General features: G+C 36.6%; 1 protein-coding gene, 1 non-coding gene and 1 pseudogene across 3 annotated transcripts; 2 read left to right on the plus strand and 1 right to left on the minus strand.

Moving 5' to 3' along the window:
* Positions 1–943: 943 nt before the first annotated feature.
* Positions 944–60263, minus strand: CLINT1 (clathrin interactor 1). Of its 2 annotated transcripts, none has more exons than XM_032851680.1 (12): positions 60045–60263; positions 27228–27332; positions 26588–26684; positions 25089–25197; positions 23955–24119; positions 20898–21075; positions 17286–17532; positions 16417–16486; positions 9257–9331; positions 5680–5972; positions 3676–3826; positions 944–2701 (listed from the first exon to the last, which is right to left on the minus strand). In XM_032851680.1, exons 1-12 carry the CDS (start codon positions 60083–60085, stop codon positions 2355–2357), a joined length of 1878 nt encoding a protein of 625 aa, XP_032707571.1. In that variant the 5' UTR covers positions 60086–60263; the 3' UTR covers positions 944–2354. The 2 variants fall into 2 exon arrangements, with proteins under 2 accessions (XP_032707571.1, XP_032707570.1); XM_032851679.1 differs by having other exon boundaries at positions 3676–3880.
* Positions 20361–20466, plus strand: LOC116864463. The gene has a single exon (XR_004382020.1). It is a non-coding gene; the product is annotated as a U6 spliceosomal RNA (small nuclear RNA).
* LOC116864396 lies at positions 41849–43619 on the plus strand (annotated as a pseudogene).
* Positions 60264–72089: the final 11826 nt, after the last annotated feature.

Below are 72089 nucleotides of genomic sequence, written 5' to 3' on the forward strand. Positions count from 1 at the left end.
AACCAAAACAAAAAACCAAAACATTAGGCAGAAGCTGGTAAAAGGGTGAAGGGGTATAGGATTGGCAGAAGGGAGCCCAGCAGACTATTTGGAGTATTATCTTGCCAATTCCAAATTATTTGGGGGTATTTAGACCTTTCTTTGATAACTTTGAAGTATCACTTAGTAACTCTTCCAGAAGTAAGTCACTGGACTCATGGACCCCTTAATGAGGCAATTCTTTCCTTTCATGGGCTCTGAAACAAAGAAACGGATACCGAACTGTACGCTGAGGTGCGTGAGATAGGGCTGGCTCCCTTCTGTCTTCAGAGACACAATACAGGAAGGAGGCATAGTACAGAAAATGCTTTACAGATAAATCTTAATTTTATTAGAAAAGAACTTTTCAACACAAAAGTTTAGAAACAAAATATTTAATTCCTCCAAGAACCATATGTATTTGAAAAGGTGATGCTAGACTCTCAGTTTAATGAAAAAATTCACTTAAGATGACAGGTTTTAAATATCGGTGAAGATATTCTCCATGCTGCCACTGGAGTCTGGGTTGACTGTTCTGAAGTAACAACACTTGAAAGCTCCTATTCTTTGAAACTAATTTAAACACATTGAATTGTTGAAAGATTAAAAACCACAGTCAGCTAATTACACTCCCTCTCATCTCTTATTCAGCAAATGAATCACTTTTCATTACCACTTAGCTGAAGTACATGAATTTCTGCCTAATTAGAAATGTTGTAGATGGAACATTAGCAAGAATGGAGTGGGTCAGGATATCTCTGCTGCTTCATTTTTAATTCCTAACAGCAGAGTCTGAGAGGAAAGAATAGAGAAGTCATTAAATAATTTTAAATTATTTATAAAAATTACTTTGCCCAAATTATAATTATTTTTTCCCCAAACGGTTTCAAATGTCTAACAGAATGAAAGAAAAAGCAGTTCAACATTGATTTTAATGAACATTTTAATGTTATGTATAACAGAACATTATGGATACAATGGAAACAAAGTTTTATCAGTTTAATAAAAAAAAATTTCAACACAAAGTGGGGAGGTAATAATTTGATACCTATATTATAATATTTATTTTTAAAAATATTCCCAGCTTGAGGGTGAAACAATTAATTGTGCATTCCAAACTCTAGGATCATGATTTTCATGTGAGCTTAATGCAGAATTACAGCAGGAAAAATGAAAATATTTTAATTAATTTCCTTTATTTGCCATTAAATCAATAAAATCTTTTGACTGCTACAGGTCTCCTTTAATAATATATATTTAACTCCTCTCTATTGGAACCATACTGCTAACGCTGTATTATATACACTCAAAACCAAAACCAAACGAATACTGTATAAAATCTAAAAGCCAACATTGTTGAGTTCTAACATTTATATTTAACTTAAGGTTTTAATGAATTTTTTTACCTTTTCAATTTTTTAAAAGACACCAAAAAAATAAAAATAAATATTTTTCTCTTTCGACTGTTCCTGACTGAGAAGTGGTGGCTACAGGGATAAACACGGAAGGAAGCCTTGCCAAGTTAACCACTGCAAATTGTAAATAATGACTGCTAAAAACAAACAAAAATACTGGAGGATTTTTTTTTTTTTCTTTTAAAGGAAACCATAGAGCAGTCCTGAAAAAAAAATATTTTTTCCTCGTTCTGCAAAGGATAATTATAGCAGAAGATATGGGAAAAGTCCCATAGCTATCACAAGTCGCTTGAAGAGGTTTCGTTACAATAAAAATTTGGAATAGTATAATAGGAATAGCAGAGTTGCTGGAACATTAGCAAAAGTATATACATTCCAGTTACCTTTGATTTAGCCATAATCACATATGTATGCCTTTTTTTGGACAAAAATATATATTTTTATAAAAAACTGATCATCCAACTTTAATGATTTCATTTACGGACTCAAGAGTGGTAGTAAAAGGAACAGACCCAATTATGACAAGGCGATTCAGGGACAGAAAAATCAAGTTCCTCAGGAAAAGAAAAGTATAAAATTAGAGATTCAAACACATTTATTCAGCCCTATTCCAGTCTTCCCACAAATCATGATGTTAAAACGGGCTCTTCAATTTATAAAGGCTTTCAAGATCTCACTACCCCATGAGTGGTCTATTCTCACTGGGAAAAATAATTTTGACTGCCTCATCTGAAGCGCCCTTGCCTGGTCCTCTGAAATACTAGATATTTCACTTTTATAAAACAGCCTTTTTTGGTTCTTTATGTAGGTTTATTTTAACTAATTAATAAAAGAAACGGGAGTTGATTAGCATTTTCCATCCCAACATCACCTATCTTCACCACTAAAAATCCTTCATTCAATCTGCTCCTTTACCATTTCTCATTTGCTAAAGTTGGCAAAATTTGCAAAGGCATCTTGCTTGGGTTGCACAGTTCCAGAAGTCATGGCTAAGTTGGGCATGCCCATTCCCATTGTGCCTGTGAGGCCCATCCCAGCAGTTGACATCCCCATGTTCATGTTCATGCCCATCATGCTCTGGTTCATCATTGGAGTGTTTCCAAGAGGCGCTATTCCCATGGTGCCAGTCATCACACTGGGCATGCTCATAGGCATGGGTCCCCCCATCAAAGGGTTAGTTTGGGGCCGGACAGGAATTATGTTTGATGGAGAACTGAGGTTCACAGCTCCAAAGCTTTGGGTCATCACATTCATAGGCTGTTGCATATCTACCAGAAGGAAAAAGACAAAACAACTTTACATTAGATCCAGCAGAGTAATAATACAATATTCCTGACCATCAAAACTTTAAAGCCCTAATAAAATTCCTTTACAGTGATTTTATAAAGTCAGTCAATTAACTTGCACTATTTGTTCTAGAAAAATAGCTTGTGGCTGTTAACTCTGGTTTCCCACAGACGTAGAAACAAAGAGTGGGCTGGGGGAAAACACGAGGCACTTTAAAATCATTCCAACAAAATTTATTGTTGAATCCAACCTAACAAGTTGTCAGGAGCCACTGTGTATCAAAAGCCTTGAAAAACTTTATACCCTTTGACTCACTTTATTTTTAGAACATTACATTAAGGAAAAAAAATCACAAGTGCAAAGATTTACATAAAATCACGATGGAGTTGTTTATAATTGCAAAAAGCTAGAAACAACAGAAATAACCAACAATAAAAAAATTGTACACTGATATAATGATAACTATAAATATCGAAACATCATTTTTCCCTAAGAATATTAAATACAGGAAAAATGATAACTTTATGCAGAATAACGACGACAAGAAATAGAATAATATAAACAGTAATTTCAAGTATTAAAAATGTGGTCAGAAAAGACAGAAATATCAATTAATGGTGATTATCCCTGGATTATGGAGTTACGATGATCTTTGTTTTCTGGTCATATTTACCTAGAAATAAAATGTTTTCTACACCAATGACTTTTATTGTAGTGATCAGACTCTCCAAACTCACCAAAATACAGTCAATGTAATCACGCCAAGAGCAGAATACAAAGTAATCCAATATGCTGGGATGTCTATCAAGTATCACAGGAAAAATCCTAAGCAATCACATAGTTGCCTTCGGTATGGTCTGTGCCATGTATTCTTATTTCATGGCTTGAACCAGTCCTGGCATCAGGGTAAAGATTACAAGTGCACAAAGAATCAAGATGTCTTGCAGTAACTTACTCTGCTGTTGAATCATTGTATTGAGTGATGGTTGCTGGGGTTTGGAAGGCTGCATACCAGGTAGTAAGTTGTCTAGGCTGATGTTTACACTGGGGTCAGACCAAGTAGAGGGCAGGGTTTTGCTGACTGGTTTCTGGACCATATCTGTATTCTGATTATAGAGAGGATTAGGCTTCTGCAGCACTGTGCTAACATTTTGCAAAGGCTGGAAAATAGAAAAATGCTCTAAAAATTAAGCATGTGTTCTATAAAGGTCATCAGACGGCAATTTAATCACAATAACTCCAGATATACAAGACTTAGTAATAAACTCCTGAAACCAGAAAGAACCACAGAAGTGCTAGGCTAAGTTCTTCAAGCTGAATCACTAGCTTCCCCCCGAAGTTCCTCTGAATCCCAAATCATACTTGGCGTTAAAGGAAAAAAAGAAAACAAACCCAATATATTTACAGGAACAATTACTCTCCCATCACCCAAAGTCTAGAAGCCACCATCCCAGGGAACGACCAACTTCAGGTTAGTACAGCTTTAAGGAAATATACAAATGGAAATTTATTATCACAAGATGGAATTCAGATATGATTTCACATGTTATAAAAAGAAAAACTACAAAACCAACAAATTATATTGCACAAATTCTGACATCTTCCTGCTCCATGTACATTTCCATTGCCTTAAGTGAGCAACATTTAGTGGAACTTGATACATGTGGAGCAATTCAGGAAATAGGAAAAATTCAGGAGAAAGAAGCAGGGATGCCTCATAGTTACTAAGGAAAACTATGAAAAGGACAGAAAAAAAGAAAAGGAATAGAAACAGGAAAAATAATTAAAAAGGTACCAATGTGAAGAATTACAACATAGCGCAATTAAGACTGCAAATAAGTAAATCAGCTTTATGTATAGACCATATGAAAGAAACTCTGAAAGAATAAACTGGTTTGGGCCTGTTTAGAGGTGCATAGTTCAATTTAATGGCACTGGTGTGCCTTTCATGTCCTTTTTTTTAGTGTCAGGTCCAACTTCTGTTATACAGAACAGTCACCTTTCTGCTTCTTTCTTCTGTTCCTCCATCCTAACACCCAAAAGGGGAGAATCTACACATTAAAATGAGTAATTAGCATTGTAAAAAATAATCAGAACTGCCTGAATCAAAAACAGCACTCTGGTACAACTCAGACACATGTACTCTAACACCGTGCTTGCTTGCTTGTCTGAATTCAAGTTAGTAGTAGGTAATTTAGCTTTAACTGTAAAAAAGTGAATTTAGGGGCTCCTGGGTTTTTCAGTGGGTTAACTTGCTTTCGGCTCGGGTCATGATCTCAGGGTCCTGGGATCAAGCCCCACATCGTAGGGCTCTCTGCTCAGCAGGGAGCCTGCTTCCCCCTCCCTCTCTGCCTGCCTCTCTGCCTACTTGTGATCTCTGTCAAATAAATAAACAAAATCTTAAAAAAACAAACAAAAAAGTGAATTTAAAAAACTCCCATTTAGTTGTTTTTCTTTACGAAAATGAGCTGAAAGAAGAGCCTATATAAAAATTACATAATGTAGAGCAGGCCCAAAATAGGGAAGAGCATTCGTCATTTTAGAGAATGATTTTCTATATTGGTTAACGACTGCTTGCAACCAGTAAGTGACATTTCTTTGAGGAACAGATATTTTACTAAGTGAATATAGGCCAAGGGTGATCTCTATTCCTTCTTAAAAACAGATTTTTTTTTAAACACCAAATACCAAGTTGTTTATGAATGCAATAAACTTTTAGCAATTGCCTCCTCTGTGCAAGGTATCATGCTTGGCTTTGCATGGATTACAGGATGGGTGAGAAGGCCTTGATCTTTAGAACTCAAATGACTACCAGGGGAAAGAGTGTAAAGTACATGCCATATGCAAAAATCATCTATGTATGGCTTTTTTTTTCTGTCTCACGCAAGTCTACCGTTACATTAGTTACAGAATATCAAAGATTAGAAATCGAAGTTTCCAAGGGAAGCAGACAACTTACCTGTGATCTTGACATGGGCAACCCCAGGCCTACAGTATTAGTGCTCATCATAGAGAAATTCATACTCTGGGAAGATGTCATAGTTGCCTGGGATGAACCCATAAGATCAAATAGGTCCGAAGAATTTGAGGCAGCTGGAGGTGGGCCTAAAGCTGGTTGAGAGCCACTGACAAGTTCCACAGCTGGCTGTGAGGCACTGCCAAAGAGCTCACCACTGGAGGCACCAGGGCCTGATGGGGCTTGGTTGAAGGCACTCCAGTCACCAAAGTCTCCATTCCCACTTGTCGCTGTAACTAAGAGGGAACAGTAAGGGTAAGAAACTTTCTGAAATGCGCAGAGCAAAACAACAGAACTGAAACAAATTAGAGCTGATCTGTGTCCATCCAGATTAACATCTGCAGGTACCATCTCCATCTGGACATTATTTTTCTCATGAATATTCCACAAATGTTAACAAGGCGGCAAAGGAAAGAAAAATCCACCTCTTAGCAGGTCTGAGGTGATACATAGAAATTATAATCAAAACTTTCCTTCAACCTAAGTTTGCGTATCATCAAATATGCTGCCAGCTAAACAACTATGGATGAGTCTAAAACCCTGAAAAGTGAGAAAACGTAACTGGATAAACTTTTGGTTGGGAGATCGAGAATCTTCACATGAGGAGACACTCAATAAAATCAGAGAATTCAACTCATTTCACCCATTCATTATTTGGAAAGGTTCAGAGAAATTAAAGTATGATTTATATGGTCTCAAGTAAATAAAATCCCAAATTCATGAAATTAAACTCATAAACAAAACAGAAAAGCATGGAAAAGGAAAACTCAGTAAAATCAAGAGTAGGGTTAGTAAGTTTCAGTAAGAAGTTCTTACCCTTTTGGCCACACTTTCACTGACAACACAAGGGCTGTAGATAGCCATGGTATAACCCTAGTACAGTGCTTACTCCAAATGGGACTGTTCAATTTAGTTATTTAAATAAAAACTGGGGTACAGAGGGGAACTCAGGGGGGAACTCTTTTCATTACACTCAAAGATAATTATAACAAGTTTAAGATTTAATGCATTCAATAATATAAACATTGGTAATAGGTTAATTAATGGACTATAGTGTTTAAGAGCATAGATTTTATACCTTACTAGATGAGTGACCCTGGGAAAACTACATAATCCTCTCTGTGTCTCACTTTTTAAAAAATCTAAGTTGTGAAGATTAACTTTTTTTGTGTGTGAATTTAATATGTTAAGTGCCATTTAGGGTTTATTATTATTACTATGGATTAATTGTGAAAACACAGGGGAGGGCCAAAGGCATTACATTTTCTTTTCTTTAGGTACGCCATAAAATAATATAGGCCAAGCTTCTAAAATTCTGCATACATATACTATTTGGATCATAATAAATATAAAGGCAATTGATACTGAGAAAAAAATTCTTTAAATAGGCTATGCATGACTCTAAGTAAATAAATCTAAGAAAGGAATAAATAGATAAATATGAATTAACAGAAGTTGAAAAAGCAAAGGTGAAGAAAGAGCTACATATAAACGGTCATCTGAAAAAGAATAGTATATATTTCCAAGTTAATTAACACCATCTCTTTGTACTCCATGTTCACTTACAACTTAGAAATACACTTTGTCTAGTCTATATGGTAACCAACCACTCCAATACTGTGTCTCATTATGCTAAATATCTAAAGAGAACAATAATATTAAGTCTTTAAAATTATATTTCTCTATTACCATATTATAATGTAAGCCCCTTCAAAAGAAAATAACTCACTTAGAAAACCCATGTTCTACCAACAATTTAATATAAGAACTGGGCTAATATTCATCACCTCAGGGTTTTATTAAAATAGGTCTTCGATCTTCTTTACAAAAAAGACTGACTTAAAAGTTTTACAATTAATTCTATATATTAAACAATTTAAAGTAATTTAAGAAAGACTTGCTGGATATAGGTAAACTTTATGCTGATTTCCTATATGCTTGATCTATAAAACAGAGTACAAATGGAAACTGGGGCAAAACGTGTTACCCCATCTGAAAACTTTATCTGAGATGATTAATCATAGGAGGAAGAGATTTCTAGTGGGGCATATATTGTTCAGAAAAGATTAATCATTGTTACAACAGTTTCAGCCCCTTGCGTAATGGTGATCAGGTTATATTAATCACATGCATACAGATGAAGAGATGTATCACTTAGCAACATTAAGATATTCTAATTATTTGCATAGTAGGCAATTTTATATACAAACTTTAAGAATTACACAGGCAGTCTGTAAAATTAGGGTAATGTTTATCTTCCACTTGATATGCCTAAAGTAAGGTATTAACCCTTAGAAGACAAAACCATACTTCTAAAATGAAGTTAAGTACTGCACAATTCTGGTTTCTGGGAAATACACAGAATTTATACAAGTAGGCTATCAAAATAACCCCAGATGACTAAAGCCTATGTATCTTTCTTCCTAAATCCTGACAAAACTACATCAGATATTACTAAATATAAATTTTAATTCAATTAATCTAATGGCATTAACTTTACTTGAAATGAGTAAGACAAATTCAGCTAAATTACACCTTTTCTCCCTGCTTCACTTCATGTTTAAAATTTATAACTAAATTGTCATATTATCTCTCAAACTTCAGAGTGACAAGATTTTATACAAAAAAACACTATAGCCAACTCCTTTACAATTTGAAGAAAGCACACTTAATAACATAGTCCTTATTCTATACACTTCTACAGAAACTACTTTATATCCTTATAAAGAACCATGTCAAAAGGTGTTCCTCATTTTAGAAAGTTGGAGGCTCAGCAGCTTTTCTGAAGTTAAACAGCTACCATACTATATGGCAGAGGCAGTAAGGTAAAAATACTCATAATGGGGAAAAAAAGACAAATGCTTCACCTCAATCCTTGATGTTTAAACCTATATTGTTAGTTTCAAGTACACAACATAAAGATTTGGTATCTGTATACACTGCAAAATGATCATCAGAATAAACTAAAGGCATTTAAAAATTTCTCATCTAACATGGAGGGAAGTTTTGCCTGAGATTCAACTGCTCTCTATTTAAGGATGTGTCAAAATGTAGTTCGGTTATGTTTTATAGAAGTGCTCTTAATATATCTAAATTACAAAGAAATGAATTTATTAAGATAATCTGCCCAATCCCAATGTCCTTGGAATCGTATAAGCTAAACATAAACCATAATATTCTTCCTGCTAAATTGAGATTATACTTTGTACTTATTCACACTCCCCACCACACTATCCCGCCCCCCCCCAAAAAAAAGCTCTACATGAGAGTTGCTTATAAATGAGGGCAATTTTATTTAGGTGTGCCTGGCTGAGTAGTTTACAACTAAATTAATTCATTCAGCACATTTAAGACACTGACCCAATAAAATACCTTTGTGAATAAATTCTTTAGGATTTAGGAATTATAAATACTATAAGGAGTAAAACACCAAAAAGAAGCTTATTTGGTGGAGGAGGGAACTGTTTGGTCTTGATAACCTTTCCACTGGCCCTAAATTTCTGGCCAAACTGTATCATACCTTGGGAAGGGAAACTGCTTGATGCAGCAGTTGAGCCAAAGTCAGCAAATCCTCCAAATAAATCAGCTGATCCTCCTAGAAATTAAGCATGAAGAAAAGTTAAATTGTTAAAACCACAGAACAACTGATATCAATTTCAGGAAGCCATTTTAGCACCACACTTAAAAATTACCTAATAGTAGAGGCTCCAGACCTATCACAGAAGCTAGCTTGCTGATCTAAGTTTTCACATCACCATGCTCCTTTTAAGCTACCACAAACTCTTACGTTCTTTATCTTGTAAGTAACTGACACTACATTTGTGGTTAGTTATCCTTCAGTTACACTGCCTGAACACAGCTTGGACCTGTGGTTTATCCAATCAATTACGCTCTTTATAAGAACCTTTGGTGGATGCTAAAACCTGAGTAAAATGTTGCTAGGGAATATTCACATAATCACCAAACATCACCCCACAGATTACTTGATAAATACAAAGGAATGAAGCTACTTTTACAATAGAAAAATTCAATAGATATCGACCTAAACAGCTGATCAAATTTATGCCACTAATAATCAGATAAAATAGTATTCATGGGCACTTTAACGCAAGGGACTGAAAGGAGATAATCACCCGTGTTAAGAATTCCAGCCAAAAATATTTAACCTGAATGTAATCATGAGGAATGAATCAGACAAATTACAAATTGAGGGACATTGTGCAAAACAACTCTCAAGACTCTTCAGACAATGTCAACATTGTAAAAGACAAAGAAGACTGGGACTGCTACAGATTAAAGGAGCCTAAAGAAACATAAGTAAATGAAATACATGATTCCTTGATTGGATCCTGGATTTTTCTAAAAAGTGCTAACCTGAAATGACGTAATTGAGACATCAAGGATATCTGAAAATGGTCTGTATGTTAGACAATACTGTTTTGTTAAATTTCTCAAGTACGATAATTATATTGTAATTATATATTTTTGGGGGCAAAACGTCCTGGCTATTTCCAATTTTCTCTCAAATGGTACACAATAAACAAATGGTATACAGTAAAAAATAAATGACCTAGAGAGAGAGATGAAGAAAATGTGGCAAATTTTCTGTAGGTTTGAATTTTTTTTTTAAATAAAAAGGGAAAAAAATTTGAGGCTGATTTGCATAATAATCAGTTTTAATATCTACATAGGAAAAAATGAATGCAATGATTTTGGTGGACTATTTGTTTTCTATTATTTACTCCATGAACAGGCAAATACTTTTAATCCATGAAAAAATAGCAGCTTTTTGCTACTTCTAGACTGGTGTTTTTAAAGGGGTGAGATTCAAAGGTTGCAAATCAATCTCTGTGCACAAGCAGCACATTCACATACACATTTTTAACTATAAACACTACGTGGATAAGAATATTTACTTTTACCTACAATTTGAACAATATTATACAAAATTTTAATATTCCATTTCTGTCCAATTCAGTTATCAACAAAATAGCAGTAGCCAAAGGATCTAAAACCTTAAACAGCTGTCCTTATTTTTCTTTGACCTTAAAGATTTCACCTCTTAAGAGTCACAACCTTAGAAGTTTAGAGCAGCAGTTCAATTATGGTGCTTTTAGTGTTATGCGAACATTATATAGGTTACATCACAGCTGCTTAGCCTGCAGTGCTTAGAAACTAGCCAGGTGGGACTGGAACATCTGGGCTGCACTCAAATACCACCAGGGACAGATTCCAACATCTGGTGCCATTTTTGAATTGTCTTATCGCTGCAAGACATTCTGCCCCATCTGCTACACTCAACTGGGTTAATTAAACTAGAACCATCTTCCTTTCTTAATAAATGGCCAGCAGTAATAAAAGGAGCAAATCAGTGTCTGATACATGTGTACCTGGTATTTCTTTTTAATGCACATTTACTGTAGTCAACTATCAGCAAGCATAACAAATTTCTCATTTCTTTACCTCATTACAGATGCACATATTCATATATCCTCACTCACCATGAACTAACCTAACTCCCACCAAGGCCAAGATTCTCAACTTCTACCAACACTATAGCTCATCTGGCTAGTTATCCAAAGGATGATATCACAGCAATTTATTTTTCTCTTCTTTAAAGATACATAATCTGATAAAATGTGGTGAGGGACATAAAAGATCAATGAGCTGTATTTTTAAACTATATAAACAAGAACATGTATTAATAAAAATAAGCAAGGAAATGAATGTTGCAAAGAGCTGCTGCTTTATATTAATAAATTTGTCTTTTGTATTGTTCCTGCATGTTAAAAATATTGATCAAAGTGTAATGTTAGGTAATAGAATGACAGTTAAATCATTTGCTAGAACATTAAGGGATTTGAAAATTGGGGATTATTTTAATTTGCTTCATCCAGCAGCGAATAAACATCAGTATGTAATTTATTACGCTAAGATTTTCAAATCTTATCCAGTCTGGGTTAAATGCCTATATAGAAAAAGGCACTTGAATACTATAGGATCATAACTTCAAACCAGGTTAAGATATTTTATTTTTGTCATATCCTGATTTAGTATTTCAGATAATTACCTACTTTGTTATTCTACTGCTTTACCTTCTAACATCTGAACTGAAATTATATTGTATTCATAATTTATCTACAGCAAATATTATACCTCTCCACCCACACTATAGAAGTTTGATTTCAACTTAACCAATTAAAGAATACTGCAAGAATGGAAACACACATAAGTATTTTACTAATAGAAACTACCTTTTCTTGAAAAGGACTTAAGTTTTCTCTAACCTTCTGAAGTGCCACAGATTATGCTTCTCCTTGGGTTTTACACAATGTGATCTTCAATCTGAAAATGATCTCAAACTATCTCAATAATTTAAAACCTTTTATTTCTTTTAGGAAGTTTCCCTCTCCTAGGAGGGACTATCCTTATCTATATGTGTGACCTTATTCATACCAGTGCCTCAAATTCAACAGAAATTTTCTATACTGAAGCATTTTCCCAGATAACTTCTATCTAAGGGAATTTAAATAAGAGTGTACCAAAAATTGCTACATGTAGAAGACTGCTAAATTTCACAAGACCTATCCTTCAAGATTGCCACATGAGAACTGTCATTATAAATGAACCATTTCCATCTGCCTTTTCAGGATAGCAAGGAGGTTATTTACAATCACCAGCTGGGAACATGTATTTTCCAAAGCAATACTGTGAACAGGAAAAATATAGCTGAACTAGACAGTGCTTAGGCTTCAAATGAAAAGTTCTTCAACAAAGAATTTAATCTAGATTACATTATAAAGAACTGTGCAAGAAAAATTCTAGCAAATTTAAAATTAAAAGAACTGACAAAATGCAATAAAAATTATAAACATATGACAAAGATTAATATATATGTAGAAGCTTACATAAAAAACACTAAGGCTCCACTAAAAGAAATGGACAAAGGAACAACTGGCCTATAAGAAGAAGGAAAGTATGCAAACTCAGGCATCAAACAAATACAAAATAAAATGAAATACTACTTTCTCCTTACCAAACTGGATGGTTCTGAAAGATACTACTCCACTACTTTTCCAAAAGAAAAATTTGGAAAACAAAACAAAACAAAACAAAACCTAATACCCAAAAAATAAGAGACTGTCTGGTTAAATAAATTACAGCATACCCATACAATGTTAAGATATAAAGCAATTACCAGTCTGTAAAGAATACCAACAATCATCGGGAAATGGTCAGGAGAACGTGGGTAAAAGCAGTTCACAGTGAAGTAAAAGCCTTATCAAAAGTCTGGAAAAGATCTGCCATTTAATAAATGCTTAATATATTGAGACTCAATATATAGAAAGTGTACTTAAAAAAGAGTATTCACCCAAATAATTATGCATCTAAGTCACAGTGAATCACTTTGTTTTCCGTCAAATTTCTAAAATGAGCATGCGTGCCTTTTAATGAGAGAAGAGAAAATGTTAAAACATTTTATTTTTAGTAAACTTGGCTTAAGCTAGAGAAAACCCCATGGAAATTCTAACATAAGTCAGTGTACTCAGTATGTAACCACGTGGCTCATAGTCATGTAAATATCCTCAACTAATTTTTGTGATTACTAGGTACAAGACAACAGGTTCAAATACAAACGTAATCGACATTTTGGATTTGACATACTTTGATCTTTAAAACATTTTAAACTAAAAAAAAAAAAAAAAAAAGAATTCAAGACATGTAATGGCCCTCTATTTGTACTGACTATGGTGTATTTTCTCTTCAACCTCATTTATTGTACTAGAGATAACTTAAAGAATAGTAGGTCAATCAAGACCTAAATTCCTTAATTAGAAAGAGACAAAGGAAACGATGTGAACTTTTACAAAAGTGAGATACAGCAGAAAATGAGATGGGATGTTTTGGGGATTCTAGTTTTAGCTGGCTTATTTTCTAAATACTGTAAAGTTAATTCATTTTTTTAAATGTTCACTTAGAAATGTACTATATGTAAAAGCCACCAGAATATCCTTAAAGTATAGCTTTTAAAAGAACATCACTACAGTGGTGATGGATTCTTGGTGAATGGGTTTCACATGTTTATTTTAAAACTTGGTACATATTCTCCAATGACTTTACCACACACAGTCTTAAGGATGTTAACAAAAAGGATGTAGTAACATTAAAAAAAAAAAAAAAAGAAAGGAAATCTGAGCATATTCTCAGAGGAGGTATTTATCTGGTGAGAGGTGCAGATGCTGCTGTATCTGCTTAGGTTTACAGTTCATGCCCATATTACTTGCATGATGGTAATATTGTAAGTACAGGCACATCTGGTAAATGACACCCATACGGCATACCAAGTAGCAATGCTAATATGGTAGATTCTTCGACTTTTTCACGTGTAGGTGGCAAAGATTAAATAATATTTTTTCCACTGCTCAAGTCAATTTAAAATAGATTACTAAAGTATTTAAATAGAGATTTGGGAAACAAAATTTATGTACTGACTGAAGAGCATTCTACACAAACTGGGTAAGCATTACTGTTTCAAGCAGAAGATAACTTTAAAAAAATAATTCTGATATAGACCTATATTCAGTTTGTTTTTAGAGAATATTATGATAAAACAAATGCCAAGGCAAGAAATTTCCAAGATTTCAGACTCTGTCTTAATTACTGTAATAATATTAATTGCTACTTCTATTTAATTAGTCAATCTACTGTTTGCACCGGAGAAGAAAAAGCTCTCAATGGTTTCTTGCCAAACAAAGGAAGCATGTAGGGATTTAATAATTCTGTCTGTTCAGAGTAATCTTGGTATTACTGAGGAAAAAAGTTACATCACTCATCTGACCTTCCTAGTTAATTCTTCTCTGATTGCTCCATTAAAACTTTCAACAGATGCATGAAAGGGGCTCCTTAATATTTCATGCCAGGAAGTCCAAAATAGTTGATATTCTGTGACACTATGTTTTATTATATGACTACACACTGTTAATACTATAGTTAAGATTTTCTTTTTATTTATTTTTTTTAAAGATTTATTTGACAGAGAGCACAACCAGGGGGAGCAGCAGGCAGAGGGAGAGGGAGAAGCAGGCTCCCTGCAGAGCAAGGAGCCCGATGTGTGGGGCTTAATCCCAGGATCCTGAGCTGAAGACAGACACCTAACCGACAGGCCACACAAACGCCCCTACAGTTAGGATTCTAAACATACAAAAAGACACCACATAAACTGTTAAACAACTGATGTAGTTTTTCGTAATCTAGGGCATGAGAGTTCAATGGAGTTCACAAAATATTTTAGGAACATTTAAAAGTTATAGAAAAAAGGGAACAGGAACTGAAGAAGCTCAGAAACTTGGTTGAACCAGATGCCCCATGAAGTTCAATCCCAATCCAGTAATTTTATGATAGTGGGCAAGGAGAAGGAGAAAGTACCAGAAGATTTTCTATTAATTACATGTACTACACTATCAATGAAAGTACTTTCTATCACAGACTTCCATTTAAGCACTAATGTGAATTTTAAAACAATTTACTTGAAAAATCACTACACACAACAAGGAACAACAGATTTACTTTAAATATTATATAGCAATCTTACCATTTACATTTCAATGTGAAATAAACTTTAAACAGGTTGGGAAAGATCATCTTTAAACTGAAGTTGTATTCTTAAGGTATTTTGACTTGTAGCACAGGAGTTTATTAGAACTCCATAATCATCAAATGCAACCTAAAATGCCAATTTTCTTGGAAAAAAAAAACAACAAACCCAATATACGGGGAATTACTCAAATCAAATCTGGCATTTACTGGAAGTCTAACTGAAGAAATCATTAATCCTATCTCTAAGAAAATCTTGGTAAAGAGTCCACTGTTTTGCTACGGCCTCCTTAAAATATGTCAAGTAGGTGGTTATGTACTTTCATAGAATTCCCCTTTCCTCCAAAGCTCTCATCATGTTGTTTTTTTTTTTTTAAAGATTTTATTTATTTATCTGACACAGAGAGATCACAAGCAGGCAGAGAGGCAGACAGAAAGAGAGGAGGAAGCAGGCTCCCTGCTGAGCAGAGAGCCCGATGCGCGGCTCGATCCCAGGATCCTGAGATCATGACCTGAGCCGAAGGCAGCGACTTAACCCACTGAGACACCAGGGCACCCCTCTCATCATGTTTTTAACTAGGTAACTATTTGTGACTCGTTGATTAATGACTACTTCTTCCACCTGACCTTCCCATGAGGGCAAGAACTTTGTTTCACTAAGCACTATACCTCAAGCATGCAGACCAGTGTCTGGTTCAATAAATACTTGTTGAATAATTGAGTAAAAAGTTTAAATGAATGTTACTACAGCTAATGCTGAGAGCCAGAATTAAGATTTAAAGAAAGGCAATAAAATGGGCAGAGCAGTACATTTTGCTTATAGAGAAAGCAAAGGAACCCATTCAGCATTAAGAAATTAAGGAGAAAGAGAGGTAATACTGAATTATTGGTCAAATATTTAAGCACTCCTCTTTACCTTAGGCAATTAAATCATTTTCCCAAATAACGGTCAAGGCTCATTAATTTATTAAAAATAAATCCAATGTAAAAAAATTTATTTTTCATTCTATCCTTTATTTGGCATTTTGAAAAACTACTCTGAGATCAAAGGTTACTGAAAAGAAAAAAGCCAATGTGGAAGCTTACCTGTTGATTGGCTGGTGCCATCAAATAGATCAACAAGGTCACCAGATGACTTGCTGCTAGGCACTGAAGTCTGAAAACACATGCAGAACTTAATAAAGCTTGGAAAACAAATTTCTACTGTTTTCCTAAACCTGCTCTAGTCATCTCTAATTCTCAACTTAGACACAAATAACTGTAACATCCTATGGGTACATTTAGTTTTCTGAAAAACTAACTTTCTTTTTAGAGTTAACTACAATCTGCAGGATACGTAAGAAAAATGTTTTCCCCTTGCTACTTCTGATGCGAAGACACGAGCTGGATAAACACAAGTTGGGGAGACCGCCAAGACATTAGCTTGTGGCCAGGTTATCTAGTAGGTGGATTTCATTTCTGAGGGTGAATTAAAAAACAAATGAAGAAGGCAGGAGAAAGTAGTGTTGCTACTGATCAGTAATGAGGCAAATAAGCCTCCCTTCATAGGGAATATAAAATGAGACTATTTCCCCTATATATGTAGTTGGTCCTCTTCTGTCATTTCTTGCAACTTCTAAACACTCCTGTTTTCCTCAGTGAATCTCAATTGTGTTTGGCAACCAGTCATGGTGTCTAGAAGGAAACAAATGCACTAAATTCTGACTTGCCACCCTTCCCAAACGAACCCAAAGTGTCACTTCTACTTTCACAGGAAGTGCATATACAATCATACAGCAAGTGGACAGGTTTCTTCCCCCAAAGAGATTTCTTATTATTGACTCTGAGTAATACAGCCCAGACGATCTATAATCAATATGATGGCCTAGAAATGCCAAACCCTATTAATGCAGTAATTCTAGAAGTAACCTATAAGAACGAACTGTATATAGTGTGTAAACTCACGCCTTTCCCACCTTAAGTGAAGACTGAGGTGTATGAATGGAAGCATTCTGATCTGGACTTGCTTTGTCCCCTGTGTAATGTGCTGCTGCTCCAAGATCAATGGTTTTAGAAGGATTTGCTGTGCGCTTGTGTCTGGTTGTGGTGGTCTCTGTGGCCTGTGTGATATGGATATGCTTTGTCGTCACAGTCTCCTCTTCATCTTTGAATTCACCTTTGGGAGATCTGCCTCTTCTTGCTTTCTTTTCCTCATCACTGTCGCTAAAAGATATTAAAAATGAAGCAAAATAATAAGACTAGGGATTATTTTAAAATGGAGCCCTCAGTGATTTGAGCTAAAGAATTTCAAAAGCAGTAACTCCAAAATTCCATACCCTGACTATTTGACAGGGATCAACAGAATGTTATCCCAGCTATCTGAATAATGATATGTATGTGTTGGGGAGGGGAAATGGGATCCCGGTCAATTCCCTAGATAAGTCTAAAACACTGCTACAAAAACATATTTACATGAATGTGTACAAATAAAGCCTGAAGTAATTCAAGTGTTTATTATAGATTTAAAGCTTAATTAAAAAATAAAATGGCAGTATTATCATATCAGAATCAACTGATGAGATCCTGTGTACTCAAACATCTGCATTTGATGACCATTTTCTTGAAATGGATGGTGTGCAAACTTCAGTCCCATTTCAGTAACAATTCTGTCACTGATTCATACACTCACATAAACATATAATAAAATATTACAATTTCAGTGGACACATCTTAAACACTATCCCAACTAAATTCAAATGATTAAATGTTCAACTGTAAATGCAAAAAAAATGAAGTATGGCACTTTACAACAACAGTGCTCTATTTTACTTAGTATAAGGAGAATAAGCTTTTACCTTACTATGAAAATTGCTTTATAGTAAACAAGTATATTTAAAATGTTTTGAAGTAATTCCTTTTTAGGCATACCCAAAACTATTCTGTTTTTTAGTGGGACAAAAGAAAAACATACATAATAATTTAAAAAAACTGGGTTTTTCATATGCCATGAATTTAAAACATCAGCACTAATTTGTTCTTCAGTAATAAAGCATTGAGGCTTTTTTTCTGGTGCTAACAAGACAGAAATTACCTGAAATATGTTCCATTACCTATATTATTTAATTTTAGAGTAGATGGTTTAATTTATAAATACTCTGAAATAAAACACTTAAAATTATACTAATTCATCTCAGACAAATCTAAAGCCATTCTACTTAAAGATAAATCAATTTGGAACCTCTATAATTCAAGGATCAAGAAGAGATTCTCAGATACAGCAAAAGGGTTAAAGGTATTCTTATCTATAAGCATTTTAGGGAATCCACAAGTTCCAATTAAGTGTTCAAAAGCCCTTGTCTTACATCAATTTTTTAGCAACAGATAACCTAAAGATTCCCACCATCAGCCCTGTAAGTAAAACTAGAATTTCTTACCTTTCTGATGTCCAATTTAGTATCAGTGCAAGGTAATTTCTTTATACGATGAGAATATAAAACTGACTGGCACATAATGAAATGGAAGCTTCGTATCTGATCAGTGTTCAAGAATTCCTGAATCTAATAATGAACTAATAATAAGTCTGACATTTTGGTAACATGCCAGAGGTCACACACAACTTTGTCTAAAAATCTACCCTTCTTTCACAAATACTTGAAGATGTGAAGTCCCCTGGTGTGCTCTTCAGTTACTCTGATGAATAATACACTCTATATTTTTACTCTTTTAAATCCAAATACTCTATATAAAAGATTTAGGAACTAGAAGAACCTGTTGTAGAGGTAACATTAAAAAAAAAAAAAGCAGGAAACAGAAAAAAAAAAATTGAGGGTGGTAGGGTAAAGCAACAGCACAAGAATGCACATAGATCTCTAACCAGCCTACCTACATGATTTCCACATTTCTTCAGGAAATAGCAACACATTATATGGCCACTGTGTTTTCTAAACCAAACTAAAAACGCAAACACACAGGCCATGAGGACAATAATAAGAGAAAAAATAGAATATTCACAGAATATCTGAGTAGGCACGGTTTCCCATTTATTATTATAACATACATACTCTTCAGTATAGAAGAGCTAAAAATGTAGTTGTAAAATAGATATATTCAAAGTATGAAAGTAAATTCTGGCTCTTCAAAGATTATATTCCAGAAACAGTCTTTGAAAAAGGCATTTGAGAAATTTAATACAGAAACATACCAGGGCACTGAACAAATATTTTAAATTTCAAATTATATTTTTATTTTTACTTCTTTTTAGTGACCCCTAAATCTGAACTATTAAGATTTTTTTTTTTTAAGGGGAAAAAAGAGAGAGAGAGAGAGATGGTACTTATTACAAGAACTCCCTTGAAGAAACAACTCCATCACTAACTGTTACTTTAGGAAAGTTCCACACAGCCTGATTAGGCATCAGGTTTTACTTCTAAAAAATAACGGTAAATCCTTGATCTAGCCTATCCAAGAGAAATACTCTGAAGCACAAATGACAAAGAACTTGTAAAACTTGCTTTGCAAATGAAGTGCTTATATATATATTACCCTTTTAACTTTTACATAGGTATATTGATAGGTAAGAACAAAAAGTGAATGCTGAGAAGTTCAAAGTATTGTTCTACATAAAATGAAATACAAATGCCCTAACACCAGAAAATACAGTTTATGAAAACATAGATCTACACTTGAAAACATTTTAGCTTAAAAATTCATCTGGATTTTTTTTTTCCTGTAACACTAGCATGAAATCATAATAAAATGTCATAGAAAGAGTTAAATTTCAAACACTTTAACTTTTGTTTAAACTTATTTAAGTTTATTATTAACAAACTCCATTATTCCTCAGCGGTAACTTAGATGGCTGGCTGATCTGATGCCCAAATGCAAAATGAGCCACGGAAATTCTTACTGGGAAATTTTTTCCCCCAATAGTCTGAATAAAAACACAGAAAATGTAGTCAACTTTAGAAATAAATGGACACAGACAACATGGAAAGTGCATCAATACTAATTACAAATAATGTTTGACCTAGCATCTTAAAAACAGCTGCAGAGTGTTCACATCAGCAGCAAATGCCTTAAAACTAGAGTAATACAGAGACAAATAGCATGGCCCCTGTGCAAGAATGACATGCAAATCATGAATCATTCTGTATTTTTATACAGGGCATTTTTAGGGCAGTGCAACTATTCTGTATGGTTCTATAATGGTGGATATTTATGCATTTCTCAACTGTACAGCACAGTGAACCCTAATGCAAGTAACAGATTTTAGTTAAGAACAGTAGATCAATATTGGCTTTCAACTGTTAATAAATGTATCACACTAATGCAAGATGTTAGTAACAGGAGAAATATATCTCTGTGTGTGCGCATGCATGAGTGTGTACATATATACCCATGCTCAGGATGGGGGGTTAACATGGCAACTCTGTTACTTTATGTACAATTTTTTTTTTCTGTGAACCTAAAACCGTTCTAAAAAAAGAAAAGAAAAAAAGAAAATCTGAACTTCAGATAAACAAAAACCCAGCTTCGTATACGGAGGAGAGCATCCTTTCCAAGAGACCCAGAAAACAAAGTGTTAATACCTGCATCTTTCTGGAGAGTCTTCTCTGTCTTTCCTCCGGAACTTGCTGATGGTGTCATCAATTGTGCTTCCAATTTTATCACTCAGTTCACCCAATTTATCACTGAATGGAAAAGCACTCTTGTTTTTATCCCACTCTTCATCCCATTTTGATTTGGGTTCAGGATCATATCTTTCGCCTATATAAAGTATTAAAAAGAAAAGCAACTCTAAGGACATTAAATTCAAAAGGTGTCTATAGTCCTTATTTCTGAAGCTTTTCCTCATAATAAAATAGTTTTCAAAGGAAAACAGAGCGCTCGCACAGTGCTGGGTCAGCACAATTACAGCAAGGCACACCATGTAGTGCTAGTCAGTAAGTGGCAGGAGTGCAGATTCAAAAGCTTCTGTTTATGAAAACTTACACCACCTTAATGCACAGCACAGCATATCAGGAGTTCTTAAAAGAGCAGAGGGAAACACAAAAACCAATGCAGGCTATATAAGCCAAAGAGAAATGGGAATATTTTTGTTTTTATACAAGTCACACAATGCACTGTATTTCATTCTTGTCTCTTAATAGTTCTTCAATTATTAGAAAAGTACTGGACAGCATTAGTCTCTTAAAAAACACCAACTATAGGTGACAGCACTCTGAATGCTACACATCCTGGTATGCTGTAAATATGCTGAAAATAACTCATTCTTTAAGTCTCAAACTAGAAAAATAATTCAATGGATTTCACGGCATGGGAAAACATCTTTTAATTATTATAAAAAAAGAAGAATATTCTCACCACCCAGAACTACACAGACTAGAATCATGAAATACGCTCAAGCAGTTCAGAACAGTGATGATCTATTAAAACACCACGTCTCAACATATGCTGGGATGGCAAAACCTAGGGAGACTCTGTGTGAATATGAGAATGAAAACAATAGATCACGGCAATAAACAAAAACCCCAAAATGTCAAAATTTGTTTTAGACCCTGACCTTGGTGGCCTAAATAAGAGGGATTCTAAGCATTAAAAAGAACCTCTCCATTTCCACATCCAAACTCAACCAAAAAGACAAGAGTAGAGGTACAGAGAAATCAGATGAGGTTAAAAAGAAGAAAACAATGAAAACTAAGGCAGGCTGGAGAGAAAAGGGAAAACACAATGAAAAATAACAAAATAATTAAAAGGTGGCTGACTGAGCCTGTGTGCTGCAACTTTTGTGACCAAGTTCTGGTGGCCAAAAAGCACTCTGGAGATTGAATACCACTCTGCAGAACTGCCTGTTAAAACTGCAAAGCCAATATTTTTGTAAAAGGATTTTAAAATATGTCCACTAGATCTGAAAGTGACCACCAACTTAAAGAGAATTTGACAAAATTTTAACCAGATGGCTTTATAAAAATGAGTGATTTTCCAATAATGTGAACACACATTTCAATGAAAATGTGATAAACTAGATTTTGAAAAGACAAATTTATAGGAAAAATGAAAGCAGATGAAAACAAAACTGATTAATGTAATGGATATCCTACTAAATGAGTGTCAAAGATACTGGATTATTGGCAAGACACCATCTAAGGTCAAAATGAAAAGACACAAAACAGCTAAAGTTGATTAATTAAGTTTTTGACCAATAAATATAACATCACAAATAATTTTAAAAGGATGTGATACAAATACATAAGATTTGTTCAACTCTCCCTCTAAGGCAGATATGGTAATTAGTTCACAGTGACTGAGTCTGAGAACTTATTCAATTTTATAAATTTATCTAATTATATATTGTGCTGATAAAAAGAGGGTTACAAACAAGTAGAATGAGGAAATGAGTTGCAAATAGCAATTTCTCCTCAAAAACACATTAAATTGCTCTATAACTACTTTGAAAAAGCTAAACAACAAAATAACTACTTAGGTGAATAATCCAAAAATTTGTTACTCCACTAAACAAACAAAAACTCCAAAACATACAAATGATTTAGGAGAAATATTGCTGCCCAATTAAAGAACTGACTTTTTGTGATGCTTAGTCATAAAAGGAATTTTCCTGTTAAAAACATCCTTTAATAATTAAGTATAATTTTTTATCTTTGAGAGCAAGGAAGCAAAAAAGCATAGGAACAAAGATATTATTTTATAGATAATCACAAGGTAAGAAATAGAAAATTTTTACACAGTTCCAATGCAGGAGTTCTGAGATCCCAGTGTAATCCAAATACTAAAAAAACCTGAGATATGGGTGGGGGGAACTGAGAAGTCCCCATCTGTGGCTAAGTATACACCGCACTAGCCTGTCTGTGTATACACAAAATGACCAAGGGATGGTCAGAGCTTACAGAAGACAGAATGAATCCAAAGCAACATGTTGTAACAGAGAGTTATTTTCTGTGCCTGTTTCAAGTACCTAGTGATCTATTTTGGGGAAACTGTATTAGTATATTAAAAATAAACAGGAGCAATCAATGTTCTAGCTGCTCTTAAATGTGTTAGGAATAAAGTGATAGGCCTAGGTGAAAAACTGATTGTATTGTTAGTCTCCTTTTTCTATGTCAAATTAAAGTGCTGTTTACTTAAGGGAAAAGAGGCTGACGCAAAACTAACTTATAGGAAGCTTACCTGTTTTTGGCCCCAGATAGAGCTGATTTGTTCAAAATCTCTTCAAACTTTGTATTTTTATGCTCTAGATGGTGAGGAAGAGAAATGCTTTTTTCTTTTTAAAAATGGTAATTCCAAGAGGAAAGGGTAATATCTGTTTTATTCTCTGTGTGTCAATTTAAAAAGTTTATAGTCATTTGATTAACAACTAATGGTTAAAATCTTATTCTTGAACGCACAAAAGTAAAAAAAAAAAAAAGAAAAAAGAAAAAAAAAGAAAAGACAAGGAAGAAAAGAAAAGAAGATTCCTAATATCCATATAATAGAAGCCAAAATGAGTACTTCAATACATTAGTATTCTATTTCAGCGGTGGGGGCGGGAGGTGGGGCGAGATTTTGGTCTTTTGTATTTCCGTGATTCTTAAAATACACACAAGGAAGCTAAACAAATGCTTAGGTGTCAGTTTGTCTTTGATACTTACTGTATCTGAATCCTCCAACACTGTCTGAGGAAACCCCAACATACTTGTCTTTGTTCTTCTTTGCTTTCTTTCGCTCCTCACGAAGCCTGTCGTCATCCTGGGCAAATTCAACCAATTCTTTCACCTTCTGGCGAATATTTATACCTTGATCCTTGCCATGCTCATCTGTGAGGATGGTAAGGGAGAAACAAAATCTTAAGAATTCAATTAATAAGTATCAAGCCCTTTAACACAAAAAACAGACATGAAAATTTCAACATTAAAAAAACAACTTCAGTATTTAAAATTAACAAAAAGAGGCAAATAGTGCTATGGAATTTTGTCATTTTCTCATCGGCAAATTCTAAGTCTCGAGAAGCAATTCTGGCTTATAAAAGCATATAAAGATGAATTTACAAGGACTATAGATACTGGTGCTACACAAGATCAATGAAAGATCTACTAAAAAGCATTACTAATGATGACCATATGAAAAAGACTTATATCCATAAATGTTTTCTTTTCCTACAGTATTTTAACCACCACCACCACAACAACAAAAGATCCACTTTAACATTTTAATGACTAAAATGTACTCAAATGCTCTGGTTTCCCCAATACAAGTTTGGAAATAATAATTACCAGAATTTAGTGTGGCTAAAAAACTGAATTTTTAAAGTGCTTTCAACTGGGGTACACTACAAAATGAAATGTGTTTTATTCTGTATCCTCGTTCACATTCAAAACACACTCTGGCCTTGCTGCCTTTGCACAGTAAATATTATTTGGTGGGAGGGGGAAAAAAAAAACCCAGCTTCAAACAGATGTGTGTGTTTTGGAGCTCTAACCTTTTCTTCCCATATGATTAAAGCTATTCCTTTATGGACACCACAGGGGACCAGTCTCCAGTGCATATTTTAATATAAACCCGAACACTCATGTTGTGTTGGTTCTGTTGTTATTAGCCAGTCTTTTCTGCAAGTTCTTGTCTTCACTAATTAATACTCTAGGGCCCCACGTCTTGGATTCTGCACTCGTCACACAACCAGCAATAGTCACATTCTAATTAGAGCGGAGAAGCTTCTAAGCTGGTTCAGGTGACTGACAACTCCAACTACTGTTTTAATTTGCTTATAAGGTTTTTCTATTGCTCACCTACAAAGTGGTAATTTTCCAGGGATCGCAAATCATAAATGTGTTCTCTGGCACTTGTAACAACACGCTCTGATCCATTCCTTATGAGGTAAGCTAGAAGCAGCAATGACTGTAAAAATACAAAGCACCAAATGATTTAACAAAATAAATTCTGATAGAGCTTTGGTAAATGGTTAAAAAAATAATTTCAACATCAGGAAATAAATAATCTTTGTGGGGGTAAGTAGGAGGCAGGGAGAGTTTCTTTACCTGACACTGGACTTTAAATACATAGTCTAAAACTTACATTACCAATTTGAAATTCCTTTTATAACCACGGTAAATAATCACACTGTCCACTGGACATGATGCATCAAAAGATTAAAAAAAATAGCTCTCCAATATCTGATATATGATACAAATGAACATTAAGCTTTTAGAAAGTGGCTCAATTTTTAGTTTTTACCTGGGCAATGGAGAACTGTGAGGTGTTCGAAATATCAATTTAAAGAGAACAATTATTTGGTAATTATATGATCCTACAGCATTTCCCCCAGATTAAATTAAATTTTGAAGTTAATGATGTGGCTTTTGTTTCAAGAACTGGCTGCCAACAAGTAAGAGAAAAAAACAGTTTATGGGGTTTCTTTTTGGGGTGATGAAAACAAATTCTGATATTAGTCAGTAGTGACTGCTGTACAACTTTGTGGATACACTAAAATTCACTGAATTATGCATTGTGAACTTAACTTTGTTTGGAACAAACCTGACATAAAGAAATAACAACTATTTCATCACAAACATTATACAAGCTGAGAGAATGACAGTGAATGTTTTTAGAAACAAGTAACATCAAAAATGTGGAACTAAATTTCAATCCTGAAAGCCAACATACTGCTTTTAAAGTTTTAAATACAAATATTATATGTCATTTTGAAAGCAAAGAAAAACTTATTCTGAATAGCAAGAAAATATAGTGGGTTTGGAAAACAGATGACAATCTGTAGAATTCTACATGGATGAAATCAGGACTACATGAAAAGAATCTGATAAAAAGCACATATTTGGAAATTTAAAATGCTAGAATTTTAATGTTTTACAATTTCTAATTACATTTTAAACTAACATATTGCTCATGTAGAATATTATGGTAATATTGTAAATCAGACGAATTTTTATGTAGAGATGAGAAACCTATTTATATTAGACTGTGGTTTTCATCTTAACCGTTCATCCACTAAATACACATCCATCTATAGATTTATTACTTTTGATATGCACAAATTATTTCCAGTAGAAAAAATAAAATGAAAGTATTTATAAATATTAATTTTAAGCATTTTACATTCAGAATAGTTGTTTATGGTTAATAGAAAACAACACACATAGCAAATCTTTTAAGTGTTTAAGAACATTCTGTTCTAGGATTTAATGTCCTTCGTAATCACTTATATATATATACCTTAAAATTTCAAGTGTTTGTTTTCAACATGTCAAATAATAAAAACTGATGTCCATACCTTGTAAACTCTTCTCCAATTTTTTTTGTTATCTTTTAACATTCGTGACCAAAGCATGTTCATAAGTTCTGGAAATTGTTCATACATAAATGTAGCCCTGAAAAAGAATAATTTTCCTCAAGACTTTGCAATATATTAATTTTAACAGTAGATGGCAGGCTTGTTCTAAGTTACTCTGTCTTCCCAAAGAGCTTAAAAAATTTAGTAAGCTTAATTCAAAAAATTTAGATATGCTTTCATTAAAATATTTTTCTCACAGTTTGTGTAATATGTAGCACACGTGGAAACCCCACCAATTAATATCATCTTTCACAAGTCCTTTACTTACCAAGATAGTGGTCAAGATGCTCATCAAAACAATTTTCCTAACTTTATTTCAAGTTATTTTATACACATTTGTCAAAATTTTATGAAAAGCCACGGTTAAGTCTTCTGAACTTCACTGATGAGAAATTTTTACTTTTTGAGCTTATTTTTAAAGGGAAATGGATTCTGTATAAAACTTTCTCTATTAATATCTGGATGATTATGCAAAATTTATATCTGGCAGCTAAACTGTTTAAAACTGAAAGCAAATTTTGTATTTCTGTGTAAAGATAGTTGGATTCTTTCTGCACTGCTGAGTCAAATTATCACTTACTTGGCAATCTCTCCCATGAGTTGCCCAGAAGGTCCCCAAGGATCGTCATTCGTTGCTTCTCGAACCTTAGACTCGATCTCTGAATAATTCATAACCACATTGGTGCTGCAGAGAAAAAAAATGCACGCACATACACACAAAGATTAGCATCAAAACTGAGAAACACATGAAAACTTAATAATGACACTAGTGGGTGTCCTAATGAGATACCTCTACGGGGTGGGAAAGAAAACATCTTTTGTGCGTAAGCTACTTCAAGGACACCATATAACACATTTAAGTTGTATTTAAGAATTTTACTATTCCATTAGCCTTCCAGAATACAGATGAGAGATTACATTAGAGCTGGCGTAAATCCAGTAAAAAATGGTTTTGGGTCAAATTAAAAAGAAAACTGAACATACTAGAGTCTATTATAAAACTAAGTTATTGTTTTCTGACCAGATCTGGTTTACATGCACTCTTGTTTCCTTACAGATTTTCTGTAAATTAGCAAAATTATATAAGAGAACATTATTTATATTGCATTAAAAAAAAGAAAAGCAATGGCAAACCAAAGATAACACTAAAAATATTTAGAATTGCTATGAATATTTAACTGTAATCCCTTGGTCTTTTTTCATGTGTATGTTTTCTATGTCACTAGTCACCATAAGCCTCAATTTTGATGGCTACATAATATTTCATCAAGAAATCGTATGACAACATATTTAACTTTCACTTAAGACTTCAGCAGTGTCAAGAACATGGGTTCTAGGGGTGCCTGGGTGGCTCAATAGTTAAGCGTCTGCCTTTGGCTAAGGTCATGATCCCAGAATCCTGGGATTGAGCCCCACGTTGGGCCCGGCTCAGCGGGAAGCCTGCTTCTCCCTCTCCCACTCCCCCTGCTTGTGTTTCCTATCTTGCTGTATCTCTGTCAAATAAATAAAATCTTAAAAAAAGAAAAAGAACATGGGTTCTAGTAGTCAGAAAGATCTGACTCCAATTACTCTGTGACTTTTGGCAAAATTATTCTAATTGTCTTAATTTCAGTTTCTTCAAGTACAAAATGGGAGTAAGTAAGAAGAACACTACCTCAAAGGGTAGCACCTCAAATGGTATCTATTAGCACAGTGTCTAACTCACAGATATTGCTCAATACAGGTTAGCTGCTATTATTATTATTACAGATAATAATCACCTATTAAGAGAATTTTAGAATATTAATATTTTCATAAGAAAGAATGAACTTTGAATAGAGTACCTTAAAATTAAGATACAAGATGGCAAAAAGTTTGGTTATTAAAACAGAATTTCCATACTCAAATGGATTTAAGAATTTAGACATTCTGAGAAATAAAGAAATACTGTGAAAATGTAACTTGTAGTAGTATCCAACTGAAATCTAAAGCTACAATTATTACCCAGCACTTGTTCTAATAGATGCCTATGGATTTGGTCATTCAAATCTCCCACTTAAAATTAAGCCTCAGAAACAGAAAAAAAAAAATTTGTCCACTATTACTTCCATATACTCTACTCTTGCTATATGGCTTTTCAGTTATCAAAAGGTTCTATTTTTTTTTCAAGTAAGGAAGGTTCAGCTGTAATTGGTATTCAAAACTGTTTCTCAAATATAAGGAAATATAAATTTTAAATTCACTGCAAATAGTTCTCCTTCTTTGCCTTCAAAGAAAAAGACTAATAAATGGTTTGGGGTCAAATCTAAAAGGAACCATTACACATATAAATATGACTTGCCAAATCACAGAATAAATCTAGCTTCTAGATTTACATTCAGAAGACTGTTCTACTAAAGAGGAAAAGTGAAATCCTATTACTTTCTTTCAAGTTTTGGAGAAAGCTGGCTCCTAAAATATCAACTAGCTTGATAACATAAATAAAAATTGTTTCCCTGCAACATAAATTCCACCGCCTCCTTTAAAAATTAAGACTATTAATTAATGTTCATAAAAACCCAATAATGATTCTATTGACAATAATTTTGTATATAAATACAAAGGAGTAACATTTTTTCCTAATTTCTTCAACAATGGAAACAAAATAAAAACAAGGCAGCCAATGACAGATTTCTAATTTAAGATGCCATAAAATGATGGATTTCAAAATGCTTCTGTTTATCCTAGTGTCTGAAGAATGAGTGGCTTAGGCAGTTTTAAGTGTCAACATGCAGCTGTGGGAATGAACAATAGCAATTAGGATTATAATTCACCCAAGCATTTCATTACCAAGAATGCACTTAAAATCTGTTTGTATTGTTTAATTTGCTAGAGAACAAGATGAAAGGAGTTAATCTCTACTCCATGCACATGAAATATTTTTACTAGAACCTTTATAAATGTTGTAGCTTTCAGAACACTACTTTCCTTGTTCAAGCTACAAAAGCCCATGGGTCAAATGAGAAAGGTCCTGTTTCTCTAACCCTTCACAAGATTCTTAGCTGAAGGCCTGTGTGTTTGAGTGCTGTGTGTTTACAGGGAGAGGTGGCAGAGAGCCAATAATTTAAGAATCGCCTTATTTCCTTGGTTGAAAAACAATGGGAACTATGTAAAATGACAACAGCATTAGAACACTTAAAGTATAGTTTCAAAGTATACCTACAAAAAGATACAGCAACAGTAACAAAAAGTAACAAAGCAACACAACTTCCATGAAGAAAACCAGGCTCTACTTAAAAGCCATTTTCTACTGAAACTGCTGCTTTCAGAAACTGCAAGGAACTCTAAAATGAGATCTGATGGCCATAAAGAATTCCAAAACAAAGTATTTTTAAGCTGCACCTAATTCAGAAAAAAAATGTAAACTAAAACAAAACAAAACAACATGACACTGTATAGTTTGGCCTTAATCCAGCTCACTTAAAAATAACTATTTCTAAAAAGGTAGAAATGGCATTTTGAGCCTTCCTTTCCCATGTTTTCTGCTGCCCTTAATCCATACCCTACCCATAATTCCAGTGACCTTTTTAAAAAAGGAAAATAACCCCTTCCTCCCCCCACAAAAAGAAAAAAAGAAATTATGTCCAGATGTGAAAGGAAAAATAGCTAGTTTAATTCCTAAAACTTCTAGGAGTGACAAAAATGTTTTAAAAATGGATACTTCAGACACTAGAGGGGGCCCTCCCAAAAGTTTTTTAACACACGCACAAAACTCAAGACAAAGGTCTGGGATATGTTCCACAAACAAAATTATAGGAAATTACTACGATATAACCAAAGAGTGAAGAATATAAGAAGCTGCTCGTGTTCTGAAGATATTACCTTAAAGCAATACTGAACCACTGCTTTTTTTAAGGATAAAATCCACAATTAAAATCATTATTGTTTGTACTGGTAAGGCTTCATTGCGTCTATAGTGCTTTTTACATTTGCTCCTTACAACACCCCAATAGGTAGGACAGGACTAAGGGAGTCCCCAGTGAGAGTACTTAATGCTGGACAACCCAGCGCCACTCACTCACTGGATCTTTAATGCCAAATGCTGAAAGTTACTGTCCTCAAATTCTGCACACATGCTTCTATGGCTGTGTCCACACAGCCAATGTTCAATTATTCAAGGGTTGATTATTCACCTTCTGAATTATTAGTGTTCACTTCGGCTCTCCTCTTTATTTCTCATTTCCTGTTTATTTCACCACTCACTACTGATAAAACACCAAGATACTTTATATAATAACAGTTTGGGTCCAGGTTTTAGAGGCAAGAATGGTTGAAATAAAAGCTAAAATGGGACTTTTACTTATAGATGGTCATTGCTTCTTCTTATCTGCATTAATGACTGACAAGAAAAAATATGAACAGTCCTTAAATAATTTTTTCCTATTGAAAAGTTTAAGAATGTTTTGTTAAAACAAAACTATACACCAAGAGAAAAGGTAAATCTTGTATAATTCAGTTCCACCTGCTAACGAAGGAATAAATAAGGAAATTGAAACAGACTGATGTAGTATTTTTCCTAGTTTGCCTTAATTTTACTTCCTTTTTAAAAAAATAGACTTATATTTTCAAAGTTTTCTTCTTTTTGTTTTACGACTTCATTCACTCTGAGATCAGGAAAATATTTAGCAGTATTTTCTTTTAGACCTTTAAATCTGTGTTTTATTGCATGCATGCATATGTACATCGACACTTATAGACAAAGAGAGTCCAAGTAACAGGAAAACAGGCAGCAAGAGACAGAAACACAGCTTTCAAAGTTATGGCTTAAATAACAGTATTTTTTTCTTTATACTTTCCTGTACTGTGCTCACTTCAGCTGCACATATATTATACTTTCCTGTATTTTCTGAATTTCCTCCCATGAGCATTATACTGTAACCAAGGGAAAAGTATTAAATGCCATTAAAAATAGAAAGTACTGTATCATCATTACATATAACATCATTAGCAACACTTTAACTCTTTTTAGGCAAATTAGCATCATGGTAGACCATGTTAAGTATTATTTGTACTTCCAAAGTCTTGTTTTATCAGGCTAATAAATGCAACAAACTAGAAACTGAAGTATATGTAATACACACTACAGTATGTATACCAAGTGCTATATGTGTAAAACTATATGGAACCATTCAAGTACCTAATATTTAAATTAACACGTTTTTAAGAAATTCTTTTAGGAAAGAATGAGTCCTGAACATTAAAACTTACACTTAAAAGTCACCTCTTTTTTTTTTTTTAAAGATTTTATTTATTTATTTGACAGAGAGATCACAAGTAGGCAGGCAGAGAGAGAGAGGAGGAAGCAGGCTTCCCGCTGAGCAGAGAGCCCGATGCGGGGCTTGATCCCAGGACCCTGGGATCATGACCTGAGCTGAAGGCAGAGGATTAACCCACTGAGCCACCCAGGCGCCCCAAAAGTCACCTCTTTATCTCAATGTCACAAAGATTTCAGAAGATACTTTTACAATACAGGTTAAACTACTGTATGCTCTCTGTAAAGTTTCAATCTTTCAATAACTTAAAAAATTTTATAAAACACCCATAAAATGAACACCAAAAGAGAAAGTTTTCTCAGGTAACAAGTTCCTTTGTTAATGCTTGTTTTTTTTTTTTTTTCTCTTTTTAAAAGCTTCTGGCCCAAAATTAGGACAATAGTTTTAAGAATACTTGCTCTGAAAGTTTGATAACAGACCATGTGATATTCATTTTTCATCACGGGATAGCCTTTACCACATTGCCCTTATTTGTAAGCTGAACATTTTATAGGTTTAACACTCATATTTTAAAATCAAGTAACATGTTATTACAGTCCTGTGAATAGAAATCAAATTTGTAATCAACAACCAAGAAGTCTAGTACTCCTAAATGAACAAATCCGTAACATTCATTGCTAGCAGAAATCTGAGGTTGCATAGAAATGGGACAAGGAGGTGGAAAAACTGATTCATCTACTTGGCTAGATATCTGCTACCCATAAAAAAAAGTCTTTTTTTGATCTGAAAATAAAACACACTGCAATGAAAAATGTCATAACACAAGCAATGCTTCAGTAGAAGAATTCATGTTGCTAAAGCAAATGTTATTATCATATTTGATTATATAGGATTTTAGATATAAAAGAGCTGATGTGCTAATACGAGGAACAAACTACAGTGCTCCCTCCACACCAGAAGAAAACTAGTAAAATAAATACTGGAAAGTTCAGAAGAAAAAAATGTAACAAACCTAATGCTGGTCAGTTTCTCTCTACTGCTGCCATGCTGTCATTACCAGCAGCAGCCCCTTCAACCAAACAGAAAAAATGAGTGAACAGAAAGGAAAAATGTATTTAATAGCAACTCCCTGGAATAGAAGTTAAATAAACTCACTATCATATGATTAGTAAACAACTGATGTTCAAACTCTGCTAGGTTTCCTAATTCCAAAGCCCTGTTCTATTATGCTTCAATGCCCTATCAATCAGAAAATTAGTAATACCACATGACCTAAAAGAAAAAGTTTGCCAGTTAATATATTAAGATGACCTCTGGGCATCCAGGTGACTCATTTGGTTAAGCGTCCAACTCTTGATTTCAGCTCAGGTCATGATCTCAGGGTGGTGGGATGAAGCCCTGCCTCAGGCTCAGTGCTGAGGATGGAATCTGCTTAAGACTCTCTCTCTCTCCCTCTGCTCCCCCCTCCCTTTCTCTATCTTTAAAAAAAAAAAAATGACATCACAAATAGTACTACTAAAATAACTAAATGCTGAATTAATCTTTAAAGAAAGATAGTCATGGAAATTACATTTTCTTTGGTTTTACTAAATCTTAAATACAAAGTATCCAACTGAAAAGAAGAAACCAATGTACCCCCACACAAACGCAAATACTCTAAAAAGCAAGGTAAGACAAATAGTTTGAATGGGGAAAAACTGAAATTGAAGACATCAAAAATCTGAGGCTCTCTTATTCATTCTTCTGCAGTAACAAGATTCCAGGAGAGTAACCTGGTTACTTAAAAAACATGCGCCATTCCAATCCACTTACGTCAAAAATATGTGGGACGCTCATATGTGTATTATTTATGATTTCACTACTTACACAGAGGACTATGCTGGATTATGCACCTTCTGCTTTCCTCTTTACTTTTCAAGAGGGAACTTTAAAACACTAAATGCTGAAACATGAAACTCTGCTTTTCAAAATAACCATGAAGAACTTGCACTGAAATACTAAACCTCATTCTTTAGCTATCACAGTAAAAAAAAATTAACACCAAATAAATATTAAAGAACACTTTACTGACAGGTTTTAATGGGGAAGGGGAGGAGTCCCACAGTTCTTTTAAAAGCTTCAACTTTCTAAAGTTCTTTTCAAGGTAATTTTGGATACTCAAAGATCCATTTAGATAGTATAACTGGACACCTAAAACATTTTAAAAACATAGTACAGACGGAAAAAGTGCTTAAATCCAAACTCAAGTTGCCCGCCTAAGATATGAAAACCATAAAAAAAAGTATTAATGTTCAAAAACACCACTTTAGTTTTTCCTTCCTCACATGACATGACAACGTAAGTACCTCTAGCTGATGTAATTCTAACTGAAATTCTAATTTTTTTAAGTTGTAAGAAAATTAAGGGCTATATATACTCTTTTCTAAGCAAAATGCTATTCTTCCAACATTCTACTACCAAATTCTCTGATCCATTCTGAGTGATGTTGGCCTTCAATTTCAGTTACAGTTCAGTCCAGTACTATCATGGAGGTGGGAACTGGGAGTGTAAAATTTAATCACTCTTGATGTTTTCCTGTTACTGAACACTGGTGACTGATACAGCTCAATATTCTTATAATCTTAATTCAAATTTTTAGACTCTGTACCATTGACAGATAAAGTAGAAAGAGAAATTCTATAAAAACATATTTTCAGTTTTTGGTGGGGGGACAATGAGGAGCAAATTAAATACTAAACATACTCTGCAGGTAGAAAAGACTAAGAACAAACCTAACATCTGTGAACGATTAACTGAAGACCTTTGTTTACCATCAAAATTACGAAAACACAAATGTTTGTAGAAGGCAGTCTTCCAGATTTGGTCAAAAGTTTAAAGTATTCTGTACAGATTATACTTTCCCAACACAGAGTAACCAAGAAATTCATCAAGAGTTCTTCCTTAGGTAAGAAACTTATGCATGGCAGAACACTTTATAATTTTTTTACTGTTTCTGTATACATTTGATTATCATCAATCCAATGTACTATCAAACCCAATGTGTTCCCCTCTAAATACACTTTGTAATGCTACTATTTTCTATCTGTTAATCATCTTTTTCTTAGGCTCTGCCACCTTCAGTACCAGTACTGGAGGCTGGTTTTCTTGAGTTGTTTTTCACAAAGAAATTAAGTTACAACAACCCCAGAGCTGCAGCATAACAAAACCAAGCTGCCTTGTGGATGCCAGTGACTGGCTTAGCTAAGTGACTTGTTCCCACAGATATAAATCAGATCTGGATCATAACAAAACTATACATTATCTCCTGTTAACAAGTCTAAATTTATTTTAAAAAGTTAAAACTCAACAGAGAAATCAAGAATCTGTAACATTTTAGGGGTGCCTGGGTGGTTTGGTCAACTGGGCATCTGACTCTTGGGTTTCAGCTCAGGTCATAGTATTGGGGTCCTGCGGCTGAGCCTCCTGTCAGCTCTGCACTCAGTTAAGCCTGCTGGAGATTGTCTTCCTCTCCCTCCCCTGAATCCCCACTCTCGCACAGACTCTCATTCCCTAAAATAAATCTTGAAAAAAAAATCTACACTTTAGAAAGGAGAACAGTTACACAGTAGGAAATAGAATGCAAAAAAAACTTAAGAACTTTTATCAGTAACTGATATTGACTGACTCATGACATATGTTCTCTTCCAATCTGTAAACATACCTATTACAGACAATCAATACTCCAAATGAGATCTTTATTTAAAGATTTCAAGCTTAAAAACTAGCATTCCAAATCCACACAATTTACATTAAATAAATACTTGGTCTTCTCTTGCTTATGGAAGTATTCCTAACATTCCAGAAGAATTTCCAGTAATGATTCAATATCAGTTTACAAAAGCCAAAACTAACCACTTGCATCTAGTTTCTGAGATTTCTAACAATTAGTATGTTCATCACTTAAGTGTAAAGCTGTCCTAAAATGCAACTAGCAGAACTAATGTCTTACGAACTTTTCCCCAAAAAAACCCACAGAAAATCATTACTTTATGGTTTACGTAGAATTCAAGGTCAGGAAAGGTAACATAAAATGAGTGAAGACTTAAAGAAGTCAGTATTTCCAAATTTAGTTTCACATGGCAAACTATGTACCACATTAAAATGTATACATAAACTGATCACTCAAAGATTAAAAACTTATGGAAGCAGTGACTAAAATACCTATTTATGTTAAAAAGTCATTAATTTTTTATAAAGTCTTTTGGGAAACACTAGAAGCCACACATAATTATTCCAATGCCACAGAAAATTTAGGAACTGATCCAAAGCAAAAAATATTTGAACCAGGATGGTAGTTGGATTTCTGCCCCTCAAAGTCTGTCATTTAATTCTCTTTTCCAACAGTTACCGACCTCTTGATCACTATTAAGTGTGACTTAAACTGGCAATTTTTCAAGGAAATAGTTTAGTAATTTATGTAACAGATGTGCAAGAAAAACTACATGAATGAGATAAGCCAAGAAAAACATCCTGATGTCCACAACTAAATTATGACTTGTGGGAGGAAGAAACTATAAAACTATTTCCCTTTCCTTAAAACTTCAGTGGTTAGCAATACCAAATAAAATGAGTCGTTTGATAGCAACCCATTTTCGAAGATTAAAATGGGCCCCATTTCCAGGAACTGTTCCAAAACACAAGGCCACCCTAAAGGAAAAATACGCACATTTATGTATTTTCATAATCTGCTTCATCTTTTATGGCTGTTTTGTAGAAAAGCAAAATAATATGTATATTAACTGACCAATAATTTATTAGAAGTTAATAAGGCCTGAATTGTTTCAGGTCCCTGGACAAATCAACCGTTTGGGTCTCAAAGTTTCTCATCTCAGAGATAGTTCTCACATATAAGAGATGAAATGGTCAGTGTACCTACCATTCAGCACACATGGGTATTTTTCTGCCAGTATGTATTATTTTTAGTTTGAAGATATTCTTTATGTGGCCCCTTAGAGTAAACTAGCATAAGTCTATTACTTACCCACATCTCATTCATTGATGTAGGACTTTACAGTCACAGTATCTAGCAGCCTACCTGGCCCACAGTGTAGACATTGAAATGAAGATTTTAAGGACATAAGTGTATAGCAAGGCAAAAACAATCCTATTATTAAGAAGTAGCCAAAGACCTGGAAATGAGTATTACTAAGAGAGAGGACAAGTACCTATTACTACAAGCGCCAGCATACAACTGCTACTTTACACTCAAGAGACTTTGTATTTTGAAGTTCACTCTCCTTATTAATCTTGTGGTACCACCAACTGTGAGCTATAGCTTTATTTTACATAAAGCAGTAATTTCTCCTTTAGTGGTAATCTGACATCAGCTGATAAAGTCTCTAACTTTTTTGGGATTCACTAAACTCATTCTTATCTACTACTGGAACTGAACATCCCAAAGCAAATTATACAAAAAAAAAAAAAAAAAAAAAAAAAAGACTTTTAAGCTATTATAGTAAGAAGGGAAATTATCTAGCATGAGGTATTTATTTATTTATTTATTTGACAGAGAGAGAGAGAGAGAGAGAGAGATAGATAGATCACAAGTAGGCAGAGAGGCAGGCGAGGGTGGGGAAGCAGGCTCCTTGCTGAGCAGATAGCCGGATGCGGGGCTCGATCCCAGGACCCTGGGATCATTACCTGAGCCAAAAGCAGAGGCTTTAACCCACTGAGCCACCCAGGCGCCCCTAGCATGAGGTTTATGTCTACAATTCAGGAATATAAAAATTTGCAGAATTCTGAGCTTCCAAAATGCCAAAATAAAATTATATAATTCACTCCACGAGGTGGCCGTTTGAACAAAGCATTTAAGGGCCCAAGAGCACAAATCATTAAACTAGGCAATGTCTGGACGTTCATGGGTCTTGATGACATATAGAAGCCCTTCTACTCTCCCTCAGCACAGGTGCTGCTGCTACCAGGAGTTGGCAGCAGATGACAGGCTTACAGAAAAGCTGTCCCAAGTTAGTCCCATGATGTTAAAGAGTTACTTTTCGGAGAGGCACTCTGGTGGCAGTAAGACTTTGGGGAGGGGATGTTCTATAGGCGGGAAAAGAAAAGAAGGTGTTAAAAGTGGTTCAGGAAAGCAGGATAAAAAGTTGCTTCCAAAATGTGGCAGTAATGGTGCTTGGAACAATACAGCAATGGAATAGGCAGAGGCTGCCATACTAGGAAATATTTTTTTCTCCCTGCCATAGAGAAAGAGCGCTCATTACCCAAAACTGGTGAACACTAACCACTATCAACTATATAAAAACATGTTCGTGCAGACAAAACCTAAAAGGAAAAAAAAACAAGAAAAACAGTGTGCGAAGGGACACATTTGTTTAAAATTGTACTTACGTAGTGAAAAACTTAATCTCTCTTAAGGAAAAGAAAAACAGCATTCCTATATAAAACCTCTCTCTTCATTTGCTAGGGCAGTGTCCCATGGCTGAGCTGATTTAATTCTGCTGAGGATCAGTTTCCACTCTTCTGGCTCAGCAGCGTCTATGTTCTATCAGTGCCCTGTCTGCACACATAAAAGCTTTTGAAGACAACTCTGGATGGTGGACCAGAAGGGAAGGGTGTCATGTGTTATCTTTTGGCTAGCTGAACAGTGCTGGACACTATTTCCTAGGAATGCCAGCTCCAACCAAATCCAGCCCCAAGTCCAGCAGATTTCTTCTTTTTTACTATCTCTGTAACTTTTAAGATTTCCATTTTTATTTTCTTCTAAAACAGTACTCTAGTATCTGGTAAAAACATGGTAAGGTTTGGGAGATGTTATGTAAAACAAAGGCAATTTTATTACTATAGCACTTCCCAGAGACTGTCATTCTAAACTGCACTGAGAGTCTCCAAGAGCGGACTACACTAAACATTTCTAAAACTTTGGGAGTAACACACCTTCTTCCTGGAGCATTTTCTAAGTGTCCCCCAAAACCCACTTTGGTGTTCACTATTTTTAAAAACTGCCCTTTATATTAGACTTCCAAAACTGCCTATACCTTTCCTCTTACCACTTGTTTTTAGTATCTGTTGGTTCTTATTTTTTCTTAATGGATAGCTTTTAACTTTTCATTTTTATGTTCTTAAATTCCTGTCTGATGGCTGACTTTCAGCCTTTTATCTTGCTTTACATCTCACTTATTTTTAATCAAACCTCTTGACTGATCTTTACTGTTGATTTGTTTCCTATCTTGTTTAAGTCTCATCAATTTTACTGTTTGTGCCCTTTTTCCCCCGTTGGTTTTAAAAACCTTTTAAACTTTATTCCATCCCTTCAAAGTTTTCTATTTTTTAGCTTTAAGTGTTAACTTCTTAATCCTCTTTAATAACCCTATATTAAACATCTTTCCTTTTTTTCCCTGCATGTTTGGCTTCTTTTATGGTATTTTATAACGCATTGTTGAACTAACAGAAACAGGGCAAAGAGCTCAAGAAAAGAGAGGGTTTGCCTCTTCTCACAGCCCTTACCCTCACAGACTACTATTTTTATGGGCACCCTGATCAGGGGTAACATTTTTCACAAGGATTGATGAGATACATATATGAGATACTCAAAACAAAATTAGTTTTGTCAAGTCCCAAGGATGAAAAAATTATTCTTCTTATGCATTAGAGCTGCTTTTTAACAATATTAGTTTCCACGTATTTGAAAAGGAGCCAACGTGAAGGCAGCTTCATTATTTCTCATCCTGAAAAATGATCTGAGGGCACGTCATAAAGCTGGGTAGACTGCATGTAATTCTTGGACGTTTGGAGTCATCTCTGGCAGTCTTTTCTCTCAATGCCTACTTCCCATTAATCTCCAAGACCTGGTCGGGTGCATTAAAAATACAGGCACACCAGGGGCATAGATGGCTCAGTCGGTTAAGCATCTGCTCAGGTCCTGATCTCAAGGTCCTAGGATTAAGCCCTGCATCAGGATCTCTTCTAAGTGGGGAGTCTGCTTCTCCCTCTCACTCTCTCTCTCAAATCAAATCTTAAAAAAAAAAAAAAAAAAAAAGGCAGGAACCCAGGGGCGGGATGGGTATGCTTGGGTGGCTCAGTCAGTTAAACGTCTGCCTTCAGATCAGGTCCTGATCTCAGGGTCCTGGGATTAAGCCCCACGTTGGGCTCCCTGCTCAGCTGGGGAATTCGCTACTCTCTTCCCCCCCACCCCCCTGCTTTTGTGTGTGCTCTTTGTCTCTCTCAAATAAATACAAGAGGCACTGAACAATCTCTCCATTTTGGGTGTATTCTCTATTTATTCATCCTTCAAACCGTGACCAGATTCAGTTTTCCAACATTTAATGTTGGTCATGTTGGTCCATCACTAATTCATCGCCACCTTCCCCAAACATTTTCCTCTTCATGGATCAATGGACAGTAACATCCACAGTTATGGCTTCAACCTTATAACTGATTACTTCCCTCCCCTCTTCCCATCCAGCATCAAATCCATTCCCTGGCCTTTTCTCCTATAGTTCGTAAGTATCACTAATATATCCATCTACTTCTCCCTACCTACACTGCCACTATCTTAGACTGGGGGTCCCAACCATTTCTTACCCAGATTACTGCCAACAATATTGTAACTAAAGTCTCTGCTTCTCCTCTATCTCCCACCATGCTTGGGCCAAAGCAAACTCTTCCTGAAATACCAATCCTATCTATGCCCCCATTTTAAATCCTACCAAGTCTTCCTTACTACCTTCAAGATGAAGTCCAAATTCCTTAACATGACCAAAAAAGGTCCTTCATATGAGGTATCAGTTTACTTTTTTAGTCCCATCACTGTCATTCTCACCTCTAGAACCTTGTACAAGCTGTTCTCTCTGTCTGAAAGCCCTCTGCCTGTCCATCCCTGCCCCTGGCCTCACTTCACCTTACCATCGGGTTTTAGTTTAAATGTCATTTCCTCCAAGAAATCTTCCTTTAACTCTGGAGATCTGCCTATATGCACTTCAAAGCACCCTGTTCTTTATCTTGGCCTAAAACTAAAACTAGTGTACTACAACAGACATGTTTATTTTCTTGTCTTTCTCCCCTTCTGGACTGAAAACAACCAGAAGACACAAACCGTCTTTCTCACTTAAAGATCCCCAGTGCCTTTAACAGGCTTGGTGATAGCAGATATCCAATAAATATTTATTCAGTAATTGAACAAATAGCTTAAACAGGTTCCTTCCTCTGACTAAAAAAGTCCTGGTGATCAGGACCTGCTTGATCTAGTCTCAAACTACCTGTCTAGCCTTTCCTCCCATTACTTCTGTTTGATTTCCTTTATGGGATAATTATACTTTATTACCATCTGAAATTTAAACAGGCCCTTTCTTATCTCTAACTGTTCACTCCTGGAATCATCTTTCAGCTAAATTCAAACCTAGTTTTTAACAAAGATACAAAAATGAAGCTTACATGATTCCTTCTAACCCATAACCTCCCCTTTCTATGATGAAATAAACATTACATTTATAGCCCTTATGAATTATAGTGCCCTGTGTAACAGCTATGTATGAACTTAATCTTAATTCCCCCTTGAAACATTGTAAGTTTTTTTTGGAAACAAGTACAGTTGATTCTCTTTTTTGAGGATTCTATATTTGAGTTTGCTCACTAAAATGTTTTTGTAACACTAAAATCCATATTCACAGCACTGTCATGGTCATTTGTGAAAATGTGCCGAGCAGTGAAAAATTTGAGTCATCTGTTGTGCATATTCCCAGATGAGGTCAGAAAGGTTATGCTCTGCCTTACTGTTTTAGTTCTCATACTGTAAAGAAGTGCCCTTTTCCCAGTCTATGCATTGACATATTTTTTACATCTTTGTGGGTTTTTTGGTGATTTCACTGTTTAATGACCTTCAAGCCTGGTGTCAAGGTGCTGTCTATAGAGTTCTAAGTGTTAAGAAGGCTATAATGTGCCTTACAAAGAAAATGCCTGTGTCAGTAAGCTTTGTTCAGGCATGAGGTACAGTGCTGTTGGCCCTCTGCTCAGTGTCACTGAATCAACAATGTATATGATAAATGTGTTCATATAGAAATTGACACAAAACATGGCTATGCATTGATGGGATGATGAAAATGTGCAGAGAGGTGCACAGAAACCTAACCCGGGAACAAAGGTTCAGTATTTGCTAATTCAGTGTTAGCACTCTGAAGAAATGACTGTACCACATATTATGCATTCTTATTTCCCTGTCAGTATCTAACCATGAATGCCTCACATAAAATGGATATTTAATAACCGACCAGTGAATACATGAGCAGAATCCATAATCTCTTGGTAACAGAGAGGGGAATGTAAAACAAAGAAACTGAGATTAAGACATGAATAGAGGGGGCTAAAATAAATATTCTCTAGCCAACAAATATACAGAGAATGACATGAGAAATATTGCCTTCATGGAATTTTTTTTTTTGGGTGGAGGGAACCTGGCCAGCTCAGGCAGTAGAGCATGTGACCCCTGATCTCAAGAGTTTTGAGTTCAAGGCCCAAAATGGACATGGAGCCTACTTAAAATAAAAGGGGAAAAGAAAAAAAAAAAGGACCCCAGAAGCCTTGAGCAGCCCCACCGCCGCTGCCGGCCTAGTTACCATCACACCCCAGGAGGAGTGCAGCAGCCGCAGCCCACCCCGCTCACCATCACTGCAACAAAGAGCAGCAAGACCGAGACCCAGCAGCCGCCCACTGACCCCACCTTCAGCGCCCCAGACACCAAGTCCAGCACCATGGGCAGAGGCACAGTCCGCAGCGCCTGCCAGCGGGGACAAGAAGGTCATGGCAAGGAAGGTTTTGGGAACGGTGAAATTGGTTCAGTGTAAGATACGGATATGGTTTCATCAACAGGAATGACACCAAGGAAGATGTATTTGTACACCAGACTGCCATAAAGAATAACCACCCCAGGAAGTACCTTCACAGTATAGGAGATGGAGAGACTGCGCAGTTGAATGTTGTTGAAGGAGAAAAGGGTGCGGAGGCAGCAAATGTTGACAGGCCCTGGTGGAGTTCCAGTGCAACGCAGTAAATATGCAGCAGACCATAACCATTACAGACACTATCCATGTCGCAGGGGTCTTCCACGCAATTACTGGCAGAATTACCAGAATAGTCAAAGTGGGGAAAAGAACGAGGGATTGGAAAGTGCTCCCAAAGGCCAGGCCCGACAGCGCCGGCCCAACCACAGGCGACGGTTCCCACCGTACTACATGCGGAGACGCTAGGGGCCTCGACCACAGTACGCTAACCCTCCCCTGCAGGGACAAGTCATGGAAGGTGCTGACAACCAGGGTGCAGGAGAACAAGATAGACCAGTGAGACAGAATATGTCCCGGGCTTATAGACGACGATTCTGCAGGGCTCCTCCTCGCCAAAGACAACCTAGAGAGGATGGCAACGAGGAAGGTAAGAAAAATCAAGATGAGACCCAGTGTCAGCAGCCACCTCAACGTCAGTACCGCTGCAACTTCAATTACGGACGCAGACGCCCAGAAAACCCTAAACCACAAGATGGCAAAGAAACAAAAGCAGCCGATCCACCAGCTGAGAAGTGGTCCGCTCCGGGGCCTTTTTACTCCCATTTACTCGCGGGGCTGAGTAAATGCCGGCTTACCATCTCTACGATCATCCGGTTCAGTCATCCAACACGAAGAAATGAAGACAGAATTCCAGCAATAAAAAATGAACAAAAGACTGGAGCTGAAGACCTTAAGTGCTTGCTTTTTGCCCACTGACCAGATAAACAGAGCTATCTGCATTATCTATGCAGCATGGGGTTTTTATTTTTACCTAAAGACGTCTTTTTTTGGTAACGACAAACGTGTTTTTTTTTTTTTTTTAAAAGCCTGGTTTTTCTCAATACACCTTTAAAGGTTTTTAAACTGTTTCATATCTGGTCAAGCAGAGATTTTTAAGAACCTCATTTTTAATTTGTAATAAAAGTTTACAACTTGATTTTTTCAAAAAATCAACAAACGGCAAGCACCCACTAATAAAGGTCTTAAATAATAATAATTTAAAAAGGGGGGGCTCTCCTGTTTCAATCTGAGGTCTTCTGAAGGCATGGCCAGAAAGACTTGTTAATTTGCTATATCCCCTAAAATTGGCTTACTGACCCCTAACAAAAACTTAAGAGTTAAGACACACACTGGCACAAGAATTCTATGTCCACAGAAACCTGTGAAGAGCTAAACACCAAAATCTAAAGTTAAAAAATACTTCAAAACCTTTAAACCTCCTACTCCTGCTGTCAACTATGGATTAAGGGGCCATCAAAGGTTTCTCCTCTACAGAGGCTTAATTCTTATACAAGCAGCTCTCACTTTGCATGGCACCTTGTTAACTGAAACTTGGACATACTAGTACTATGCCTTTGCTTTACAATGTTACTGCAGAAGAGCTGTGCAAAGGACTCTGCACAGCAGTAACTCTTGTGTATTCTTTCCCAAATAAGGCAAATAGCACAAGCAACTGAGCACATTTTATTGCCCACTTCACTTTTTATTCCGTAAGAGGGCCTTATTTATCGGTTTTTAAACACTTACTTAACTCTATGGGCCAGGCAATGCTCCAAGCCCTTTACAAACAATTCATCTAATCTATCAACTTCATGAGGCAATTACTATTATTATTCCCATTTTATGGATGAGGAAACTGAGACACAAAGAGGTTAAATACCTTGCTCATGGGCATACAGCCATTAAGTGGTATGCTTAGGATTTCAACTTAATCTGAATCCAGAGATAAAGGTTTAGGGCTTTTGCTCCTAACTGCTTGTGTTATAACCACAATTTTAACCGCTGCCCCTTTCTATTTGTCCCCCTTCTGATCTATTATCCAACCGAGTAGCAAGAATAGTTATACCAATGGAATCATTTCACTCTCTTACTGAAATTCCTCACCAGCTTATTACACTTAAAATAAATCCAAGCTCCATGCAATGGCCAAACATTTCCCGAGATTACCTTCCTCCATGTTCCTTCATACTGTTCTCTTTCTCACCAGCTCTTTCACCACTTTGCTTATTCCATAGTATCTTCTCTCTGGGAACTTCCTTCCTCTACTCTCCTTAAAAATCTTTTAAGTCTTAACATAAACTCCACATCCTCAGAAAGGCTTTCTCCTCCTGTTCTATTTAAAATAGTCCCATTCATCATTCTCTACGTTAACCCCTTCACTTCACACTTAAAAATATAACTTTATTTACTTGTTTTCTATTTATCTTTTCCTACCAAGACTTATTTACAACTACACTTCAAGTATCTGAAACAGTTCTAAATGATCAATAAATACCAATGAAATGAATAAACCAGGTCATCCTGTGGCTTTTTGCAATCCTTAATATAATACCTCATTCTCTGTCATATGGGTATCTGACATGAGAAGCATACCTACAATTTTAGCTTTCTTATCAGAGATTATATAAACATTAAGAATATACTTTAATTCATTCACTAAAAGATTATCATCATATATCCTAAAAAACTCTGAAAAATGTCATCAGTCTAAAAGGAATGTGAATGTGTTATTTTCAAATTACTCCTTATAAATCCCAATATGACCAAAGAGATATTATCTACATTAAAATCAAACAGTGGTGTTGTATCTCCATTAAATTTCTCAAACTCTTACTCTTAATGGGCAACTTACTTGTATTTATTTTATTTTTTTAAAGGATTATTTAATAAAGACTTTGGGGCACCTGGGTGGCTCAGTGGGTTAAAGCCTCTGCCTTTGGCTCAGGTCATGATCCCAGGGTCCTGGCATGGAGCCCCACATTGGCCTCTGCTCAGCAGGGAGCCTACTTCCTCCTCTCTGTCTGCCTCTCTATTTGTGATCTCTGTCAAATAAATAAATAAATAAATAAATAAATAAATAAACCTTTAAAAAAAAAGTTTAAAAAAGATTTTGTTTATTTATTTGACACAGAGAGATAGACAGCGAGAGAGGTTTGGAACACAAACAGGGGGAGTGGGAGGGAGAAGCAGGCTCTTGCTGGGCAGGGAGCTCAATGTGGGACTCAGCTCCCAGGACCCTGGGACCATGAGCTGAGCTGAAGGTAGACACTTAACTACTGAGCCATCCAGTTGCCCTGTTTTATTTAAAATTGTGTAATTTCGCTGCTTTTTAATATACACACATGATTTTTTTTTAACTGTTGGAAAAATGCCACTCTCAACATATAACCAATTTTTCCCAATTTAAGTCAAAGGGATTTCATATTCCAAATGAATTATGTATTTGGTTTGCAGATAAAGTAAGCATAAATCTAAACTTAAGATATATATTCAAAGACTACAGAAAATTAATCCTCAATACTTAATTCTACAAAAGCCCCATAGATATTTTACACTTGTTTGCTAAATGAAGTGTCAGCATCCAGCGTTCTAATTAGAATAGTGCTGTCATAATTGATACTTAAATTACTCAGTAATCAGTTGCTAGCATAAACAATTCAAAAACTGAACAAGAATTATATTATGACAGAAGTATATGAATTATAGGTAGGTGGCTGTAACAGGAAATACCACTGGAAGAATACATTTTATTGACATAATTATCTACAATACATATACTTGTAAAGCACGTGTTTTGATTGTTTTTTATACTAAACTGATTTGTAGAAAGCAAATTACAATGCTAGAAGTGGGAAAAACAGGGGGAGACTAGCAATGCAGCAGGCTTCACATAGCTTATTCTCTTCAAGTTTAAAAATATGAAAATAAAACCTTAATTATCCAGAAGAAAATCACCACTGTTACTTCTCCCACGTGCCAACTCTTTGTACTTACTCTAGGTGTTTCTACATACTAAGAAATTCTAACATCTTTATTGTGACAAATATCTCTCTCTATATAATCTACCCTGTCATCTGTATTTAAAAAATCTGCCTCAAAAAAATAAAAAAAATAAATAATCTGCCTCAGTGGGTGCCTGGGTGGTTCAGTGGGTTAAGCCTCTGCCTTTGGCTCAGGTCATGATCCTAGGGTCCCGGGATCCAGCCCCGCATCTGGCTCTCTGCTCAGCAGGGAGCCTGTTTCCACCCCCCTCTTTCTGCCTGCCTCTCTGCCTACTTCTGATCTCTGTCAAATAAATGAATAAAATCTTAAAAAAAAAAAAAAATCTGCCTCAGCACTAAAAGTAACCAAGACCAGGGGTCCTTGGAGAAATGACTGACTTCAGGGCTGAAGTAGCAAAAGTACAGGATAAGTTTGAAACATCTTATCCAGAAAGTGAGAAAGTGCCCAAAAAACAAAATGAAAATAAAACCAAACAAAACACACACTAAAAAGACAAAGGCCTGCTTTACAAGGCTCCCACTGGCCAAAACTGTGACAACTTGAATGCTGAAATAAATACAGTATGGATTACAACCCATTGAATAAAATGACAAGGGATTACAACCCACTAAATAAAATGATAAAGGAGGGATGTAGGGAAGGAGGGGGAGTAATGAAAGCTCTTCTGTATGGTACAATGATAAATACATACAAGGATGGAATGTGGGGGAAGGTAATAGAAGGGGGTGAGTCACCAACTGTAACCATCACAATGAAGACTAGTTAAAGCAAGAAACATCAGCAGATGCTGAATCTAGGCGGGAGTTTGATGAGAAGAGATCTTGGACTATCTCCCCACAGACTGCTTATTTCTTATTACGATGAGAACAGTTAACTACACAGTGAAGAAACCAGACAACACCTTGACTTAGTGCTCAAAATTAACAGAGCATAGGGACCTTGTGTTCCTCCTGAAAAGGACATGCTATTAATGTACTATCCCAGCTCAGAATACATACAACATCAGCTAACCTTAAATTGAGGAATAACCTTAAGTACAGAAATAAAATAACTGGCTTATAATCTTCAAAAATGCCAATGTTATGAGAGGCAAAGAAAAGTTAAGGAACTCCTCATTAAAGGAGACTAAAGAGTCATGACAAATACATAATCCTGGACAGAATCCTACACTGGAATGAAATGACTTAACACAACTGGGATACAAGCTACAGAGAGAGAAAATTATTCTTTCAATGTTAAATTTCTTGAATCTGATACCCGTATTATGGTTATGTAGAATAATCTCTGTTCTTAGGAAATGCACACTGAAGTTCTGAGGCAAAGGTGGTATGTAACGTACTTTAAAAAATGTATCAGAAATGTACGTGTGTGTGTGTGTGTCTGTGTGTAGACGAAGTGGAAGAGGAAGAAGAGAATGTAAAGCAAATACGGCAAAAATCTTAAAAATCAGTGAATTAGGATAAAGGATTACAGGTGTTTCCCTTACTATTCTTAGAATTTTAATTTCAGAATAAAATGTTATTTAAAACTTTGCCTAATTGCATAATATTGTAAATGTATTAAATGCCACTGAATTCAGTACTTTAAAGTGGTTAATGCTATGTGATTCTTACCTCAGTATTTTTTTTTTTTAATTTGTCTCTTTAGGTAACATACGTAACTTGGAACAAAAGTCAAACTCCATGAAAATGGTTAGGTTTATTACCTTTTCATTTTGAGCTATCATTTTCTTGATTCTACAATTTGGAGAACATTTATTTCAGTCTTGAACTAGGCAATGACTAGCTTTTTCAAGTGCAATCATTATTCTATTAAAGCACTGAAGAATCTAGATGCAGAGTGAACATTATGCTTTCAGATACAGAATGCAAAAGTTTAAATGTTAAAGTTTATCAGAGTTAAAACATAATGAAATTTAGGCTAACCTAAATTTTATAATTAATGTCATTTTATATTTAACTTACAGTAAAAGGAACAATTAGTAATATAAAGTATGCACATTTTAACCTTTTAGTACAGCAAACACCACATCTCCTTTTCTAAACCATGTTAGCATGTCAAGCAGTCTTAAACACTTACACAACTGAAAAATCCTAATGGTTAACCATTTTACTCAACTAATAAATAGGCCAAAAACACCCTTAATGAAGTTCTTAGGGCTGTTCTAAAGTTTCCATGTAACACAGTAACCTATTACCATATTTAATGACAATAAAAGCTAACAAAATGTTGTATTTCGATACAACAGTGACAGAATATTTATGACTCTAAATAACCAGGACACCCATTCCCACTTGCTAGAAAAACTTTTAGTAAAATATTTAGCATAATATATTTATTTGAAAGTTGTTTTGGAAATATCAGTCATTACAAACTCAACTGTATATCCTGTGATACATATTATCAATTCAAGTACAAGTTCTTCAAGTGCCATTTCTAATAAATTTTAGAAGCCTAAGCTCCCAAGGTAATAAATTTTAAAAGCCTACGCTCTCAAGTCCTGTTTTTTTTTTAAAGTATGGAATATTATTCCTATTCAACAACCAAAACCACTCCTACTCTGTACTTAATGCAGCTTTAGACAATCTTTCGCCACTGATGGCAGTTGTTTAATGCCTCTCGCACAGATTCATCAAGAAATCGAATTTTTGTTTTATAAAGAAAAAACTGTGATGTTTTTCTTATTAGGAGGTATCATGTGTTAAACTGGTTTCAAAAACAGATCAAATATCCAAGGTATTAAAAAGTAAGTGTAGTGTTAATTTTGTGTTCTAGATCCCAATTCTAGTTTGTACAGGTATGGATAAAATAGCCACTATAATAATTTTAATAGTAAAAATTTTACTGTTAAGGGGGTTTAACAGTTTATTTAAAAATTTCTGCCAACTTTTAAATTTCTTTTAATTAGAACTAATCTAAGGAATAACAGTCTTTGTTCATCTCTTTTAATCCTGGGTTACTGTTTTTAAAGCTGTCTCCCAATGAGGAAACTAAATAAACAAAACAAAAACACTGAAGAATTCATTGAGAACACAGTGATAACATTTCCATAATATAGTAATTCAGTAAATTCTTTTAACAGTCCTGGAAGGTAGAACTTATCCCATTTTATACAGGAAAATTGGACAAAATCTCTTAAATTTATCAGGTCTCCCTTCTAACTACCCCTTCCACCGCTCATGAAAGATTTTATTTGAGAGAGAGGGAAAGAGAGAATCTTAAGCAGACTCCCTGCTGAGCACAGAGCTCAAAGCCAAGGCTCATTCTCAGGTGGCCTACCACCACTCATTTAATAATAAAACTGAAATCCAAAGAAATCTGCTCAGCTTGGGCATACTCATGACCAATATCTTTCTGAATATGTGGCACCCTATTTAAGGTAATTTTAGTAAATGTACTACTTGATTCCTTCAAGAAATAAATCTAAAAGGAAGTTCTGAAATTAGTTACTCTTAAAAAATAGCTTTATACTATTCTAAGAGAATGATAAACTGATGAAAAATTCTGCACTGGGACATTAAAATTACATCTTTGTAGACACAAATGCCTGACTTTGTACGATATTGTACAGTGTGATCACATGATTATTTTCACTTCTACCTGATTAAGTTTAGAAACACCGATAAATATCAAGCACTAACCAAAGTATGTAACTAAATCCCTCCCCTTTAAAAAAAAAGATAGATTATTTATTTATTTATTTATTTATTTGACAGAGATTCAGTGCAAGAGGGAACACAAGCAGGGGGAGTGGGAGAGAGCAGCACACCTCCCCTGAGAAGGAAGCTTGGGATCATGACCTGAGCAGAAGGCAGAAGCTTAACAACTGGGCCACCCAGGCGCCCCTGTAACTAAAAATCATATCAACAAAGCTAAAATGAGAAATCCTGTACCTACTTCAATAGTGATGTTCGTAAAACTATCTCTATCTGAAGTCGAGTATTTGATATTTTGTTTAAATTGAGTTTTTCGGTTTTTACCCTTGACTGACTGAACTCAGATTTATCCATATAAATGTATTTCCAAATCCTAAAAACTAGGTTCAACTTTTCTGACATACAGGAAATTACTTCCAGAACCCCACCACCAAAATTTAAGCCTCTATATTTTAGCTCCCCTGAAGCTATTAAAAAAACCCAAATATCTATACTTCAAAATTATTTACTTTGTACTATCTGACTGGAGTAGGAAGGGCTCTTCCTTTTGTGATGGAACATCATCTCAGACAGTATTCACTGATGTTATCCTATGTTTGGAACCATTTGGGAGCAGGTTCTTATCAGTAACTCCACATTGTTATTTGACTGGTTTCAGATTTTGCACTTCATGTTTGATACCTTATTCAGCCTCATCTTCCTTTCAGGCAAATACACGTAAAAAAGAAAAAGTATCTCAGGATGTATCTCTTTCATGAAGCTTTTGCTATCCTGTTCTTTTTATTCTCTGAATTTCAACAGTATTTACACTCCTATACCCCAAATTCAGGTATCATACCATCTTGTATTATTCTCTATTTCTTTTTCATGTGCTTCTCAGGTACATCTGCTTGACAGAATCAAATGCTGCCACTGGAACCTATATAAGGTCTCTCTCATCTTACAGTACTCCATAAGGCTCATGGAAGATGTTTAATGAGTACTCAATGAAGGACCTTTATAATGAATGGACATAGTTCAGTTACTGCATAACATTTAAATATTTATAACCTATACCAAAAACATAGTACTTAGGTAAGTATATAATGGACTATGGAATATATTCTTAATGCTCAATCTGAAGAAAAATTAGGAAAAGTTGGGCATAAATCACAGATTCTTACAATATAGTACTACATGCACAGGAAAGACCACAATCTAAAGCTCAAAGGATTATATGAAACTTTAAAGTTGTGGAAACTGGCTACAAGACTACTAATTCTGAAGCACGTACTATAGCTCCTAACTGTTATACTTTCTAAGATTAAGTAGTGAGCACCTTCACTACAATACCTAAGATTTTCTTTTGCACCTACACAGACATCTGTTTGCTTTCCTTCTGTTAAAGGGCATCCAACTTACAGATATTATTCAAATTTCTGCAAGAGTCCAGAAAGTTTTTCTTTTATAATAGGTACATACGGGGGGGAAAAAACTCACCGAATTTGGTTCAGAAACTTAAGAATTATAAATTTCTTTCTAAGTAATTTTTAATTAGTGTAAGGTATACACTAGTAACTCACCCTTATTATAGTAAAATAAGGCATTCTTTGTTTAATGTCTTGTAACAGTTAGCGAAAACTGTTAAATATACGTCCTTACAGCAGATATCTAGATTTAAATCTAGACTCTTATTTTATAGATGTGTTACTCTGGGCAAGTGCCCGGACATCTCTGTGGCCCATTTCCTCATCAATAAATTGAAGATGGTAATAATGTTGTCACAATTGTTCTTGGCATATGGCAAATGTTAAATAACTACTAGCTTTTATTAAAAATACATGGACTTGGAAGATTTCCTTAGTAATATAAATCGGCTTATCAAATTTAAGATTTTCAAAAATATTCATTGAGCACCTACTATATGTAATACGCTGTTCTCTAAGAGTCAGTAATACAGGAGTAAACAAAACAAAGTCCCTCCCTTTAAGGAGTTTAATCTCTGAGGCAGCAGACGAATACATGTAAATAAAGGGAGTAGAGGGGAAAAGAGTGATGCAGGTGAATGCATGCTATTTTATATGGGGAGTAAACAGAGAATCAGGGAGTGGTGGTAGATGAGGTCACAGTGGGCAGTAGAGAGACAGATCAAGTACAGTATAGAGGCAGTGAGGAGTGACAAGTGCTCTGAGGCAGATCTGATACAGTATTTTTAAAGAATCACTAGTGCTATGTGAAAAGCAGGTTATAGGATTAAAATTTTCATTTGGCTTCATGAGAAATAAGTGACACTTCAAAAACCCATTTAATGTCAAACTTATAAATACAAGCCAAACACATTAAACCAAGGGTATTCTTTAACTATTAAGGGTTAATTACAAATAAAAACAGTTTTATTCAGACAACCTTAAGCTGACGAATGAATATGAGAAAAATCAATAGGAAAAAATCCTCAGCATATTTATTTGCACTGTTCTTTAATGATTTGCTAAAAACACATGAAAACAAATGGCAAAAGAAACAAGAAATTGAATATTCAAAGCAGGTGTTTTTTCTATTTAAAAACTTTAAGGCTTGATCTGGATGAGAATTTTTTAAAAAAGATTTTTATCCATTTGCCAGAAAGAGAGAGAGAGAGAACACATAAGCCAGGGGAGGGGAGAGGGAGAGGGAGCAGCAGATGCCCCACTGAGCAGGGAGGCCAATGCAGGGCTTGATATAAGGACCCTGGAACATGACCTGAACTGAAGGCAGATGCATAACCCCACTGAGTCACCCAAGCACCCCTAGGTGAGAATTTTTGAGTGAAACATTTCAAAAGCATGCATACACATTGGCCATGTAGTGGTGAATGTAGGTGGAAGTTAAAATTATTTATATTTATATTATATAGAACCTACTCCCCTAAGAATTTAGAAACGTAACGAAATCACATGTAAAGTAGTTATTGGCAAACTACTTTCCTTAAGTACAAAACACGCCTATGGCTGCAAATTAACAAAATTATTCGTATCTAATAGTTCATTAGTTGAATCTATCCACAAGTCACAAACAGCTATAAGTTGTTTCCAACATGGGAGTGCGTTATGTTCTTTTACCTGTATTTAATTCTCAGGCTAGAGAGCTCTGGTAAGCCAAAAAACTTCTTGCCACCTTGGGAGAATGGACTGAGTAACTGGAAAGCCCCTTCTGCCATGTACTTCACTTGTATAGATTGCTCATCTATTGTCACAGGTCACAAATTTGATATATTTTAGAGGTTTCTTTTTCTTTCTAAGATTTTTGGTTTTTTTTAGATTTATTTATTTGACAGACAGAGATCACAAGTAGGCAGAGAGGCAGGCAGAGAGAGGAGGAAAGCAGGCTCCCCGCTGAGCAGAGAGCCCGATGCGGGGCTCGATCCCAGGACCCCGGGATCATGACCTGAGCCAAAAGCAGAGGCTTTCACCCACTGAGCCACCCAGGCGCCCCAGAGGTTTCTTTTTCTTGATACTGTTCAGTTTCTTTAAGAATAAACCATCAACTTCAATTTGTCTTCAAAAAATAAATCTTTTTTTTTTTTAAAGATTTTATTTATTTATTTGACAGAGAGAGATCACAAGTGGGCAGGGAGGCAGGCAGAGAGAGAGGAGGAAGCAGGCTCCCTGCTGAGCAGAGAGCCCGATGCGGGGCTCGATCCCAGGACCCTGGGATCATGACCTGAGCCGAAGGCAGAGGCTTTAACCCACTGAGCCACCCAGGCGCCCCAAAAAATAAATCTTTTCACGTCTTAGGAGGAAAGTTTACATTAGCGCTATCTTTGAAATCTTGAAAAAAATACAAAACAAACTGAACAAAAATTAGCAGATGCAAATTGCAATATGTCTTCCCAAAGACTCTATTCCTCAACATGTCTTTTTAAAGAACTACTTCTGTAATATGCTTTACAATATTAAAGTAAAAGCATTTATAACTTGGTGAAAACAACACACAGCACAGGTAGTAGAGATACTTATGTGAGTTTTCCTTTATGTAGGTTAAGCTGTCCATTCAGATGAAGAGCTTTATGAAAAAGTGCCCCTGAAAATAATGATTCAGGATTAAAACACAGTTCTTACATACTTGTAAATAATATAGTCTGACAACAATATTTTCTTTATTCTTTTAAACACTTATTCTTTTCAATTTTTTTGTATGTTATAAATTACTTTTTGTATTACATAATAACAATAGGCATTTCAAGAGTTTATGTCAGATAATATGCCTAGTGTTTCTCATAAATTTAATCCTCACAAGAACCCTGTAAAAAAAAAAAAAAGTATCTCCACTTCCTAGACAGAAAAATGTAGAGATATTGTTTCAATGCCCAAGACCACTGCTTCTTAGTAGTGGACCTAGGATTTTAGTCAAGTTCTGATCTCTAAACCAAACTGCTTCACAGATTCATGGAGGTATAGTAGGATTAGGTGTTTTGCTAGCAAATTACTATAAATACAGGTGGATGGACAAACACACATAAGTCGACTGAACAAGGAAAACTTATGAAATGACACCTTAAAAAAGCATAAAGGAAATAAACAGTTAAATATGTTGTTCCAGAATGTTAAGTAATGTCAGCTGAGGCTAAAAGGAGTTAACTCATTGTATCTAAGAGCTATGACAAATACAAAAAAAAAAAACAAAAAAAAAAACCTTTCTAAAAGCTAAATATATCTTTTTTTTAATTATTTTAAAAGAATTTATTTATTTATTTGACAGAGATCACAAGTAGGCAGACAGGCAGGCAGAGAGAGAGAGAGAGAGAGAGAGAGGAGGAAGCAGGCTCTCGGCTGAGCAGAGAGCCCGATGTGGGTGGGGCTCCATCCCAGGACCCCGGGATCATGACCTGAGCCAAAGGCAGAGGCTTTAACCCACTGAGCCACCCAGGCGCCCCTAAAAGCTAAATATATCTTAATATGAAAGATAAAACAGTAAAATTTCTTTAAGATTAAAACGTTAAACTGCCTATACTCTTTCTTCTTAAAAGAAATATTAAGTAAACATTAGAAATAAATAAGAAAATAATACAAGAGCATAGAAAAAAAAGGTTCAACTGTGGAGTCATACTGTAAAAACCAGGAGTACTAGTAAGTGTAATTAAAAAAAAAAAAAAAGCCAAGTACTTTTAGTGGATATATCAGTAAGCAGATGAAAAACTACTTGCAAACTAACACACATGGCACAGAAAAACACAAGAGGCAACTAAGTGATTTTTAAAAGCATTCTGAAACTAGTACTAAATAGGCTAATTTAAACTAAAGAAATGCTGGCAGAAGATAAATTAAACTCTTCGTTCTTTGGAATTAAATTCTTAATATCTTCTTATAACCACTTACTAGAGGAGGAGGAGGATAATTATTTCACAGTAACAATTATCTGTAATTGGTTCCCCAAAATTTGATATGAGAAGACTAAAAAGCTGACAGTCATGTTTGCTTTCAAATTCTAAGACACACACGGATTACCAGAGATTTACTGGTAAGATAGGGAAATAAAGAGGAAACCATGTGCGGACTAAAAGGCAAAACTGGTAAGTTCAAGTTGTAGCCTATCATGTAATGTCAAGTTTCTTTTTTCTTTTTCTTTTTTTTCTTTTTAAGATTTTATTTATTTATTTGACAGAGAGAGAGCAACACAGACAAAAAGAGAGGGGACTACAAGCAGGGTGAGTGGGAGAGGGAAGCAGGCTTCCCATTGAGCAAGGAACCTGATGGGGGACTCTGCTCCCAGGAACATGAACAGAAGGCAGAAGCTTAACAACTGAGCCACATAGGGCCCTAATGTCAAGTTTCTTGAAGGCAGGTATTATACTTTTCAAGTTCAGAAAGTACAGTACTACTCCAAAAAAATAATAAATGTATAATCTGTTGAAATAACCGAATGAAACTATTTCCTATAAAAGCCAAAAGTACTCCCTCTGGGTTCTAGACTAGAACAGTAGTTTTTGTAGCTCCATTACATGAGCTAAACATGCATGTAACACCAACAAAAATCAGCCTATGGGGGAAAATGAAAGCGATGCTTAGGAAAATAATTTAAAATGGACTATCTATAGTAGCTGCCTTTCTATAGGAGTTAGCCCACACCTGGAAATCACTATCATAAAAAGAGAAAGAACCACTGGGGCGCCTGGGTGGCTCAGTTATTGGGCGTCTGCCTTCGGCTTGTGTTGTGGTCCCGGGATCAGAGCCTGTTTCTCCCTCTCCCACTTCCCCTGCTTGTGATCCCTCTCTCACTGTGTCTCTCTCTGTCAAATAAATAAATAAAATCTTTAAAAAGAAAAAAAAGGTAAGGACCACTAACGAAATAGATTTACCATTAATATTACTCCCGGAGATGAAAGATAAGGATTAGCCGGGTCTGAATAATGAGCAGCAATTGTGGTCTACTACTATCATGTCACGTTCACTGTATTTCCAAAATGTGGAGAAAAAATAGAGCAGAATGCAGCACCTTTCAATCTGTACCATGTAGGATGACAAAATATAAAAGTTATCCAATTTCATTACAAGAAGTCAGGTCACACCATAGTGGTCAAGCTAATCCTAGTCAGTAAGAGTGGTACCACCTATCCTTTCCTGCCAACGCTGCCTTTTATGCAACTTGAGTACAAGTGGGAGGAAACTGGTCCTCCAAGCTCTGGCTGGCCTATGACTTTATCTGCTTTTCCTCAGTGTTCTGCAAAACAAGCCATTTAATACTGCCAGGAGGTGCAAGAATTGTGGAAAGTATCTCCTCACCCTCCAGGTCTTCAAGCTCTCAAAAGCCAGTATTTGAAATATATCATTATACTTCAGAACTGCCACCATACTTGATCTAACTATAGCTCCAGGGAACCTATTCTGAAAAAGTGCATTTTTCTTTCTGAAGTAAACCTCACTGGTTAGGGATATATGCTAAATGAAAGTCCTTGTTCTCCTGAGTCACGGGTTGCGCGTATTTACTGCATAAAGCATTTACATATAACATATATTGATTACCACTTTAAAAAAAAATTCCCTTTTCAGCCCAAACTATCTCTGGAGGATAATGACTTCCCAAAATTTATCTGCTATTATGAAATACTACTTTCCTTTCTTACCGACTGATGGAAATTCGTGTCTCCAAAGAGCCAGTGAAGTTGGAAAGTCTTTCTCTACCCTAGCCCCCTCATTTTACAGATAAGGAATCTATAATCTGGAGAGCTATGTGATTCTCTCTAAAATTAGACATATGGCTAGCTTAAAGGGCAGTATCAGAATCTGAACCCAGGTCTCCAACTAGTGCCCGTAATCCAAACTCACTGAGTAATCCTTAATCACTCTGTTGTTTCATGTCAAGTTCCCTCAATACTTTATCCCCCTAATAATCAAAGTGGCCATTCTATGGATCCATTTCTCCTCCATTACAGCATTGTAAGGTGAAGAGTCTAACTGAACACAGCAGCAGAGGTACCGGTTCTTACATCTGGAGGGAAGGATTTCTTCTCTCCGCCAGTGAAAGACGAAAATTAAATCCTGAGTATTCATCAGTAAAATAACCTCACACCTTAGTATCATGTGTCAGACACCCACAAAAGCTTTAAAAAGTCCTTGGTGCAACATTCTTACATGTTCTTGAATAACTTGGCTCAAGTCTCCATTCTAAAGTGGGTAGTAAAAAGGAAGACAGAGTTCTTTTTTAAGAACAGTTGTTCCATTACGACTTGGTAACTACTTCCGTGGCAAATTTAACCTGAACACTTGAAGATTAGTAACATAGGTGATAAAGACAAAACAATATGAACTGTACAAGAGCAGGAACATTGTCTTGATTTCTTTCTCCTGAAAAATGTATATAGTCTCTGCAAATTTGTGAGTGCCACAAACTTAGTCCTCCAAGATAACAAGATGTTTCTTCGTGGTTTCCTCTTCTGTTCTCTGACTTAGAAATAGAGAGTTTTGTAGAGACTTTTAGACTTTTAAAAACAATTTAAGCTGGTATCTAAGTCCTTGTATCATATATCAAAAAAAACAAAAAACAAAAAACCCTCAAAAACAAAAAACAAAACAAAACGAAAACCAACCAATGATCCTGTAGAGCATACCTGGCATCCACAGGGGAAAAAAATTAAAGAACAACTAATGAACCTGGGTCTGGAAAAGAACGATGATTTTATCTTTAGAAAGCAAAGGCTGTATAAATAGCAAAATAAGCCCAAAATAAATGTCTGAGGGCTTAACCATCAAATGAATAGCTGATAAAGGAAAATTATTAAAGCAAATCACTCTTCAAACATGGTGCTTCTCTTCTAATGTTTATCTCACTCTCAATGCAGAACATCTGTTACAGTTATCAAACGTATACTGATCTAAACATACTGTGTTAGGGGCTTTATATGTAAAGCCTTTAGCCCTTAATCCTTACAACACTGTAAGGTAGGTATCTATTATTATTTACACACTGCACCTAAGAAAACTAGGGCACTTAAAGATTAAGTAACTTGTCAAGGTTACAAAGCTCTTCAGGTTCTAAAAAACTTCAGGTTTTTTTTAGGTGCTCTATTGCCTTGGTAGCTCAGAAAATCTGAAAATGTGGTCAAACTCTTAAGTTCTATTCGATGCATTATCCTCACCACTATGAATGGTGGTTTTTTTGTTTTTTGCTTTTGTTTTGTTTTGTTTTGTTTTTGGTGTCAAGAAAGACTCAATAGTTTGCCATTTACACTTCCTGATTTTAGGTTGGGCTGGTATCACAAACGTTTTTGTCACCACACATATTGCCTAAGCACTAGAACCCAAATGCCAGTTAAAATCTTAAACTTTATTTCCTGCTGGCCTTAAGAAGAACTTACTTAACAATTGTTATGTCCGTTAAGTAAGGTTTTCTTAGTGTAGTGAGACACTGAAGTTATCACTTAAGTGTAAAGGAAATCATCCACATTATTAGTCATTTTACCTGTCAGGGACGTTAACAGCAGATCAACAGGATATAAACCTGGGCTGTTTCTTTCTTTAAGGGAAATTTCTTAATGACTTGTTAATTACCCCAAATGGAACAACTGGCCCTCCAAAAATGAAGAGTAGTGGAAAAGAAACAGAGGAAAAGAAGAATCACAATAAGTTACATGGTGATCTACTTTCACTAGCGTTAGGAAAGCAAAGGATGAATCTCCTCTTGAGTAACTTCGGTGTGACCACAACCGCCACTTGTTACACCAATCACCCGCTCCAACACTTCAGGTTCATTAGAATTAAAAGAAACCCAGAAGGTAAAGTACACAATCCGACCGGGCCGGAGGTCTCCGCACCACACCCTAAGGAACACAGAGCGTCAGTGCATTGCGTCCCTCACCCCCAAACCTTCGCTGCTACCCTGGAGGCAAAGCCCAAAGCCTGGGGCCAAAGACTGTCCTTCGGTCAGGGCAGTGACCCAGCTCTAGACAACCCCGCCCCCTCCCCTGACCAAATGGTCTATGCCTAGTGGGATGAAGGTAGGGGCAAGATGAAGAAGGCCTGCACAGGAGTGGAAGGGGCTAAGGGGATGTTTTGAAACGTGGAAGGGTCCCTTCTCAGCCTCGCCGGTCTGGAAGAGCTCTGGGCCAGGGAAAGAGCCGGCCGCCGCCATGATGGGGCTGACCGAGCCGGGGGGCGTGACGCGGGAGGCCCCGGGCGCGGGGCCAGCTCCCCTTCCCCCTTCCTCCCCTCCCCTGCGTGGGCCTCGGCCACAACTGACCCCCGATACTCACGCTTTGTCCACCAGCTCCCGCACCTTCCACATGTTCAACATTGTGCCCCGTGCGGGCCGAGCCGCCGCCTCCCTCCCCTACTCCCCACGGACCCCGGGACACTTCCGCGCCGGGGCAGATCCAGGCCGGGGTCGCTGCCGCCGCCCGCCGCCTCGAACTCCCCCAGTTAGGTCCTTCTCTTGCCACAGCCGCGGCGCCGCCGGTGACACGTCGAGACGCGGGGGCAGAGGCGCTGCGTGGAGCGGAAATGCCCGACTTTCCGCCCGCTGTGCGCGGGGTACGCCGGGACTTGTAGTTCTCCGCTGACATAGCGGACCGGTTAAGCTGAGCGTGTAGGTGTGGTAAGTTTGGTACTATATTTGTCAGACTTTCCCAGTCCTACGTACGCTTCCCCATGCCTCTGACCTCCGGAACCAGAAACTCTGGATGATGGGGCCCAGTTATCTGCGTTTTAACGAATCCTCCGTGCTCAAGTGTCAGAAGCATTAGCATAGGATCTAGCTGCATTCAGACAAACTTTTCAAACGTAAACCATTGCTTCTCCCCAGAAACAGTCCACAGCGTGCTGTAATTTTGAGCCTTCAAAATGAAAGGATTTTCTTGTGAAAAAAGTCTTGTTAAAATATTACCTGAGAAAGTACAGAATAAATAACGTGGGAACAGTCCAGAAAAAATTCAGAAATATAAAGTATTGCTGTGTTATTAATAATGATTATACAGAAATGTTGTTGCCATATGTATTTGTATTCCATAATGACAGAAGCATCACTGTATTTGGTTCCAAAGATACTTCCTTCTTAGGACCTGAATTTCCACACCTGTAAATTGAAGAGACTGTATTCTAAAACTTACTTCCCTCTAATTCTATGATACAGTGGTTTTCTGTTTAGGCAGCTATCTAATATCCTCCTTAGATACTTCATCTTGAAGCTTAGAAACTCAGTTCACACTCTATAGGAAACTAGAAAGACATCACTAGGACATGACCAAGAACTTGGCGGGTTTATTTTCTTAAGCATAGGTATATACACGCTGCATTCAGTGTTTTATTGTAGTGGCTGCTGTCACTTCATTTTTCACTTATTTATTTTTAACAATGTTCATGTTAAAGCTGCAAGAAACCTTAAAATTCATTTGATCCAACTGTTTAAATTTACAGTGCTTTTCATTCTATAAATATTTATTGAGAATTTTCAGTGTGCTAGGAGTAAGGAATACAGCTGGGAACAAAACTGATACAACCTCAGCTCTCTAGGATCTTAAAGGTCTTTAGAACAAATATAATAATTAAAGAGACATTTAAGATAATTGCAGATAGATAGTGGTTGAAGAAAACAGAAGATAATGTTACAGAGAATGATGTTAGAGGAAAATAATGTTAGGGAGTGTTTAGGGCCTCTTTGAGGACACTGTATTTACGCTAAAACTTGAATGATGAAAAGGAGCTAGCCATAAAAAAGATCTGCAAGAAAAGAGTATCTGGTGGAGGGAACAGACGACTGATTCACAAGGGAGAAGTGAGATTGATTGCTGCCAGTTGTGACGCCTGTTAACAATGATCCTAAATCAAGAACCCGGAACTTCTGACCCCCTAGTTGCTCAGGTCAAGTCCCCTCTTCACACCGATCCATATAATTATTGGAAGCATTTTTGAAAGGGATTCAATGCAGCTTTGGGATTGAGGCCTAAAAGAAGCAAGTTGAATGAATTGCCAGACAGAAAAAAAAAAAAAAGCAGAAATCGGGACAAAGCTATCTCAAAGCTTTGTCAAGATAGGAGTGTCTGGGCAGACATAAAGCGTATTTGATTGGTGGGTGGGAAGAGGCAGGGAAAGATGAGAAGAGATAGGTAGAGAAACGGGGCTTTCAAATGAGTTTGTTTCCTGTAGAAAGGACTGTCCAGCCCAAGATTCAAAGGATGGAATGTGGCCAGAGGAGATAAGAAAGAGAAACTACCTTGCATAAATAATAGCTCAGCAAGTTAACTTTCAAACAAGCAGGTCCAGGGTACACCAGCAGAATGGGCCTGGCATAAAAATAACCACCTTCCTTGCCCTGGGCCTGTTTGCACATTCATAGCAATTCACAATCAGCATCACCAGAATTACCTAGAGATTACAATGTCACTGTCTACTTTGCTTGTTTCAGCACCAAGTTTGGAAGTGTCTAGACTTATTCCCGAGTTGTCATGCTGGGGCCTTCTAGAATGGAACGCCAAAAAACCTGCCTGTCTACCTTTGATTCCAGGGAATTGCTAATGGACTCAGAAGAACCAGACAAAGAGAGTCTGTTAAAAAGTGGTCTCCAAAGACTAACCATTTGCATGTCAACAGAGTGTTCTGTTTTTACCTTTTATCTTGCAAGTTTGGGAGCAGTTTCTATAGTAACTTCTTTGTGGCAATTTCAATGTGTCCATTGTAGAAAAATAAATGAGAAAATGTCCCACTCACCCCTCTTCAGGAAAACACATTTTTCACTAAAAGAGCTGACAGTTTGAGTAAGGCCAAACCAACGCAAGGTTTGAAAGCGGATGTCCTCAGATGTGTGAGGCGCTGTTGTAGATGCTGGCTCCATGTCTTACGTGGTTGGCTCCCTGGTGTTTCTTTCTGAGGATTTAATTCATGGTACACAGGTGTGGCAACCATGGGAAGGCACAGCCCAAGTCTCTCTTTAAGAGAACCAGTTGCAAGGAATGTGGATGGCTGACAGCTTCCAGCAGCCACTCCTCAGGGATCAACTACAACACTGACATCCAGGCTGCGCTCTCACTGGGCTACTCTCAGGCGGGGAGTGAGCACATTGGAGCCGGGCCATTTCTCCCCAGTGCATTGCCCTGGGCTCCCCATCAGCCTCGCACAATACTCCTCTGAGTTTTCTTGCAATCAGGGGGTCTTCTTACTCAATCTTCCTTCATTCTCTCTCTCTCTTAACCTGTGTCAGAACTTCCCTGGAGTCTGAGGCTGTCCCCACCTCCTTTTATTCCCTCTTCCCTTTATTCTTTGTAGGTGTTTCCCCCAGTTGATCTCTTACACATTTAATTCCATCTTGGTTCTGCTTCCTGCAGTAACTAAATTGACAGGACAGGCAAACAGCTCTACCTTGGTTTCAGTATTTGGCCCAGTGAGTCCTGTTTCTGATCTCACTGACTGTTCCTCTCTAGAAGTTGACATACTCGGTTTCTAATCATATGGTAAGAGATGGTGCAAGAGCCATGCAGATTATATATTGCACAACCCTAGGGGCACTGTTTCTATGGACTACTCTGAATGCCAGATGATTAACCACAGAGAGGAAGTATAAAGTAGTGGTTAGAAAGAGTAGATTCTGGATTCAGACCAACCTAGGCTCAAACTTTCATCTGCTCTTCAGTGGGTTGGTCGTTTTGGATAAGTTAATTACACCAGTATAACACAGTGATTATGAACTGGACTCTGGAGCCAGATTGCCTGGGTTTGAATCTTATTTTAGCTACTCACTAGCTGTGCGACCATGGGGAAATTATTTGACACCTCTGTGAATCAGTTTCCTCGTCATAATTGTGAATAATAGAAACCTACCATAAAGGGCTTTTCAGACAATTAAAAAAGGTAACGTTTAAAAACAATCTAGAACAGTACCATATACAAACACTCAGTAAATGTTAGCAGTGCTGCTGTAACTGCTATTATTACTACTAGTCCTACTAGTAATTGTATTAATCAGTAAAATGTATTCAATCGTCAACAAATACTTAGTAAGATCCTGCTATGTTTCAGGCACTGTACTAGGTGGTGGATATACAGTTGTAAATAAAACCAACAGAGTATACAACAAATAGATGTAGTACACATAGTAAGCGCAAAGCAAAATGCTGAGAAATAAATGAAATAATGTATATAACTCACTTCACACTGCATCCTACATGTAGAAAGTGCTCACTAAATTCTACCTCATTATTGCTATCAAATCACTTATCTTCTGTGGATCTCAGCTTTTTTCCTTATTAACTGAAGTGTTATTCTAGCAGAGTATCCTAAACCTAGCCAAACATCAGAAATTCTCAGACATCTTTAAAAGTTTCAGGTTTTTTTTCATCCTGACCTATGAGTGCCTGATTCACTGGTGTGTTATTTTCTATTCTTCTGGTCTCAAGGGACAGTAAGTCCAAACTAGCTTAAGCAGGACACAGGAAACTGGGGAATTCAGATAAACTGCCTCAGGAACTTAGCAAGTACCGCCAGAACTCTATTTCTGACGCTCATTTTCCTTTATTGTGGATAGGTTCCTCCTAGTTGGCAGGAAATAAGGCTACTACTTTGTGGAGAATGGGCTCCATTTTTTTAAATTAGGCAACCAAGGGGGAAGATACACTTTTGTCTTTCATCCCCTGAGTCTAATAACACAGGGAAGGACTCTGGCCCAGTTTGGATCACATACCTATCATGGGACCAATCCTCTAGAGAGAGTATATTACAGAATTGGTAGATCTAGGAGAACCATATGGAGTGGGGAAGAAAGAGTGCTCTGACGACACTCTCAAGAAAGCCTTGGCTTAGCAGACAAAAGCAACAGTTACTTATAACCATTGGTCTGAGGAAGCTGTATTTTTTTTTTAATCCCTTAAATGATTTTTCCAGGGTTTGGGATGCCCCAAGTTAGATGACACCACATCCTTTCTAGGTCTGACACCTTTTTTCCTCTCTTTTTTTAAGGTCTAAATTATACAAAGTTGAGTTCGGAACAGCAAAAGAGGAAAAAAAAATACCATGGGCAATAATAGGATAAAGAAGTAATGAAGAAAGAGGGGGTTAAGCAAATTGCTGCATTGTGCGGCAGCAGGTAAGCTGGTAGCAAGGCACACCCTTGCTAACTCTTTGTTCTGCTGACAGTTGGCCTCTTCTTGGCTGAAATTTTGTCTCCTTTCAAGGCTGTCAGCAGGGCTCAGGTGGGCCTACTCAGAAAGCCTGGTAGGGGCTCCAAAGGGCTAGCACATTTGCAGTCCTTCTGCGAGAACTTGAAGGCGCTGGCAGGAGGTGAGATGGAGGTCGAAGTCCTCTTGGAATCATTTCCCTCCCTCCTGGGCTTCTCTGTCTCTTGACCAGAGGTGAACCCAGAATGGATGTGCCGCTCCTAGTGTCTAGTTCTCTGAAAACTCTATGCACAGGGAGCCAAGGTACAGTCATTGAAGCAATGAGGCAGCTTGTGACCGTGGGAACTGATCCTGCATTGTCAAGTCTCATTCAGGGGTGAATGGTGCAGATGTCAGAAAACTGTGCTGGCAGGTTTCTGAGGCAGGGTCTTTCTCCATAAGGTCAAGTGTCTTGGGAAAGCCCACAGGTGTCCAGAATTCACACAGAGGCTCTGCTAGTCCTTGAGCTTCATCAGTTCATCAAAAGAATTGTGCTCTAGAGAAAGAGCTCACTGCAGTAGACATCAAAGGAGTCTGATGGACAGACCACTGTTCTTTTTTTTAAAGATTTTATTCATTCATTTATTTATCTGTTTATTTATTTATGTGAGGGAGAGAGAGCCCACATGCTTACAAGCACAAGCAGGAGGAGGGGGAGGGGCAGGGGCAGGGGCAGGATGGGAGGGAGAAGGACAAGCAAACTCCACTCTGAGACTGAAGCCCTACATGGGGCTCAACCCAGGGCCCTGAGACCATGACCTGAGCTGAAAACAAGGGTCAGACACTCAACTGATTAAGCCATCCAGGAGCCCTGACCGCTGCTTTTTAATAAGCAAAACGAATGTGGCTACAAACTTGGAGGATCTGTTAGAACAAGGCACCTTTTCTTGGTGAGAAAGTGTCAGCATTCAACATTTATTGGACACCTGCAGTGTGCATTGGGGTTAAACAGATAACTAAAACCTATTGTTACCCATAGACCTGCTAGTCTAATATGGAAGATAGACATATAAGCAAATAAAAACCACAACAAGATATTTAAGGAGGCAGTGTAATATGGGTAGAGGTCAGAGCACTGGCTGTGGCATCAGCAGGGTCTTGGTTCACATCATGTAGCTCTGGGACATTGGATAAATTACTTGACCTCTCAGGTTTTGGCTCTCTCATTGGGAAAATGAGACTGATAAGAGCCCTGACTCATAGCATTGTTGTGAGGAATGAATGAGATGACACACTAAATTGCTTGACATGTACCAAGGACTCATTGAATAAGATCTATTATCTTTCTTAAATTGTTTATATCCACAGATCATGGGTGCTGTGGCAGAGGGTGTTAGAACAGGTTAATTAAAACTTTCAATAAACTTGTATTTGGACACTTGACCCATTGCCAAGAATTGTCCTGTGAAAAACAGACACAATTCCTACTCTTGTGAATTTTGCAGTCTGAGAGAGGAGCAAATAAACCTTCCCCAAATCTATCATTTCAAACTATGATGAAAGGTACAAGAAGAAAAGAATGGGGTGCTATGAGACAATGTGGCAGTGGTATATCATTCATATTTCATTCCCCAGAAAGTCCTCCCTGGGAAAGTAACATTTAAGGTGAAGGTGGGAAGATAATTCTGAGTTAATGAGGTAGAGAGAGGAGGAGGAATCCAGATAGAAAGAACAGTCTGTGCCAAGGCCCAAGGTAGGATACAGCTTGGTATGTTCCAGAGCATGAAAGAAGGCCCAGTGAGACTGGAAAGAGATGGGAAGAATGATCAGAGATGTGCGGGGGAAGGTGAACAAGGACATGTTGCTTCTTGGCCTGCTCAATCCATTCTCCATCCTCTTCTGCCTTGTTGTGTGCCTCCTGACCTACCCGCTTGGCCTCCATTACCTACATTCTCCTGGCTTCTGGCTTCTGGTTGGGTTCCACCAGTGTTGTGAGGGTGGATCAGAAAATGCTGAAGTGATCAGTCCTGATATTTCTTTCCTTTTCCTTCCTGCTTCAGCAACATGGTTCTGGCAGTAGCCTAGTCCCTCTGTGGCCACTCTAGGTGTCCCTGGGAGACCTGTATTTCAAGTTAAGGACCTGGTCTTTCATATTTTTATTTGAAGTGCAGTGAGAAGCTACAAATATGCTGTAGTTACTTTCTTGTCACATCGTTCCCCTACAGTTACAACCCATTTCTCATCTCCTCTTAACAGGAAGGCTGTCTTCTTCCCAAACAGGCTCTCTTCATTTCTTCTCAAGCACAATTCACCAATTCTTCCTTCTCAAAACTCCCTGCTCTCTCAGCTTTCAAGATCCCACAGTCTTCTTGTCTTTCCTACATTTCAGGCTCATTAGAAATTTTTTGTTGCTCTCCCCAGCTGTAGGTGTTGAGGGGCTTTCTAGAGCTTACTTCTTTCCTCTTTTCCACTGGCAATGCCAACCATAATCATCTCTCATATGAACTAAATGTCTCCTCATTTGTTCCTCCAAGATCTTTTCACATCATAAATTGGACCATGTTATTACTTGCACAAAATTCTTTGATGGCTTTTCATGGCGTTTAGACTCTAAACCTATCAGAGGCCCATCCCTGGTCTAAACCACTGTTATCCTGGAGGAAGACTGATACTGTCTCCCTCATGTGGGTTACAACTCAAGGCCAGTTCTGGGAAAAAAGGGTGGTGATGGCCATGGGCCCAGCAAGTATCTCTCAAGTCATTCAGTGGCAGCATGGCAGTACTTTTTTTTTTTTTTTTAGCATTTAAAAATATACGTATTTTCCAGCCAGAGCCTCCCAAAGATAGGTCTTTGTGATATTGAGTGGATTATTATCACATCTTGGATTTTGGGTTTAAATCTGGAAGTTACTACAGTTTGGTTCATAATTTGTTTATAAACCCTTCCATGTGGTAAGGTTACTTCTACTACTCTCATTCTTTTTCTTTTTTTTAAAGATTTTATTTATTTATTTGACAGAGATCACAAGCAGGCAGAGAGGCAAGCAGAGAGAGAGAGAGAGAGAGAGAGAGAGAGAGGAAGAGAAGCAGGCTCCCCACTGAGCAGAGAGTCTGATGAGAGGCTCTATCCCAGGACCCTGGGGTCATGACCTAAGCCAAAGGCAGAGGCTTTAACCCACTGAGCCACCCAGGCGCCCCTACTACTCTCATTCTTGATGTGTAGATTTGACTATTTTCAGAACATATTTTTTTCTTTTTCTTCTTTTTAACGCTAAATACCTAGTCTGCTGACACTTTGTTAAAGAAAAGAAACGTCATGAGGGGTCTCCAACTGTGGAAGATGATTTCCTGTGTGTTAGCAGTTTTTATGGTTTCTGGTGAGTGCAACAGTTCTTGTTGGGCATATATAACATTAGAATTTCCCTATCTTTGGTGATTCACCCTGAAGAGTGACAGGTCACTGATCTGGCCTGGGAAGTCTAAGATCTGGACAGACCCAAACACCTACTGGGAGAGGAAGGAGTGGAAAAAATTAGCAAGTATTAAGATCTTTTTAAGATACAGAGTCATTGGGGCACCTGGGTGGCTCAGTTGGTTAGGCATCTGCCTTCAGCTCAAGTCATGAGCGCAGGGTCCCAGAATCAAGCCTGTTCAATGGGGAGTCGGCTTCTCCCTCTGCTTCCTCCACTTGCCCGCCCCCCCCACCACTGCTATTGCCCCGGCTTACACTCTCTTTTCTTGCTCATTCTCTCTCTCTCAAATAAATAAATAAACTTTCAAATAAAAAGATACAGATTCATTCTCTTTCTTTCAATTTTTTTCTGCAAAAATTTTTATTAGTTTTTTTTTAAATTGCAAAAGTAAAACATGTTAATATATCCTTATGTATCTATCCCTTGACCTAGCAATTCAACTCCTAGGTAATTATCCAAGAGAAATGGAAATTATGTTAAAATTCTCATGTAGAATGTTCTTAGCAGCTTTATTCACAATAGACAAACTCTACAAACAACCCAAGTGCCCATCAGTAGGATATGGACAAACAAGTTGTAATGCATCATTTGAACGGAACATGATTTAGCAGTAGAACGGGATGAACTGTGAATATATACAACAACCTGGACAAATCTCACAGACATGATAGTAAATGAAAGAAACCAGACACAAAAAGTTATGACTCCATTTATCTAAAATTCTCCAACTGGCAAAGTTCATCAAAGGAAATAAATGAGAGCTATTGTTGCTTGAGGTGGAAAGAGGGGTGGGAAGAGGAGAATTAAAAATAAAAGTTATAAAAACTCATTTCAACAATTGAAAAATTCCAAAAATGCATAAAGAAAGTATAATCCCTTCCCATTTATTTTCACCCCACTATGCTAATCCTATTAAGAGCTTGATAGTACTTTTTCACGCTCTTTCCCATCCTTTTAAATACAAACAAAAATACATGTGCACATATGCAGGTTTTGCTTTAGGGTCATGCTATATGCAGTGCTTGTTTTTTAAAATACCTGCTTGAGGGGCGCCTGGGTGGCTCAGTAGGTTAGGCATCCAACTCCTGTTTCAGCTCAGGCCATGATCTTGGGGTCATGGGTTTGAGCCCCACATTGGGCTCTGTACTCAGTGGAGCAGTGGAGGGTCTGCTTGAGATTCTCTCCCTCTGCCCCTCTCCCTGCTTTCTCTCTCTTTCAAATAAATAAATCTTTAAAAAATACAATAAAATACCTGCTTGATAATACATCATGGATATCCCTCCAGCTCAATAAATATAGATATAACTCATTCTTTTAAATATTGGTATAATTCCTTAATATGAATGTGCCATAATTTATTGAACCATTTAGCTAGTGATGAATAGTTAGGATGTTTCTATTTCTGTTTTTGCCACTGTAAACAATGTTACAGTAAAATATATCTTTGTACATCTATCTTTACATATGGTATTTAGATCTCAAAAGTGGGAACAGAAAAGGATAAGTGTTTTTTATTTAATTGGATATTGGCAGATTGTATACCAAAGAGATTACAGCAGTTCTCACTCTCACTACGCAACATACTGAAAAGCTTATTTTGTCATGTCTTCACTAGCTCTAGATGCTATTGCTCTTTTGAATTTTTGCCAATTGAATTGATAAAAATATGTTGCCTTCATCTCAAAGTAGTTCTAACTAAAGTAAACCTATGCTTTCATACCTTGTATAAAAGACTCTTCTAACATCTCTCCCATTTTTCAGTCCTGTTCTTGGTCAGTATGGCTCATATCTCTCAAAATGGCACTTTCAAGTGTATTGGGAGATAGACGGCAGGCATGGCCAAGAGGGAGCTAGTCCCATTATTTGTTTGTTTGTTTTTTGGCTAAAAATATTCAGCCTAATGGGAAGAATTCCTTATTTTGTCATCCCTTGTCAGAGCAGGCTGCAAATTTTCATCCTGGTACCAACAAGAATCTGTGTCTGTTTATTTACTCACTTGTATTAGGCAGGATCACAGAACTTAGAACAGAAAACAGAACTCAAGTCAAAAGGGTTTGGTTGAAGAGAATGAAGTAAACAGACTATTTATAGATGCAAGGTCAGGGTTAAGGGTATTAATAAGGATGTCAAAGCACTTGGAAGTAGCGCTGGTGAGGAGCCATTACCATCAGTTTCAATTATTTATTGCTGTGTAAAACTGCTTCACAACTTAGTGTCTTGAAAAACAACAACAACAACAACAACAAAAAAAAAACACACCACCATTTGTTTGCTCAGAATTCTTCAATTTGAGCAGGGCTTGGAGGAAATGGCTTATCCCCACTCTGCACTTGGTGGAGTTCTCTAGAGCAGCTCAACTGGTGCTGGATGAGGATCCAGGATGGGTTCACTCCCATGTCTGGTGTCCTGCTGGGGGGGTTGTCTCTCCTTCCATGTGGTCTCTCATTTAATAAGCTAGCCTGAGCTGTTAATAGGTGGCTAGATCCCAAGAAAGTCAACGTGGAAGCTGCCAGGCTTTTTAAAGACTTGTTGCAGAATTGACCAGCCTCCCATTTACCACATTCCAGTGGTCAAAGCAAGTCATAAGGCAAATCCAGCTTCAAGGGAAGGTGAAATAGATATTACCTTTTAAGCAGAGGAGCATCGTGTGCATATAGAGTTGAGAGGAATCTTTAGTAGCCACCTTTTAAAAAAAGAGATTTATTTATTTACTTGACAGAGAGAGAGGGAGAGCATGCGTGTGCAACTGGGGGGAGGGGCAAAGGAAAGTGGGGGAGAGAGAGAATTCCAAGCAGTATCCCTCACCACCCTGAGATCATGACCTGAGCCAAAATCAAGAATTAGATGCTTAAGAACTGAGCCATCTAGGCACCCCAATAGCCATCTTTGAGGATAATCTACGACAAATGTTTCAGTACAAAAAGATAGGGAAGAATAGTTTCCAATGAGATCTGGCTCTGTGGAGGAAGGTCTGTCCTACAGGAGATGTAGTAATTGAAATCTGCTGCCATAACTGTGGGGCTGAGGCAGGGGGAGAAGGGCCGAATTACCCTGATCTCTTTCTTCCTGCTTTCTGATTTCCTGCCAGTACAAGGCAGCCTGGTTAATATAATTCAGAAGTTAGCCCCACCTTCCTAGAAAGCAAAGCAGCTCAGAAAAGGCCACTGAATGGACTGGGAATGGATTGGGGCATTGACGAAGAACAAGCATTTTTTTTTATTATCTGTTTCTGACATTAGAATTTAAGTTTCATCAAGGGAGGGGAGCATCCATCCTGATCATAACTGATTCCCTGGAGCTAACAAGTATCTGGCACTTCCTAGACACTCAAAAAAATGTTTTGAATGGACTTGAGTTTAGTTACCTGAGGAGGAGTCATAAACTTGACCTTCCTTCTTTCTGATACTGCGGAAGAAACACCTAAAACATGGCAAGATGGAGGTTAAGTGACAAATGAAACCAGCCTGATCCTAAGGCCACAGTTATACTCTGCGGCTAGTCGTGGTATAAGATATGAATGCCACTTCCCAAGAGTCTGACATGGAGTGCTGCTGGAATATGTTTAGAGTCATAACACCCAACCAGATCTCCCTACTGATTGTCAGAGCATTGTGCTTTTCTCCTTTGCCTCCCTGATGATGGACTTAGGTGCCCTAAATCAAGTGATTTGTTTTCTTTAATGTAGGACTATGAGAAGCCACAAGCTATGCTTTTTTTTTTTTAATTGACGTATAATTCACATACT

Source organism: Lontra canadensis, unplaced genomic scaffold (assembly GCF_010015895.1).
Source record: "Lontra canadensis isolate GAN:19392208 unplaced genomic scaffold, GSC_riverotter_1.0 scaffold5, whole genome shotgun sequence".
In the NCBI taxonomy this organism is placed as follows: domain Eukaryota; kingdom Metazoa; phylum Chordata; class Mammalia; order Carnivora; family Mustelidae; genus Lontra; species Lontra canadensis.

Bases quoted from the DNA above. Each gene is read 5' to 3' on its own strand.
- CLINT1 (XM_032851679.1), bottom strand. From the start codon at position 60,085: ATGTTGAACATGTGGAAGGTGCGGGAGCTGGTGGACAAAGC. The intron at 17,533-20,897 runs GTATTAACACTT...AATATCTTTTAG, and splicing joins GACTCTCCAGAAAGATGCAG to CGACAGTGATGAGGAAAAGA. The intron at 2,702-3,675 runs GTAAGTTACTGC...TCCTTCTGGTAG, and splicing joins TACAATGATTCAACAGCAGA to ATATGCAACAGCCTATGAAT.